A 60,209-nucleotide genomic window follows, 5' to 3' on the forward strand; every position below is an offset into this window, starting at 1 on the left:
TAACATGCAGGAGGTTCAAAAGTAACACTCAGGAGGGCTGAAGGAGAGTAACACACAGGAGGGTTTAAGGTAACAATCAGGAGGGTCAAAAGTAACACGCAGGACGGTCTAAAATAACACACAGGAGGGTTGAAAGTAACACACGGTAGTGTTGAAAGTTAGGAGGATTAAAACTTACACACAGGAGGGTCAAAAGTAACACGCAGGAGTGTTGAAAGTAAGGAGGGTTCAAATTTACACACTGGAGGGTTGAAAGTAACACACAGGGGTCCAAAGTAACATGCAGGAGGGTCTAAAGTAACACACAGGAGGGTCTAAAGTAAAACACTGGAGGATTGAAGGAGGATAAAACAAAGGAGGGTTAAATGTAACACACAGGAGGGTCTAAAGTAACACACAGGATGATCGAAAATAACATGCAGGAGGGTCTAATGTAGCACACAGGAGGGTCTAAAGTAAAACACTGGAGGATTGAAGGAGGGTAAAACAAAGGAGGGTTAAATGTAACACCCAGGAGTGTTGAAAGTAACACACAGGAGTGTTGAAAGAAACTTTGAAGGAGGATAAACACAGGAGGGTTAAAAGTAACACACTGGAGGGTCAAAAATAACACACAGGAGGGTTGAAAATAACACACATGAAGGTTGAAAGTAACACACGGGAGTGTTGAAAGTTAGGAGGATTAAAACTTACACACAGGAGGGTCAAAAGTAACACACAGGAGGGTCAAAAGTAACATGCAGGAGTGTTGAAAGTAAGGAGGGTTGAAATTTACACATTGGAGGTTTGAAAGTAACATGCAGGGGTCGAAAGTAACATGCAGGAGGTTCAAAAGTAAAACAGTAGGGTCAAAAGTAACACTCAGGAGTTATTTTCTCCTTTATCTTTGCAAAAAATGTATCAATTACATTTTCACTTTTATTTTATATCTATTTACAGTTTCTTCAAATGTTTCAAAAGTAACCCAAACTTATACTAGTTCAAAATGTTTTTTATTAGCAATGTCAATCCATTTTATAAAACTTTTCTTCAACAATATGAACAATATGAAAATTAACATAAATATAAATTCTCAAAATAATGCAAAAATAGTCAATTTTCTAGAATACCCGCCTACCGCACTACTGAACCAACGTAATCACGCAACCATGTGTGCTTTCACATAGCAACACAGCTTTATGGAACCAACAGCGTAGAAAAAGACCCATATGTGTAACATTAACACAACACTGGCATGCCCACCTGATGCTTTTCACACTTACATCAGCACTTTCCTTACCTTTCATACAGTGCGATAATCCTGGAAATTAAGGGATTGAAAAAATCTAATCTGTTTGTGAGAAAGAAAGGGAGCAAGCGAGGGGAGCGGCTGAGTGAATCTATGAGCTCCACGCTGCTCTACAATGAAATACAATTTTACCCATTTTAAAAAGTAAAAAAATTAAAAATCAGTATGTATAGGAAACACTTGGGAATGTCAAAACTGTTGAAGAAATTTGAGCCAGGTTCAGGAGTGATGAAGACATTTCGGAGACTAATGACGACTTAACTTAGTATGTTTTTTTGAGCATAAGGAGATACATTTCTAACATACAACATATAAACACATCCAATGCCAACACCAAATCTGAATGCATAACATCTTTTGGTCCCTTTTATGTTTCTGTCTTCCCCCTAGTGCTTGTACGTTTTCCTATTAGGTAATCTTTAGCTGGACACACACCCAGCCAGTCAAACAGTGTTGCTAATTGGCCAAAGTGGATGTTGGAACCATGATTCAAAATTACTGAAACATCCAAACGAGAGACAATGGTCCTTGTTGGATTCTCACATAAAGTTGATAGCACCTGGGTCCAGGCGCGATAGGAGTAAGCTAAGATTTATAAACATAGGAAGTCCAGGTAAAGAGGGCCTGATAAAGGAAGAATGATGTCTTATTTGTGATGTCCCAGTTTTATTTTTTTAGAGGTGTTGTAGGATAGAATACACTATTGTTTCAATATTTAATATGTGTGGAGATGGAGGTGGATCTTACCATAGGACCCACAAGAGGAGGAGTGAGACAGGATACACTAACCAATAATAATTGGGTGTGAGAGTGAAGGCCCATAAGGCCTGGTCTGAGGGTTTTTACGTCCCACACAATGCTACGTCATATTGGAATCTATTACTATCCACAGGTTGTATTCTATTCTGTGGAGCCAGTAAGTTCTTGTAAACATTCTTGTAAAACTGAACCGGATTCCCAGCCAACAACAATATCTACTGGCCTAGAGAAGGCTTTGGAGAGAAATATCTGTTACCTGTGGGAAGCTGTGGAGAGAATAAGTTACTTACCTTGTGAAGAAGATTAGAAAGCCATCATCTTCTTCGTGGAATATCTCGTAAAGAAAAGGTCAAAAAGGTTTGGGGGGCTGCTGAACACTGCAGTCTTTACCATCTCTACGACCTACCATTAACAAGATACAGTTTGTTGTTGCATTTGGGTTTAAATTTGGACACACAGCCTGCAGCCAATAACAAGTACACTTTAGGGAAAGGAGTCACAGAAAGTAGTTTGGCGTAATCGAGTGGCCTGAAAGTACTCTAAACACTTTCAGCCAGATTTTGGGGGTCCTGTTGGATCCTGTCAAGAATGCAACATACTGTATATGTTGCAGGCTTGACAGCATCCGACAGCAAATGACAAAGTATTGCTTGGCAGGTGACATACTGTGGGAACCTGATAGAGCCTGTTTCAGGGCCCTGAGTCATATGAAATAGGTTTGAAGTGACTTTTTTCACTGGGTCACTGAGAACATTTGCAGTCACTGAATTCACTGTATGAAATGACCAGGAGTCTATAAATGGAGTTGTTTAGTTCATTTGTGAGAGTATTTACTTTAAGTGACCCAGTAGGTTCTCAAAGGTAAGTTTATCATATTCACAGGTAGTTACAGGTAAAAAAGTACATCACCATGATTACTTAAAATCAAATCTACATCACTAAGGCTATAGAGAAAATGTAACTATACAACTATTTACATAACAAATAACTATTTTTAAATGTGGAACATTAATAACTATTGAGAACTACATAGAAAATTAAGGACTATTTACGAAATGACAAAATATTTACAAAGTGGAAAACTTTTTATGGCATTTACAAATATTTAACAAACGAAGAACTGTAGATAAGAATTATTTACAGAATGACAAACTTTTACAAAACCAAAAGATACTAATTTGGGGCACTGTTGCCCAAACCAGCAAGCACAGAAATGCACACACATGGTGTTAGAGGGACAGGTAAATGAGGGAATGAAGGGACAAGGATGATGGGATGAAGGGGGGGAAAGACTTTACAATAATGAAAAAGGGTAAGATGGAAAGAGGGAAGGGATACAGGTGTATAAACAGGTGAGGGTAGGGGGATGGTGGGGACCCATATAGCTCAGCAGCAGTTTTTGGAAAGAACATGACCTTTTAGGAACATGAGAAACTAACTGAATTGAGACAAGACTGTGGTTTATGGCTAAGCTTTGCTGATCTCCCTCTGACAGTTTTTGTTTGACTGCTGCCATGGAATTCCCCATTGTGGCAAACAGAGCTATTGAGAGCTTTTCAAGCATGACTGTTATAAAAACTAAAAACAGAGAGAGAGACTGAGAGCTGTTGAAGAAGAGCTTCATGTGTGCCTTTCTTCAGTTCCTGCCAGGATATCAGCTTTGTGTTCATCTAAACAGGTCCAGGTTTCACACTGAGTGAGTTTAAGAGACTGAATTATATTGAAAATTATTAAATTATATATACAGAGGTAGGCTACTAGTGTTGTAGTACTCGAGACCGGTCTTAGGACCACTTTTTGATGGTCTTGGTCTCGTCACTGACTAGACCGCATTTGTACTCGGTCTTGTCTCGGTCTCTGACATTGAGGACTCAGGATTTTATTTCAATTTTATTTATTATTTTATCTATTTGTTAACATCCTAACTTCGATTGGATGTAAAACGTATTGCTTCAGATGCTACCAATAACCCTAATTAAAAATGTGTTGTTACTGTAACGGCTGTCCCCCCTCCCCGCGATGGTCAGCATGGAAAAGGCGTGTTGAATAAAGATGCTTACGTTGATTTCAGCTCTTAGTATTTGTATGTGTGTGTTTTAATAGGAATGTGGATATTTCAGATCAGTTTGAGAAGTACCTATGGTCTCGTTCCACATTTTATTGTGTGTCATGTAATGTTGGGAACTGGTCTTGGTCTTGACTCAGTCTCGCCCTCTCTTGGTCTTTGTCTTGACTTGGTCTCGGTTTGGACGGTCTTGACTATAACACTATAGACTACAATGTGTATTATTGGTTGGTGGTGTGCAACAGGATTATTTTATGTAAAAAAATTTTGCCATGGCTAAAAAAAGGTTGAAAAACACTTCATCCATTTTATTTGAGTTTTGTCTTGCAATCCTAATTTATGTTCGGCCTTATGGCCTTTTATTTTCGTTGGTCCCAGTGACCTATTATTTCTTTACACATTTAGGCTGCAGTCCGATTACATTTCCAAATGGTCACCAGGCTTTTTTTATTTCGTTTTGACTTTTTGTTTTCAAGTTCAGTTTAGTTTTCATTCGTTTTTACAGTGGGTTTGCTAGTTTAGATTAGTTCCCCTTCGAGGGAACTCGAACTGCGTCGGTTACGACACTATGGGAACGCCTCTAGGCGAAGCAGGTCTGAACGTGAATGAAATCACTCCAATCCTATTGGCCTGTTGCTAGAACGGTAAGGTGTGACGGAATAACCGGAGGAGTATAAAGCACACCTGTACACACTCATCATTAGCTTTTTTTTATTCAGCAGGTGCTCTGTATGTTGTTTGAAGAAAGCTCCAGTCCTACAAGCAGTATGTCTTACCTGAAGAAGAAGTCTACCAGCATGTCCGGCAACCAGATGTACAGAAGGTGTGTTTTTTCTTGCCCTCGGTACATCACGGATGGAGATTCTCATGAGATGTGTGTCTCATGTTTGGGGATGGAGCACGCCGGGCAGCTCTCGAGGGGGCTGCCTGCGCCCGTTGCGAAGCCCTTTCCGTGCGGGTACTGAGGTACAGCATGGCTCTCTTTTCCGAGGATGGCCGGATGTGTTTTCCCCGTGGCGCGGGCCGTGCGGCCGCTGAGGCGGCCCGGCGGCTTCACTCATGGGTTCATAGCGTGATCTGTCGGAGGATTTCGGGACGGCTGAGGCTTTTTCCCGACCTTCATCCGCTGGCTCCGACGCTTCCTTTCCTCGTTCGGGAGCCCGTTCTCGGCTTCTCCCGCTCGCGGTTTTGGATCCGGAGACGCTGCAGCAATCTGACTCCGAGGAGGCGGACGTGCTCAGCGCAGTGGACGATGACTTCCGGGTGTCGGGGCGGCGTCATCTGGCCACGCCCGACTATGACGTGCTGCTGGAGGTGGTGACTAGAGCCGTGGCTAAGCTCAACATCAACTGGCCACGGGAGGAGCAGACACCACAGGCTAGTGGTAGCTTGATGAAAGGTTTCTTAAGCACCACACGCCACCTCCACGCCGGTCTCTGCCATTCTTTCCTGAAAAGAAAGTACATGATGAACTGAGTAATCATGGGGCAGACCCTTCTCTACATGGCTTTCTACACCCCGATCACTGAACTACAGTAATGTGATGGGGGTTAGGGACCGTGGTTATGGGAGGATGCCTCGGGTGGAGGATGAGCTTGCGAGCTATCTCTCCCCTCGACTTGCGTCCTCCCTGGAGAAGCCGGCGTTACCATCCAAACCATGTCGCACCACATCCACGCTCGTGGGGAAGGCGTACATGGCAGCGGGCCAGGCAGGTGCGAGCTTGCACACCACGGTGCTTCAAGCCTACCAAGCCAACCTGCTACAGGAGATGGTTCAGAGGGGGGGTCCCTCCGAGGAAGATCTGGCGAAGCTTCGCAGAACCGCGAAGCGTTAGACGCAGTGCGAAGCGTTCCGCCAGTACCTCCCTCGCCGGTCTGGACCCAAGGCAGCTGAGGCTGCCAGGCGTAGGTCCCTTCCCTCTACGAGCTCCTACGGAGAGGAGAGGAAGCAGAGTGTCGCTTCTCGGGGGCCCCCCCCGAGGAGCTGGGGCAGCGAGACGGCGCTCTCACCCTCAGCCGTCTGAGAGACGCAATCTGAGGACCGTCATCCAGTCCCGACGGAGCTCAGGGAAGACCGGGGTAGGGGAGTCTTTCTCCCCTCCCGCACCCCCCCCCACCCCCCCCGGAGGCCGACCGAGGTCCCCTCCGCCGTGGCAACAGGTGATGTTATCCCGCCGTTTACACGTTCAGGACGCACCTGCCACCATCGAGTCCGCGCCGTACTGCCTGCCCCGAGGGTCTGCAGGCGGACGGCATCCCGACTCACTCACCGTGGATCTTCGGCGGCTCCCCCCTGCCATTCTGGGGCTTCAGGGGTCCACCAGAAGATCGCACGAGACACCGACCACCAGCTCCGAGGGGCTGGTTCCGTTGGCAGACTTTGCAGACGCTTGGCGGAGCCTGACGAACATTTCTCCGCGGGTCCTGCGCACTGCCATAGATGGGTATCGACTACCTCCAAATTCAACAGAAGAGAGGGGGGGTGGTTTGGACTGTGGTCCGCCCGGAGCAAGGTCCGGTGTTGGGACAGGAAGTTTGTACTCTGCTGAGGAAAGGGGCCGTGGAACGTGTGTGTCCCCCCCAGACAGAGACGCCGGTTCTACAGCCGGTACTTCATAGTCCCCAAGAAGGACGGAGGGCTGCATGCCCTATTTTGGATCTGCGGGTTCTAACCGGTCTCTGAGGAGATTCAGGTTAAAGATGCTCATCATCCCCGCCACCGTGACGCACATCCAATCTGAGGATTGGTTCGTCACGATAGATCTAAAGGACGCCTATTTCCAGGTCTCCATCCGTCCTTCTCACAGGAAGTTCCTGAGGTTTGCCTTCGGGGGTGTGGCTTACCAGTATCGGGTTCTTCCATTCGGCCTGGCACTTTCCCCTAGCACATTCACCAAGTGTATGGATGCAGCACTGGCCCCGCTGAGGCTCCGGGGCATCCGGATTTCAACTTCATCGACGACTGGCTCATCCTAGCCCAGTCTCGAGAGTTGGCGGTTCGGCATCGAGATGTCGTTCTGGCTCGTCTGCGACGTTTAGGGCTGAGGCTCAACGCAAAGAAGAGCGTGCTGGCGCCCACCCTACGGGCTACGTTCCTAGGGGTTGCATGGGATTTGACAACGATGCGGGCACAATTGTCTCCGGCACGTGTTGACACCATATTGGCTTCAACGAGTGTTGGGTCTCCTGGCGGCTGCGTCCAGCGTAATACCATCTGGACTGCTGCACATGAGACCCCTGCAGTGGTGGCTAAGGAACAAGGGTTTTTCCCCGAGGGGAATCCTCTCCGTCTGGTTTGGGTTACGCGCAAGTGTCTTCGTTCCCTATCAGTTTGGAAGGAAACTTGGTTCCTGTCCCAGGGGCCCGTGCTGGGAGGGTCTTGTCGCCGGCTGGTTATTTCGACAGACGCCTCCCTCACGGGCTGGGGCGCGGTCATGGACGGCCGCTTTGCAAGGGGATCCTGGCAGGTGCATCGATCCGAGTGGCATATCAACTGTCTCGAGATGTTGGCGGTGTTCCAGGCTCTAAGGAGTTTCCTGCCCGATCTCCAAGGCCACCACGTCCTGGTTCGTTCCGAGGAGAACAACACAGCGGTGGTGGCCTATCTGAATCACCAGGGCGGTCTGCTCTCGCGCCCTCTGGACAGACTGGTGCGTCAGATCCTCCTGTGGTCCCAGCAGAGGTTACTATCGCTCAGGGCGATGTATCTCCTGGGGACGCAGAATCAGGGAGCAGACCTGCTGTTGAGGCAGGGGCTGAGGCCCGGGGAATGGAGACTTCACCCCGAAGTGGTGGAGCTCTTGTGCGAAGAGTTCGGCCCCATAGACGTGGATCTGTTTGCGTCTCAAGAGACTACGCACTGCCCGCTATGGTTTCTCTCGTTCCTCCAGCCCCGTTGGGTCTGGACGCCATGGCACATTCGTGGCCGAGGCTACGTCTGTACGCTTTTCCCCCAGTCGCTCTGCTCCCGGGGTTCTGGAGCGGGTCCGCCAGGACTATCTCGGCCCGTAGCCCCGTTCTGGCCAACCCGGGTGTGGTTCTCGGACATCATGTCGCTCCTGGACGGCCCGCCGTGGCGGGTCCCTCTGAGGAGAGACCTGCTGTCCCAGGCGCAGGGCCGGGTTCTTCACCCTTGCCCCACCATATGGCGACTGTGGGTCTGGCCCCTGAGGGGGCACAGTACCTAGAGGTGGGTCTAACAGCCGGAGCAGTCGAGACCCTCCTGAGCTCCAGGGCCCCGTCCACACGGAGGATGTACGGCCTGAAGTGGAGTGTTTTCTCCACTTGGTGTAGGGAGCGGTCGGTGGACCCTGTTACCTGCCCGGTGGTTCAGGTACTTGAGTTCCTCCAGGACCGGTTCTCTGCTGGTCTTTCCCCTTCCACCCTCAAGGTGTACGCAGCTATTTCATCTTTCCACACCCCTCTGAGGGAGGGGTTCTTGGGGAAACTTCCCTTGGTTGTACGTTTCCTCCGTGGTGCCCGGAGGATGAGACCTGCGACTCGGTCCAAGGTTCCCACTTGGGATCTGGCAGTGGTTCTTGGGGCGTTGGCTGAGGCCCCCTTCAAACCCCTGGAGTCAGCTGAGGCTAAGCACTTGACCCTCAAGATGGCCTTTCTCCTTGCTATCACCTCTCTGAGGAGGGTGGGGGAGCTCCAAGCGCTTTCGGTTTCCCCGCAAAGCCTAGAGTTTGCCCCGGGGAATATTAGGGCTATCCTGCACCCTCGTTCAGGATACATCCCTAAAGTGCCTTCTTGTGCGGCAGGGTCCACAGTGCTGCAGGCATTTCATCCTCCACCTCATGTGACAGCGGAGGACGGGAGACTTCATCTGCTCTGCCCTGTCAGAGCACTGAGTATTTACACTCTGAGGTCCTCCCGTTGGAGGAAGGCTGACCAGCTGCTAGTGTGTTTTGGGTCTCCCAGGGCCGGGCTCCCTGCATCCAAACATACTATTAGCAACTGGATTGTTCAGACTATTTCCCTGGCCTATCAGGTGCGCGGTTTGCCTTCACCTGTGGCTGTGAGGGCTCATTCTACCAGAGGCAAGGCGGCCTCTCGAGCCCTCCTTTCCGGGGCCTCTTGCAGGATGTTGTTTAGCGGCTGGCTGGGCCACTCCGCACACATTCATTCGGTTTTACAGTCTTGACCTTCCTTCGGCACCTGGCACTCGTGCGCTCTCCTCTTAGTAGTGCCACTTTATTGCACACAGGGGCAGGCGGGGTTTTCGGCACGGTTTAGTGGGTATCTCGTTCCCATAGTGTCGTAACCGACGCAGTTCGAGTTCCCTAGAATAGTTATCATTATTTGAAAATGTTAGTTTTCACCGCCATGATCTCAGGCGAGATGTGTGGACTAAACACTGGCACAGCTTAGAAATTGGAAGAAAACTAGGTTTATGAAGGCCCCCTCAAATAAATTGAGAAAAACAAAAACTATTAAGTATTAAAACTAACATTAACGCTATCATTTTAGTTTATTTTAGTTAGTTTTTTCACACCTATTATGCATTATCCTCATACATTCATCATCTCATATATGTTTGTACATAACTTTATTTATTTTACTGATTTTATGTAAGTCGGCCGTGACTTTCATGATGTTCATATAATGTTTTTATCAAGGTGCCTGCTCATGTTATGTTCATGATAAACACTATGTTTCTTCAGTTTATTAGTTTCCCCTGCAGAATCATTGTTGCTACACAGTTTTATTGAGACCTCCTGTACAACACAATACTGTAATAAAAATCTACTCTTTATGCCATCAAAAATGTAATAAAACCTGATAATGCAATAACTTCCCGATAATGTAATAAAATGTCTTAACCAGAAATGTAATAAATTCTGCTACTCTACTTGCGGTTATTAGACAACTAGGTCAATGTTCTAAAAACATGCTACAAATAATGTGTAAACATTTTGGGAATGCACTATTTTTGCAAATTGGTCATTATTTTCAAATGGACAATAATCAAAATAATCACATCTAATAACAGTACTTTTATAATTGTTTTTATTTGTGGATATTACACATTGCAGCACTGCCATTGATCTACAGTGGATGAAAAGATCTAAAGAGCCAAATAAGCCAAACAGTATTTTTCATAGTCCTGTATCTCCATATGATCTTTTACTATACATTCTTAGTTAAGCAGAGTGTAGGCAAAACAAAACAAAACAAAACCAGAAATGTGCAAATGCGCATCATATACTACAATAATCTTTCATAACTTAAATCTGATGTTTCAGCAGATCAGTGCATTTATTTTATATAGTTTTACATACCACATGGTGGAAATATTTTAATACACATTTATTTGCATAAGGATGAAGTGAAATGCACTTTTATAAATGTTCAAATGCAAAAAATACATCATCCGTTCTTTTAATGCAGCATATTCACTAAATAAAATCTGTTCTTGACAAACAAAACGGTATGTAAGCTTCAGTACTGTTTAGCAATACAGATCTCTGTTCATTTCCGAGAGGGGAGTAATTACCTGCAGATAAGACTGCCTGACTAACAGGGGTCTGTCAGATCAAAGTGCTGTGTACAAAGTAACAAGGACAGGGTTTATCAGGACCTCTGAATGGTCAGAGGACATAAACTGAGGCCTCCAAAATGGATCTCCACACACACACACACACACACACAGGCACAAATCAAATAGCTTTTGTTCTCCACTCACACCAGAGTGTCAAACTGATAAGGCCAGCAGACGTGGTCGTAAACTCTACAACCATTTTGGCTTTGAAGGAACCAGCCCAGGTACTCTATCTATTTTAACCCACTTGCAAATGTGAAAACTTTTTAAATAATATTGTACAGAATATCACCCTGTCTCATCAGATCTATTCTTCCTACCTGTGGTATAGGAATTGGTTGGTAAATTGAATTGGTAAAGTGATCATGTCCAAATTCCAAATTCTCTCCATGGAGTCACAGTGCCCTCCGACGGACAAATGACGTATAACATACCACGGAATCTGACTACTTCATGTTATAGGGATTGTAAAATTTGCAAGTATAAATCTCTTTGTTTAACTTGTTCAGTTAATTACTTCCTTCTTCTTTTAAGTAGCTATTAACCCTTCGGATTTGTGTGAATGAAAGTTACGTAGAAGTGCTTAATAGTCAAGACTTTCTAGTCTATGGATCACAATCTCTGATACTGTGAAGTATAATGTTAATCTTGTCTTTATAAAGTTATCTTTATTACTGTTAAATTGATTTCTTGTTTCTGCTATCTTTCTATTTTATCATTAAGAATTGTTGAACAATCAGAATGTGCATTTTCTCTGATCTTATTTAGTTACCCTGTGCTTATTTAACTGTAATGAGAGTATACGATTGTGGCTTTGTCGTATAACCACCGATGACATTAAGAAGAGTGTTGACATAGTGAAAAGATATATGATTAAACACACACAAATAGACTTCAGACATTACTTTGGATTAAAGTTTGAAAACCTTGGGGGGAACTCGATCCAAACCTTACGTCACGTCTCCGAAACAGAGGTCTCACTCTTACTCTTTGAACTCTCTCCTGAAACTTTCCTGCCTTTAATGATTCTGCCCGGTGAATCATCCGCAACCCTCAATTCTCCATCTTTTCTTTGTCTACGCCAGAGCAGGAAATTTGTTTCTGAGGCAGTTCCCTGGAAGAAATACCCAGGTCATCTACTTTTTGAATCTATTTCAGCAACGTTTTAATTGTATTTTATTATTTAAGTTATTATTGAATGTTTACTTTTTATCTTTGTTTTGTTTTTTAAGTTATTACTTCATTTAACTTACGCATCTTTTGATTGAGAAGCAACCAACAGTTTCCTTTGAAACCTTATTTAGTTTCAATTGATTTTAACTACCGGCCAACAAAGTTGGTAAAGTTTTTCACATCAGTAAGTTACATCCTCAGTAACAGCGAGGACATCGGACTTTTGAACACTGAGCCACAAATCAGAGCTAACCACGTTTACGTTTACATTTGTAAGCTACCAGTTGAAGCCCGAAGGCCCCCCAGGACCAATCCTCTAGCAAGTCTCCGGATCTGCCATTTTCCAGGTGTATGTGTGATTGCAAGCTCCACCAAAAGATCATGAACGCAATCGAGCAGACCACCAGGTGTGGGCCTTTGAAGCGGCGAACTGGCTGAGGAAACAACAAAACAGTAAGGCAACAAAACTCAACATTCTGTGAATACGTGGTGATGTCCCTGGAGCTCTGAATGTTAAAGTTTGATTACAGTTTAGAGATACCTTAGTATGCACAACCAGTGCCCATTCGCTTCCATTATATCTTTAGAACATATTCTTTTCACAATAGTCAAACAAGAATTTAAATCAAACCCTGTTTTATTCTGTACCAACTTCTGCTTATTGCTTTTGTTGTTGCCATATAATTTACTTTATGATGAAATAAAATAAATCAATCTTCTGTTGGATTTGGAGCCTACTACCTGCTCCCCAGTGACACTAAGAAAGTTCAGGGCATATATAATATTAGAGCATATTACATTCTAAGATAACTTGGGTGTGAAAACATTTCTTAAGAGCCACTCTCACCAACTTCCCAAAACCATTTAAAAACATAACTATTCTGTGATGACTTTGGTCTTATCTTAGCTGTGTCACCTAGGGTTAGACAAAGGGTTAGATATGTACACAAATCACTGAAATCCTTACAACAAATACAAGATTAATACACAGTACTCTGATTTATGTGTATAATTTCATGTTATGGGAATGGGGGAGAGGTTTAGTGTGTAATATTCACAAATAAAAAACGCTGCGCTTTGTCACCTATCCTGTTTGTGATATTCATGGACAGGATATCGAGGCGTAGTCGTGGTGAGGAGGTGCTGCAGTTCAATGGGCTTGGGATCTCGTCACTGCTTTTTGCGGATGATGTGGTCCTGATGGCATCATCGGTCCATGACCTCCAGCTCTCACTGGATCGGTTCGCAGCCAAGTGCGAAGCGGTTGGGATGAGGATTAGCACCTCTAAATCTGTGGCCATGGTTCTCAGTAGGAAACCGGTGGAGTGCCAACTCCAGGTATGGAATGAGTCCTTACTCCAAGTGAAGGAGTTCAAGTACCTCGGGGTCTTGTTCACGAGTGAGGGGAGACTGGAGCAGGAGATTGGCCGGAGAATTGGAGCAGCGGGGGCGGTAATGCACTCCACACTGGCCTGGGAACGCCTTGGGATCCCCCAGGCAGAGCTGGTTAATGTGGCTCGGGAAGGAGCTGCGGATGAAGATGGATGGATGGATGGATGGATGGATGGATGTAATAGTAGACATGATTATAGCATCACCTATTTGAAAATCCTTAATTGCAAAAAACAATGCATTCCCAAAACATGAACACATTATTGATGGCATGCTACTACAACAATATCCAAGTTATTATAATATTGGGAAATTATTATATTATTGGGTTCTGCAAAAATAAGGATAACCCAATACTGTAATGACCCGTTAATGTAACAATTTATTACATTATTGGTTTAGACATTTATTTTCTTATTGGGAAGTTATTACATTATCAGGTTTTATTACATCGATGGAGTTAAGATGAGATTCTTCTTACATTTTTGGGAATAGATTACATTATTGGGTTCTACACCTCCCTCAAACAGCAGAATCTTTCTGCCAAATCTAACTATATAACCATTTGCTGTCTCTGACTGAAATAATGGCTAGCAAAAACCCCAAGAATTTGAGATCTCAAATGAAGCTGTTGAGCACATTGATAAAATCCTGATGTACACACATAAACATGTTTTCCAAATCAAAGCAAATTTATTCATGGGACCCTTTTCACAAAATTTATATCAGGGTCTTACAGATCATGCACAAAGACATAAATAGCTGAATTAAAAAACAGATGAAAACAAACGTATCTGTTATAATCATCCGCCTTGCAGACTGTATTCACAGCATTTTAAAAGAGGCCAAGCTAAAAAAAAGGAATAAATGTGTCTAAAAATATAAGAGTTTCAAAACATCTCCTACAAGTATTTGTAATTTACCAACTTACTTTTGGTATTCAAAGTATAGCTTTCATCATTCCCCTTTAAACCTATTCTAGCTGTTACACATATCAAAACAAGGCAACATCAGCATCCTTTACTGTATGAAGTCTATCTCTTCCACAGTCTATCTCTTCCACTCTTCCTCTGATCTGGCTATGCATTTTTTTATTTTTATGCATCACTGTTTTCTGAAGAAAATTTGATCTTGGAACAAAAATGACAAGAAATTGGAGAGGAGAGGTTTACGTACAACAGCTTCAGGGTAACAAATACCCATAAATCAGTAATGCTGTTAGGTCTAAGTAAAAAACAACATATTTGTATAATAAGAAGAAAGAGATAATAAAACGTGAAATGAACGAAAACAGTGAACATGCTCGGGGCACATGTCAAAATGAACAACTTGGACATTTAATGTATGTATCACCTTAGACATCAACACATTTTAATCAGATATGGAGAGCTGGAGAAGGAAGAGAAACAGTAAGTTTAGTGCTCTTAAGGGTCCAGAATGGAGGTTATTTCTAAGGTATTACGGGCATGTAGGATTATCTTTATTCCAGTCTATTTAGGAAGGTGGTATGAGGTCCAGACAAACTCTCCAGGCCCTTTAAGGCTTCAAGTTCTTAGTCCTTATTAAGAGTGCTCTAACCATTTCAAGGTCACATTTTCCAACCTGTTTCATTTATTTTCCCTTCCGTTTTAATGCATTAACCTTTACATGGTTTATTGTTCTATCTCTTTCTAGCAGATCATTTCTAGCTACCTCACAGGCCGTTAACACTGAACTGTTAAATGTTTTTGTCCCATAGTACCAGCAGTATTCCTAACAAACCCATACAGGAGGTCCAGAGGGTTGTAGGCTGGGATGGACCATCAGAGCCATTCAAGAGGTACTCTACCCGAGACCAGGACCCATTATTGGGCAAAGGTTCCACTCCTAATGTCCAGCACATGACGTTATAGATGTCCACCGCTCGAATTGGAGCTGCCCGAACATTCCGCTTGAAGTCTGGATGAAATGAAGTAAATGTAATTAGATTTAGATTATAATTTACTATATTTAACTTCAATGCAAACTAGAGAACATATGGACAGAGGAGCAATACATTCATTTCTCCTGCACAGTTTACACTAAAAAAACAGGACTCAGCCCAACGTGGGTTCTGGGTCACATATGGTTGCTTATAGGAGACCTATTATGCTGCTTTTCCAGTCCTATATTGTAGTTCTGTGATTCTAGCTTTTTTCAAAAAAATTATTTTCTATTTTATACTGACTTTTCATGAAAGCCTTCATTTCAGCCTCTATCTGAAACAAACTGTAGATGCTCCTGTCTATTTAAGGCCCACCACTCAAAGCCCACTGTCTTCTGATTGGCCAAGACCTGAAGGATGATACCAGGCTGTTGTTGACGCTGAGTGGTACAGACAGACTGAGCGTAGCTGTTCTGTTGCCTGGGGAGCAAATGACCATCTTTGGAATACCAGCTCCGTCTGGCTCTGTGTGTCTTGAACGGAGAAAAAGCAGTTCAAAACAGAGCATTCAGAAGAGGAGGAAATCTGAAGTTTTGACTCACAGGGATTTCTTTTAAATACTTTAACATTATTTGAAGCTTTGGCCATGTTTAACATGAACATCCAACATTAAAATATTGTAGATAAGTCATAAAATAAGGAAAAGCATAATAGGTCTCCTTTAAGGACAGATGAAGTAGGGTTGGTGCTTAATAGATCGCAGGTGTAAAAAATGCCCATATTTTACTATTAAAAAATGATTTGTTTGTTACCAGGTCCTGTCGCCATGAAAAAGCCTCTCATGTCGAGGAACTCATTGTCATAACCATGCCAGCCGTTCTGCCAGGCTGAGGGCTCCCCAGAGTCATTTCTCCAGTATGGGAGTTTTGCCTTGTTCTGGATTGAACACACACACACACAGACAGAGATTTTAACAAAGATAGAACAAAGCAGTTTTTTGGATGTTTGGATTTATGGATTTTTGATGGTTGCAATAATACCAATCCACATGTCATATAGTACAGTCGCTGAGGTGCTCCAAATCATGAAAGGTCATCAACAACAAGTTTGAACAAGTGAAATATTTTCTGTTACCTCAGCAATAAACCAGCCTGGCTCAGCCACCAGCGTCAGGGGGGAGACAAACTTCCCTCCTTTGAAATGGAAACGTTCAGGGATCTCCTGTCTGGCATAGACACGCATGTTAGGGACCTGGGACAATGCAGCATACACCTGGCATAACACACACACAAACACAGTGTTAATAAAATAGTTTTGATAGCAAACCTTATCTATAAAGCACCTACATAACATAAACAAAGTTAATGAGTACCTTGTGAAGATAGTGGACCATTGAGGAAGAGTCAGATTACATTAGTTGTGGGGCTTTAAATAAATGCTGATGTTGCTCTGTGTCTGCTGGATGTGTACACAGGCAACTATTTGCTAACATGACAACCATGACAACTTTACAAGGTGATGAATACTATAGCAAAGGACAAGAGCAGTCACCCGACCCGGATTCAAAAACGGGTCTGCAGGGTACCAAACATGCAACTTTGACTGCAAAGAGCCAGGCTCCTTGGTAAGGCAGTCCAAGCAAATTCTCAGCCATAATGACTGTACTCCGTCACACTGCCTTCCCCTTCGGGAAGCCCACCCATGCCCATCAGATTTAAATACATGTAAATGCACTGATTGTTTGGAGTACAAAGACAAAAAACATGAAATAGTATATGTCACTTTCAAAACCTTTGCACTGTATGTATTTTTCTCTTTTCCTAATGCTTTTGAATGGCCAGTTCCCCTTGTCCCTTTCTTCAATTACTGCCACCTTGGTGATTAGTGATTGACATCGTGTCACCAGCTACTTCTTTTCAGCTGCTAGCAAGGACTTTCAGTGGGAGGGCACAAGTTCACAAAATCCCCCCACCATCCACACAGGCACCCTGACCAACCAGTAACAGGAACTTGAACATTCACCGCCTTCTCAGCCATGAACAAAGCCCACCCTAGCACTACCCAGTACTGTTTTTACTCCTGCCGAGTCCACAGCAGCACTTATTTAATAAAAAAGTACTAGAGACACATAACATGATAGGGGTTGGTTTAGCTGATTTATCAGAGTTGAGTAGGAGAAAGGACAGGGAATCATATACAGGTGCTGGTCATATAATTAGAATATCATCAAAAAGTTGATTTATTTCAGTAATTCCATTAGTTGTCAGTTTTAATCATCACAATTAAATGAAATATATCAGTCTGTGTGTAATGAATTAATATAATTTCCAAGTTTCACTTTTTGAATGGAATTACTGAAATAAATCAACTTTTCTAATTATATGACCAGCACCTGTAGTTTAAGCATTCCTCAAACTGGACCTAGATGTTTTTTCAGCTATCTTTACTCTATCTTACTTTCTCAACACCATCAATTTCTCCATGAATCATTTTATAATCCTTCTCTCTTAATCACAAAAAACATCAGAGCAAAAGCACATATTCTGATCTCACCTCTTGGAACTTGTTATCTTTGGGCCACAGATTGACCACAGGCCCTCTGTCCATCATCTTGACAATGTCCAACATGTTGATATAATTATCCAGCTCTATTACCTTCTTCATCCACTGGATCTTTGTCATGCCGTGGTCTGAAAATAGCATAATGTTCAACTGGTTCACCATGTTCTTCTCCTGCAAGTACATCACAAGCAACATAAATGGATGAAAAATAAACTACATGACAGGAAAATCAGTACTAGCTGTAATTTAAAATAACATTAAAAGTAATATTACTAACTTTGATTTTTCTGTTGAGTGCCTGCATGGCAAAATCCAGTTCTTGCACAGCTGCTCTGACCTGATGAGAGTCTGGACCGAAGTGATGGCCTTCCACATCTATTTTCTCATAATATATTGCTGCCATGACTGCTTGGCCTGACCTACACACACACACACACACAAACACACACACACTCCTTTAGGTATCTGCTACTTCCATTATTGGCATTATCTCAATTAACTCGTTATATTTAGGGCCCAAAATGGGCCCGACCGTGCGAGGTCCCTATTGTATTTGTAAAGATTATTAGGGCCCAAGCACGACCATGTAAGGTCCCTATTGTATTTGTAAAGATTATTAGGGCCCAAGCACGACCATGTGAGGTCCCTATTGAATTTGTAAAGATTATATTTTTAGGGCCCGAGCACGACCGTGTGAGGTCCCTATTGAATTTGCTAAGATTTTTTATTTTTTTTTCTGCAAAGTAAGCTCCATTGTCGGGGGCCTAAACATACTCGAAAACTCACCAAACTTTGCAAACATGTCAGAACTGGTGAAAAATTTCGTATTTTATGGGTTTCGCGCATGGGTGTGGCAAAATGACTCGCTAGCGCCACCTAGAAAATTGGAAAAAACTTTACGTGCTTGATAACTCTCCCACCCCGCAGACATCTACACACCAATACCAATTTATATTCATAGCGGCAAGTGCTATGTAGCAGAAATTCACAGCCGCACCAGCAGAGCTCGAGAGTATGCAACTCGGCCGGCTCACACCCGGACGCGCTACAAGTGCGAGGGCCCGCCCAACGCTGCTTGCAACTTTAATCTTTAGGGCCCGAGCACGACGGTGTGAGGTCCCTATTGAATTTGCTAAGATTTTTTTTTTTTTTCTTTTCCTGCAAAGTAAGCTCCATTTTGGGGGCCTAAACATACTCGAAAACTCACCAAACTTTGCACACATGTCAGAACTGGTGAAAAATTTCGTATTTTATGGGTTTCACGCATGGGCGTGGCAAAATGACTCGCTAGCGCCACCTAGAAAATTGGAAAAAACTTTACGTGCTTGATAACTCTCCCACCCCGCAGACATCTACACACCAATACCAATTTATATTCATAGTGGCAAGTGCTATGTAGCTCCACATAGGGGACACAGGAAGTGACATATAGCACCTTCATGCAGCGTCGGAACCGCGTAGCAAATTCACAGCCGCACCGGCATCGTTCCAGAATATGCAACTCTGCCGGCTCACACCCGGACGCGCTACAAGTGCGAGGGCCCTCCCAACGCTGCATGCAGCTTTAATTACAATTATGAACTTACAAGACAAGAGACCATACAACACAATACAGGAACTGACATAGGACGAGACAAAAAAAGAGCAGATCTGTAAGGTGGCGAGAACATGGTGTGACTGGAACATTTATAAAGCCCATATCTAAATCTGGCTGCAAGGCATTCAAAGCTGGCAGTGGTCTGCCGGTTGCCTCCTGAAGTCTATCACCATCTCTTTTGTCTATAAACCAACTGCGTTTCTCTGACCTGCCCACTGAAACCAACCTGCTTTGTGAAATGAGAGGGCTGGGTGCAATCAGTCCTAATGCAGCCGTATTGTTACACAGACATGTTCAGGCTCTGTTTCTACCAACGCCCTGGGTCATACACTGCAGGGAGAGGGCATATTGGCACAATACTCCTGGGAAAAAAAGCAGTGTGACAGCTTCACACAACATGCTGGAGACTCAGGTTAACTCCCACTGCAACGTTACAGTAATATTGTTATCAGCTTGAGGTTGAAGTAATCCATGCAGGTTACATGATAATGTTACATTTACTGCATTTACCCAGTGTGATAGATCGGCGTTAGCTAGCCTGTCTGCTTTTAAGTAACTAACATTACTATTAGTGTTTCTTTCACCGGAGGCTCAGCAATGTCAACACAGCTATTGTACAGGTCCTTAACAAAACAGTTAGTGAGCTAATCTCAATATTATATATGAGATTTTTGCCACACAGTAGGTAACTGTAGTGAATTGTTCTTCCACTGTGTTGTCCTGTGCCATTATGTTGCATTGTTGTATATTATGTGGGTCTCGTAAGTTACAGCGACTGAGACAATGGAGAGGCTGTGTACCTGAGTATCGGTAAAACCTCAATAAATTTAAATTGAACGTGTGATGGAAATTTGATATTTTACTGTGTTTACTGTTTCACCCTGCATGCTTCATCAGAATAGACCAGTGTTTCACTGTGTGGTATTTGATTATTTGATTATGTTACAGCTAGGTGAAGTTTTCCATGGGAAAGATGCTCGTTAGAGAGTTTTCTTATCAGACTGTCCTTGATAGGCCTTCATCTCAGGACAGCTGGTCCCTACTCCCTGCCTCCCTTGGATAGCTGCGTAATACCCTTACAGTATAAAGTCACCTGCTTCTTCACTGGCTCTTTGTCTTACACTCTGCAGACTGTTTTGCACTCTGTAAGTTTGTCTGACCCTTTGCAAAGAATAAAACCCTTAAAAGACGTCTGGATTGGAATCTTTATTTCAGAAGACTCACTAAAGGACAAATTTCCATTACAAACGTTATGAAGCAAACAGCGGCTGATCCGTGCTATAGTAGCTGGCAGCTCATGCCTTGCATCAAGGCTGGTATAAACAAATCTCTCCACATTTGCTTTGTACCGTTATATTGTTTCTTGCAGCCTAAAATCAACATTTTGACATAATACCGATGGTACACAGGATAGTAATGTGGATTGCGTTAGCTGATGAAGTAACATAGCAAGCCATAACGTGACTCTCTCTGTGACTCCAGCCTTTCTGATGTTGACTGTGTTTTGACTTCATGTGATTCTTGTTTGACCTGACAGGCTTCAGCACATAAACGTTTATTGTTGTTTTGTATCCTTAGGTGGAGTTTATTTTGGAGTCTGGCAGGGAGCCGGTTGTTTTATGGTGTTAGAGGACTGCATTTTGTTAACTGCGGTGTTGTCGCTGTAGTTGGAGATAGGCAGCTACATACTGACCCGACATTAAAAGCAGTATTGTGTCTGCAACAGAGCAAAAGAGGTGTGCTGAGGTTATAGCAAATTTGATTTAATAATGTTATATTCTTTACTGTTTCTTATTCCTTGATATAACCATCATAACCCAGACTACAACGTAACATTAACCATTTATTTGTACAACGCATGAATGGCGAAGCAGCTGCTAGTGTTTGTCCTCTCTCACGTGTGGCTGCGCACAGCTGATACTACATGTTATGTTGGCAGGTTATAGGTAATGGAGGGAGGGGGGAAAACAGTAAGCTCACCAGAAAATTCCTAAATTAAACATTGTTCACAAGTCCCGCACCTCGAGTCCTAGTCGAGTCTGAAGTCACTGTGTGTGCGACTTAACTCGAGTCCCCATCTCTGTCTCTCCCTCTCGCACTCTCTCTCTAAACCCCAAACCATCGAGGCAGATGACCGCCCACCCTAAAGCGTGATTTATACTACAGCGTCAAATTGACGGTGTAGCTTACACGCAGCCACGTACCCTACGCTGTAGCCTATGCCATATCCTGACGTGCACCTCTCCGAAAATGTAACTACACGTCACTGTGACGCGGACAGCAACAGCTGTGATTGGTCTGCATTTCCTGTACTGTTCTTAGCCTTTTTCAATGTCAGTTGATTTTCCATCAGTGAAGAACGCAAACATGGACCAAGTTGATGAGTGTTTGATAGAGGAAATCAGACAGTATACCCATTTGTACGACTCATATCAGTAAATTACAAAGACTGTCAGATGGTAACAAATTCGAACATTGGTTTGGAGGTGATGGATTGTGTGACATTATGGAAGACACTGCTTGACGGCAGTTTGTAGCTAGCTGCTACGGCCTGTTGGCTTCTACCTGAAGCTAAAATTCGAAGGGTGACTGCCAGTCTCTGATGTCGACAGGCGTACTGTGCATAGACTGATCAATGGCTGCACGCGACGAACCAAATCGTTGAATCTAAGTGCCAGCATCCGAAAATATCTGAAATGCATTTCCTCGTCAATGTCTCTCAGTGCCCAAACCAGCACAGAAAATTCACCCGCTGTCTGCCTCAACTGATTCAACGGTCGTACATACAATCTTCTCCGACACCTTCTCTTGTTTCTGCATTTTAGTCATTTCAGTAGTAGCTGCTGTTCAACATTGATCAGCTGCAACTCCATAATCTGCTCAGTTTCAGTCGCCATTGCTTACAACAACAAAAGTAGCTACTCAAAACAGCGTCGAATAAACTCAACACAGTGGAACTTGATGCATTTTATACTGCATAGATTTGAAAGACTTGGGTTAAGGCATTTAAAGGAACGTACAGGCTTCATTATTAAAAGACAATTAAGTGTCTATTTCCCTCAGCGGTAACCACATTAACCTACATACTTTTATGTGTCTGTGTTTGTATGTCTACAGAGTTCATTGTCATCATTACAAATGTTGAACCTATGCAGCCAATTCAACTGCGAGCTTGACACCACAGGTGATTGTTCTGTACAGGTGGATGGTCTCACAGAAAGGCTCGACAGCAGAGATCTTATGGATTTATGACCTCCAGTCACGATTTAGGGTGGGCGGTCAGGAAAAAGGTTAAAGGAGACCTATTATGCTTTTCCATATTTTATGACTTATCTACAATGTTACAATGTTGGATGTTCATGTTAAACATGGCCGAAGCTTCAAATAATGAGGTTAAAGTATTTAAAAGAAATCCTTGTTTGCCAAAACCTCAGATTTCCTCCTGTTCAGCCTACATGAAGGGCCAGTACAAGATAGAAAATCATTTTTCGAACGTTGAATCATGCAAAGCTGCCATACAGGATTCACAGAAGAAGATAGGACTAGAAATGGAGAATAATAGGTCTCCTTTAAAGTAAGCCATGGATCAGAGGACATCACATGATAGGCTGATAGATACATTGTGGTTTTACCTCAGGACTTTGAGAGCATTCTCTATCGAGTCTGTGAGGTTTTTCTCTGATGGGTTGTAGACATATTCCTCACAGAATGATGGACGGACACCCAGAATCTCCACCTCGCAGCCTGAAGACACACACACAGACACACATGAAATACTGCATAATTTACAGATAGTTCTAAAGATAATTAACATTGCATAAAGGTGCACACGGACCACAGATCACTGGGCATTTGGGCTCAGGAGAGAGACTTGGTGGTTCAATTCATCTCGGAAACAAATATAAAGATTTAATCACAACTTCTAAACTCGAATACTTTATACTAACTGATATCGCTACCATAAAAATCTCTTTTTGACATGGTCCTACACACTCCACATTTATTAGGCTATGGAAAAACATGTCCACATTTGCAATTTGGAACTATAACAGCTGTGAAGATAAAATAATGTAAATCATTAGTTTATGATTTATTCATTCTATAAACCATGAAATTGCTATGTGCTGTTAAGTTTGGTCTCTGAGTACAACTGTTTGTGCCTATGTGTTCTTGGTCATGGTCATGCTTCTAATGCAATGCAGTCCCCATAAAGGACCATAAAGAATACCATGTTCCAGAATCTGTACATGTGCTTTTGGTAATGTCACAGTGCGTTACCACTGCATGTCCAGCTCATGTTATCTGTGTGACTTTCCATGATAGGATACTTTGGAAGATGTCCAATCAGACTGTAATTCTTTGTCTTAGGGGGCTTTCACACTGACCTTGTTTGGGCCGGACTTTCGGATTTTCAGTTTGTTCCAAACCAAAATTCCAGGTGTGAAAGGCCCCTTAAAGGTTCAGTATGTAATAGGAGGATCTACTGACAGAAATGCAATATAATATATATTACTATGTTTTCAGTGGTGTATAAAGACCTCACAGAATCATACGTTTTATTACCTTATAATGAGCCATTTCTATCTACATACAACGTGGGTCCTCTCACATGGACATCGCTATGTTTCTAGTAGCCCAAATGGACAAACGGCTCTACAAAACGTGCTTCGGCACTACGTGGAATACGTACAAAAAAGAAGAAGAACAAGTAAGTTAGTAGTAAAAGTAGTCGACTGGTTTATTAGAAGTAAGAAGAGAAATTTAGGCAAATAGAGGACCACATATATTATTTAGATTCTCCTGCACGTTTGGGAAGGTAGGGGTGATCATGTGGTGTTGGAATAATCACAATCTTTTTTCCTTTTTAAATCTTTATTGTAAAAAGACAAATAATGTGTACACGGGACATAAAGAAATATACAGAGATCAAGCGTAGCGTTAGCTTAAGCAGGCAACGAAGTCAAGCTCAGTTCACAATCCCAGTGCACCAGCTGATAGCAGCCCATGTCAAGTCAAGCCCACTTCAGCTGACAGCTCAGCTGATTTCCCTCTAAGCATTTATTTGCAAAGCCATACACGGCACCTTATTTAAGCTGCCCTAGCCTGCCTACCCTTGCTGCTTTCTCTGCAAGCAGCAAATCTCATGAAAATGTCTATCTACGATCACGCTGCAACTCACACCTGCTGCTCGTGATGTCGAGTTCCGAGCTCTCGCATGGCAAGTAAAAATCTCTGAAAAAATTGCTCTCTTTGCTTGGGCACCTCAATATCGCAATCCACATTATTCCCCAGAGACGTTCCTTTATTTCGAGGCTAGACCTCTCCAAATCAGTGGAGAAGCTCCACGACCTGGTAAGCCTGGATGCAGGATGCAGATACGAGCTCCGGTTCTGGTCCCTTCTGTGTGACGAATGGAACGGCATCTTTTATAATGGCAGCCTAGAATCTACATTTGCGATCAAGTTAAATACAGATGCAGTCCCTTCTGTCAGTTTTGGGGAAGGTTTTCAATAATCAGTGGTTTGCTGATGTAAGGCCAAATGAACTGTCATCCTTGCCAGCTAATGTGGTTTCCACCGTTCTAATGGAAATGTACCCAATTGTCATAGCCTTTCTTATGTGGGGTAAACACTGGTCAAAGAAACAAATTCTGTTATTTTTGTGACAATGAGGCAACTGGACGCTCATCAGTTCCTTTTATTTACAGGTTTGTAAGGTGACGTGGTCGTCTGTTAGTTAACTTCACTGTTCGAGCAGCTCACATTCCAGGCTTAGATAATAGAATTGCTGAGTCCTTGTCCTGGTTTCAATTTAGCCAACTGTGCCTGGAGGCAGCGCTGTCCAGCTTGACCTGTCCCCCCATTCATTCAAACTGTGCTATATTAACCAAGAAACTGCAAAACTATACGCTGTCCGCTGCTCGCTATATGCGATCCAGCTTAGCAAGTTCTACATTAAAGATGTATGATTCTGCATGGTCTTTCTTCACATCCTGTGACACCTCGCCGTAGGTGTTTTGCCTGTCAATACTTCCATCATTTGTGCCTTTATGGTCCACTGCTTTGAATTTCGCAAACTGCAGCCATCCTCCATAAAAGGACTTGTTGCAGGCATATAATTCCATCTTCACTGTTTGGATCCATCCACCAGCAGCCTGCTGTCTTAGCATCTATTTATCTTTTGCTAAATAGCCTTAAGAGAGAGAAACCACAGGGCAATAATAAACGTCTCCCCTTTACACTTTCACACATGCAAAAATGTATCAATTATTTAAGGAGTGGGTGCTTTGGTCCATATTCAGACTCACTATTAGAGAGTCATTCTCATAGCTTTTTATGGGTTTCTCGGAGGTGGCAAATTTACAACACGCACAGGATCTTTAAATCCTTCACATGACCTCACCATAGCTGATGTAGCAATTAACTCTCACTACTTCTCTATAGTCTTCAAAAATCCAAGACTAGGTAGGGATAGGAAAGCTCAAATTCTTATTTCTGAGACTAATAATGCTTTTTGTCCCCTATCCTCCATGACACACTATCTGAGGAGCCGTCCTCAAGCCAGCCCACAGGAGCCTCTATTTGCCCCAGAGGATGGAAAATCCATGTCCTGAGCTTGTTTTGTTTCTCGCCTTCACCTCCTCTCCCAGTCCTGCGGTCTCCCACCAGAGCACTAGACTGCTCATTTCTTCGCATGGGAGCAGCAACAACTGCGGGAACCATAGCTCTTGTGTCAATGCAGTAAGCTATGAGCCGTTGGTCATCATCTGCCTATGAACACTACCTGTGGCCTGACGCTCAAGCCACCTTCAATGCCCAAAAGGCCATGCAACGTTATATTAAAGTTCAGGGTTTGCAATAACTCACTGGCCTTATTACCTTAAAGTAGTTCATCTTTATATGTCTATGAAGATTCTCAGTCATCCAGGTCATAGTTATCCAACGAAGGTTAAAATGAAGGGCAACTGGACTTGGTTGAAGCTACTGGAAGACGTTTCGTCCCTTATCCAAAGGACTTCTTCAGTTCTCTCTCGGGTTCATCTTTATAATTCCAGAGTTTGTACTGCTGAACCACACGCCATTAGGCATAAATTCCTACACTTGATGTCTATCTTTAACTGCTGTAGCTAAATTTAAGGAAGAAATTCAATCTGCATTTAATTCACTACCATGGCTCAATATAACAGAGGACTCCTGTAACTTCAGTTCCGCCCAACTCATTAATAGTGCTGCAGAATTACGGTTGTTTCTGTTAAAGTAAACATTGCGGAAACTTAAAAGGATATGGCGTTCCACCAATCTGGAAGAATTTCATTTAATCTGGCAGGATAGTCTTAAAACACATTGGAGGAGAGTGACGTAGCGACCAACTCTATAATGTCTGTTCACAAATTGTTATAACAGCATTTAAGATATTATCATGGACAATTCATATCTCACACCCCTAGTAGAACACTATATTGATGAAAATAGAAGTATATCTGTTCTGTCAGAAACACATGAGACGGACAACAGAAAAATGCATTTTAAATGGTTTCTGTGTAGATAAGCTGTAAAATAGCCTGTCAACTTGCTGTTGCAGTTTGCAAAATGTTGTGTGTGTGCTCATCATGTGTGTGCTCACCAGGCCAGTAGTACATGAAAACCTTCTTTCCCAGCTTCTGCAGTGTGATCCATAACGGCTCTGATCCATCCCACCAAAGAGGCAACCGGCTGTCAGGATTGGTCCCAATCTGAAACTCCTTATTGGAGACTTCATCCCACATGTAGTTTCCAGTCATCTGATGAACATCACAGTGACGGCCTGACAAAAGCAAATCATAGTATCCACATCACTGATCTACACTGTTGCACTGGGTGACATGTTCCTTCATTACCAATCATTCTCAACCCATAATGCAGTTTTTAGGGAAATTACTGAGCCTTTCTTAGAAATTAAGCAATATATGCATGTGAGGTCTTTTTAAAGATTGACATCTTCAGTCAGAACCAATAGGCTTTGAGTGACAGATAGGGTATTAAAGTATTAAGAGATGGACTAACTTATTGGTTTTGGTTAAAGCAAATTCAGTAAGTGCAGGCTAAAGCAAAGGTGAGTCAGCATCAAGCAGGACTGGCTGGCACAGGGATAATAGGAGGTGTCAATGAACTGGATGCACGTGTGTGTGTGCGTGTGTGTGTGTGTGTGTGTGTGTGTGTGTGTGTGTGTGTGTGTGTGTGTGTCTCCAGCCATTGAATGTGCTTCATCAAAATGCACACGTCAGCACATAAGGGGCAGGCTCCAAAGCTCACAGTGGCCAGCATGGGCTGTTGTTTTTTAGGGCTTAGTAAACTAGGGGACTGCACACAGACGTGCACCTCACACACGAACACACACACACACACACAGCCAAGCAGCGAACATCTCAAATGATACGTATCTCATCAAGTCATCATCCTCAGTCCTGAAGTCATTAAAGTTACGTGTTATGTTTTGCCCAGAGACTCTTCTGAGCTTTTGTGTCAAGCTTCTGTTTTGTCCTTTCTATCAAGTCATATCTTCTGACACACATTAGGTCAATCAAATTTCTGCCTCAATAGATTTTTAAATTTCACAAAATAATAGTAAATCTTGAAAATGACATCGGGTTTCTGTGCCCAGGCTGTACATGTCCTTTTTGCGGCGCACCTCTGTTAGGAATGGGACAAATGCAGAGGCAAAAGCAGGACACAAAACAGGTTCAGCTTCAGTTGCAGATTTATTCTTAACAAAACTCAAAAACTCACAATAAACTCAGTTATCGCTGGCAAAGCCCTATACAGAATAAAAACAGAGCAGATAAACCAAGGATCACAGAACAGGCAGAACACTAAACATATGATAACCAGACACAGTGTGAAGAGACAAGCAAACATTTAAGCACAAGGTAAGAGGCAGGACGGAACCAAGACCAGGAGCACATGAGGAAATCAGAAAGAACTCACACACAAGGTGATGAACAGACATAAAAACAGACAGGTTACACACCAGGCCAAAACCCAAGCAACAAAATAGAAGCCAACTAAAACAGGGCAGACAGGGAGAATCCTGACACACAGGCAGACAGAGTGAAAAACAGGATTGAAAACCCAGAACACAGAAACACATTAGCAGGCTGAATAACAGATAATACAGACATACTCCAAACAAATTGGGAAACAGAATAAAACAAGAGTCAGATGTTTACCATGTAGTGTACCTATTTAGGCTACTGTTTTTTTATGAATATTAATATTCGCAAATATTAATTCATAAACTCTAGAATTTTCGGGCCAGCACCGGAAATTCCGTTTGCCCAGGGCCTCCAGACTCCCCGGGTATGGTTTTAATAATTACACAATTATTCCTAGTGATCAGTTAGAAGTAATTGCTTAATCATTTCTATAAATCAGTCAGTCAATCTCATATCAAAGGTGTAAATCCTCCGTTACAGTGACCTGGAGTTAAACAATACACACACACAGTTCCTGTGATTTAGGTGAAATTTATAAGCTAACTAAAGGTGAATATAAATGTGGTTATATATACATCAAAGAAATAAACAATCACTAAACAAACAGAATGTAAACAATGAGAATGATGGGGTTCAAGGTAAATTGAGTTGTTTTATTGTGGGGAAGAATTTGATTCATAAGGAGCAATAAAATTAATTTCCTTTCCTTTCTTTCTGTCACTACTACAGTTAAAATAAAAATACCATATTCTCATACTAAGTTTGGAAGTGCTACATGTTTACGCAGATTTAAAGTAACCAGGTTATTACAGTGCTTGTAAAAGCATTCTCTGATTACCCATAGAACCTGGTTTCACTGAGGAAACAGGTAATATATAAGTGTGCCCTGAATGCTCTGAATAAGTGTGACATACAGCTGGACTCCAATTAGCATGTGCTTTGAGTTAATGCAGTGATCCTGCTAAATGTTCAGCCTCATAAGTTCACATGACTTCGCTGCACAAAGGCACAACTGTGTCAACAACTGATTGTTGAACATTTTCTGTGTTCACTCGAGCGGCACCCTCAAAGGGTCTCTCCAGTCCAAGTTGGACCAAAACCAACTCACAATCAGCTGAGTCATCTTCTAGGCCTGGCTGGGTATTTCAGACAGTGGATTCAAAGTCCAAACAAGTCAAGCATATTTTATTTTATAGCCCAATATCACAAATCCTAATTGGACTCTGCCCTTAGACCCTCAATTCAAATTCAATTCAAAAACATTTATCAAGAAAACTTTTATTTTTTATTTTTTTAGTGGGTGAGAGTTTGTAATCACAGATGCATTAGCTGTTCAGAAACCACCTTACTGTATTAGAAGGTTACAGAATGATGAGCTGAACATTATTGCAACACAAGCAGGTTGAGAAGTCCTCACTCAGTGAAGCTAGATATTGTTCCACAGCCTCTGTTATGTGGAAAATTATGTGCTTTTATGAAATCTGCTACAACTCATCCTGTACCTCAGTCTTAACTGGAACGGCTGTCACATTCTGCCTGATCGGTCCTGTTTAGGGCTCTGTGAGTTTTGTTCATTGGTCTGTTTGGTATGTGTTATTTAGTATGTGTTTTTGGTCCATCTCTTGTGTTATACTGTTTCGCATCATTTATTCTTATGAGGATGGTTGGGTTGGTTCTCATTCTGTTTTCTTAGTCCTGCGTTTCAGTTGTTTCTCAGATCATGTCTTAGTCTTTACTCCTGGTCTGTGTACTTCAGTGTTTGTTGTTTTGCCCATATCTGCTCTGTGTTCTGTTTAATCCTTGTTTCAGTCTGTTTCCCTATGTTATGCTCCCACCCTGCTCGTTTGTCCCTGAGTATATATGTTTGGTGTTTCTGTTCATTCCCTGTCTGGTCATTGTAGTGTGAATACACTCTGTCGTGTCTCGTGTTTGGAGTGTTCTGCCTGTCTCTGTGTTACCTGATTCCTCTGTTTGGACGTCTTACACACAAACTGCGTGTAAGCTATTTTTGTGGGTTTTTTTGGATTAAAACCTGTGCACCTTCAGTCAACTCTCCAGTGTCTTGCATTTGGGCTCTCTCCTGTTTGCACTTCATCCAAATTCGTGACAATGGCCCCGCCTAAACCTATAAAACTCAACTTATCTTTTCATTACCAAAGTGTCCTGCTCCTACTACTGATATAGTGTATCGTGTATGATTTTAAATGGGTTTAGGATTTTGGTGTTTTGTGGTCAAGCCATGTACTTAACTATTCACAAGGACAGCCGTTTAACACGACTGTCTATTGTCCAAAGCTTGGCTGTTCTGAAACACACAAAATCTAAATGATAGGGATGCACCGATCCAATGCTAATATTCAATTGAATTGAATTGAAGTGAATTCAATTTAATTTATATAGCGCCAAATCACAACAACAGCTATCTCACAGCGCTTTTCATAAAAGAGCAGGTCTAGACCGTACTCTATGATGCTATTTAAGCAGCCCAACAGTTCCCACCAAGAGCAAGCACTAGGCGACAGAGGCAAGGAAAAACTTCCTTTTAAGAGGCAGAAACCTCAAGCAGGACCATGGCTCAGGGTGGGCAGCCATCTGCCTCGACCAGTTGGGGTGAAGGAGAGAGAGGGAGAGAGAGAGGGAGAGAGAAAGAGAGAGAGTGAGAGAAAGAGAGGGCAGGAGAGGAACAGAGAGAAAAAGAGAGGGATGGAAGGAGAGAGAGAGGGGAGGGAGGCAGCCTACACAATATATACACACAGAGGTACAGACAGTAAAGGTGATGTTGCTATAGACTAAATGAAAAATGGTACAGATATTTATAGTAGTGTTAATGGTAACAGTCGTAATGTTAATGATTATAATAACAATAATAACAATAGGACTAGTAACAATAGTCGTTGCAGCAGAGGGTGTCGAGCAGGAACACGGGGGCAGCAGGTGACCCGCAGCCACAGGTCCAGACTCCACAGCTCCAGAGCCAGAAACACCTGCAGGAAGTGATAGGAGGAGAGACGAGAAAGCACAAGACTACCAGAAAGGGGAGAAGTTGTGTTAGTAACATGCAATAATGGGATGAGGTTGCATACAGAGGGAGAGAAAGTAGAGGAGAGAGGAGCTCAGTGCATCATAGGAAATCCCCTGGCAGTCTAGGCCTATAGCAGCATAACTAAGGGATGGTTCAGGACTCACCTGAGCCAGCCCTAACTATAAGCTTTATCAAAGAGGAAAGTCTTAAGCCTACTCTTAAATGTGGAGATGGTGTCTGCCTCCTGAACCCAAACTGGAACCTGGTTCCACAGGAGAGGAGCTTGATAGCTGAACGCTCTGGCTCCTAGTCTACTTTTGGAGACTCTAGGAACCACAAGTAACCCTGCATTCTGGGAGCGCAGTGCTCTGGTGGGGTAGTAAGGTACTATGAGCTCTTTAAGATAAGATGGTGCCTGACCATTAAGAGCTTTGTAGGTAAGAAGAATGATTTTAAATTCTATTCTGGATTTTACTGGAAGCCAATGCAAAGAAGCTAAGACAGGAGAAATATGATCTCTTTTCCTGGTTCCTGTCAGAACACGTGCTGCAGCATTCTGGATCAGCTGAAGAGTCTTAACGGACTTTTTCGAGCAGCCTGATAATAAGGAATTGCAGTAATCCAGCCTAGAAGTAACAAATGCATGGACTAGTTTTTCTGCATCATTTTTAGACAGGATGTTCCTGATTTTCGCAATATTACGTAGGTGAAAAAAGGCGGTCCTTGAAATTTGCTTAATGTGAGACTTAAATGACATGTCCTGATCAAAGATAACTCCAAGATTCCTCACAGTGGTGCTGGAGGCCAGGGCGATGCCATCAAGGGAAACTATATCTTTAGATAATGCGTCACGGAGGTGCTTAGGCCCCAGAACAAGAACTTCAGTTTTATCTGAGTTTAACATTAGAAAATTACAGGTCATCCAGGTTTTAACATCCTGAAGGCACATTTGAAGTTTAGCTAACTGATGAGTTTCATCTGGTTTGATCGATAGATATAACTGAGTATCATCTGCATAACAATGAAAGTTTATGGAATATTTCCTGATAATATTGCCTAAAGGAAGCATATATAAAGTGAAGAGGATTGGTCCGAGGACAGAGTCCTTGAGGAACTCCATGCCTAACTTTGGCATGCATGGAGGACTCATCGTTAACATGTACAAACTGAAATTGATCTGATAAATAGGACTTAAAACCAGCTTAGAGCGGTTCCTTTAATGCCAATGAAATGTTCCAGTCTCTGCAATAGGATCTGATGGTCAATGGTATCAAATGCAGCACTAAGATCTAATAAAACCAGTACAGAGACAAGTCCTTTGTCTGATGCAATAAGGAGGTCGTTAGTAATTTTCACCAGTGCTGTCTCTGTGCTATGATGAGCTCTAAATCCTGACTGAAAATCCTCAAATAAACTATTGCTCTGTAGAAAGTCACACAGCTGTTTAGCAACTGCTTTCTCCAGAACCTTAGAGAGAAATGGAAGGTTAGATATAGGTCTATAGTTGGCTAAAACATCCGGATCAAGTTTGGGCTTTTTCAGAAGAGGTTTAATTACAGCAACTTTAAAGTACTGTGGTACATAGCCTGTTGATAGAGATTGATTGATCATATCTAGTATAGAAGTGCTGACTAAGGGTAAAACATCTTTAAGCAACCTAGTCGGGATGGGGTCTAAGAGGCAGGTTGATGGTTTAGATGAAGAAATTATTGAAGTTAGTTGGTAAAGACTGAGGGAAGCAAAACAGTCTAAACATATATCTGGTTCTACAGCTGTTTCTAAGGTTCCTGAGTTAAGAGATAAGTTGGTGCCAGTTGAGGGCAGGTCTTGGTGAATTTTGTCTCTAATAGCTAGAATTTTATCATTAAAGAAGCTCATGAAGTCGTAACTACTGAGAGCTATGGGAATACTTGGCTCAATAGAGCTGTGACTCTCTGTCAGCCTGGCTACAGTGCTGAAAAGAAACCTGGGGTTGTTCCTATTTTCCTCTATTAATGACGAGTAGTACGCTGCTCTGGCATTACGGAAGGCCTTCTTATAAGTTTTAAGACTATCTTGCCAAATTAAACGATATCAGTCTGATACTGTCACAAATAGCTGGATCGGGTATCTGTGACATTGGGGCTGATCTAATGAATTCAATTCTATGTTTACACGTACATGCACATACTACGGCATGCGTCCACTGCAATTGTGATTTACTCTCAGCCACATCACTAATGATTAAAACTTTGAACCAGCACAAAAATGCTCCCTTGGAGTTGTTTGATTTATTAACATGTGCACAATGAATATGGAAAATGTGAATAGTCTTTAGTGATTAGACTCCATTGTGACATCATGGTATTTAAAGGGAGTGATGAAGCCGTTGTAGAAAACCCCCCAAATAAGAAGAAGAAAGGACAACAAATTATCTTATCAGGCAGCAGCAGCTTTCTAGAAAAATTTGTAATGACAAGATTAGACAGGAAAATGCATGGATTATTATGAAAACATTATCATGTATTAGATAGGGCATGAATGAGGTCTTACTGACCTCACAAAATGAGGTCAACCACTAATTAAATTGTCATAGTGTACAACAAAAATAAACGGTCAGCGAGGACAAAAACCGATATAAAAAAGCTAAAAGACCAACTTAAATAAAATGGCAAAAGAAATATAAAGTTCAATGACCAAACAGAAATTCTGTAACGTTGAGAAACAGAAGGGTCTGACAACCTGAAAATACCAGTACTCATGCATGAGGTCGTAGACCATGGTTCTTGCTTGTGCAAACAAAATAAAGAGCAAGCAAGGCCATTAGTTAAATAAAAGGTTATAAAACAAAGCAGAAATGAATGTCAGCAAGGACCAACTTAAATAAAATAGAAAACAGAAAATAAGGCCCGACAACCAAATTAGGGTCTGATGACCAAACTGAAAATACCTTGAATGATTCATGAGATCTCGCAGGCTATGAGTGACGCGTGAGGACAAAATGCAATGAGACAAGCAATTAGCAGAATGCATGAATATTTTCAGTTATGAGCAATCGTACACGCCCACTTTCAGCAATGACTGAAAGTGGGGAACCTATAGCCCTGCAATAACCAGGAGCATATAATATTGCTAGCATTGATCTCAATTATTGACCACAACTGTGAATGAAAAGCCAAGTCCAGCTAGGCAGAGAATGATCGATAACAAATGAGAAGCAACAGTGAGCAGCGTGAACCAAAACACCAACAAGTTATACACAATTTTGATCCAGTTACAGACTGAAGAGATGTGATGAACAGAAATGAGGCCAGAACTGTGCTGCAGTGAACCCTGTATTACTGCAGATGGTGTAGGAAATGCTTGGGAAGTATTTATCATTTAACTATTTATCAGATCGATCTCAGTTTGTACATGTTAACGATGAATCCATGCACGCCAAAGTTAGTCAGGGAGTTCCAGAAGGATCTGTCCTCGGACAAATCCTCTTCACTTTATATATGCTTCCTTTAGGCAATATTATCAGGAAACACTCCGTAAACTTTCGTTTTTATGCAGATGATACTCAATTATATCTATCGATCAAGCCACATGAAATTCATCAGTTAGCTGAACTTCAAATGTGCCTTCAGGATGTTAAAACCTGGATGACCTGTAATTTTCTAATGTTAAACTCAGATAAAACTGAAGTTCTTGTTCTGGGGCCCACGCACCTCTGTGACGCATTATCTAGTTTGGATAGTCTGGATGGCATCACCCTGGCCTCCAGCACCACTGTGAGGACTCTCGGCGTTATCTTTGATCAGGACATATAAGTAAATTTCAAAGAGCACCTTTTTTCACCTACATAATATTGCAAAAATCAGGAACATCCTGTCTAAAAATTATGCAGAAAAAATTTGTCTATGCATTTGTTACTTCTAGGCTGGATTACTACAATTCTTTATTATCAAGACTCTTCAGCTGATTCAGAATGCTGCAGCACGTGTTCTGACTGGAACCAGGGAAAGAAATCACATTTCTCCTGTCTTAGCTTCTCTGCATTGACTTCCTGTGAAATCCAGAATAGAATTTAAAATCCTTCTTCTCACCTATAAAAATCTTAATGGTCAGGCACCATTTTATCTTAAAGAGCTCATAGTACCCTACTACCCCACCAGAGCACTGCGCTCCCAGAATGCAGGGTTACTTGTGAGTCTCCAAAAGTAGACTAGGAGCCAGAACGTTCAGCTATCAAGCTCCTCTCCTGTGGAACCAGGTTCCAGTTTGGGTTCAGGAGTCAGACACCGTCTCCACATTTAAGAGTAGGCTTAAGACTTTCCTCTTTGATAAAGCTTATAGTTAGGGCTGGCTCAGGTGAGTCCTGAACCATCCCTTAGTTATGCTGCTATAGGCCTAGACTGCCGGGGGACTTCCCATGATGCACTGAACTCCTTTCTCCTCTACTTTCTCTCCCTCTGTATGCAACCTCATCCCATTAATGCATGTTACTAACTCGACTTCTTCCCTTTTAGTCTTGTGCTTTCTCGTCCCTCTCCTCTCTCCTCCTATCACTTCCTGCAGGTGTTTCTGGCTCTGGAGCTGTGGAGTCTGGATCTGTGGCTGCGGGTCACCTGCTGCCCCCGTGTTCCTGCTCGACACCCTCTGCTACAATTATTGCTAGTCCTATTACTATTATTGTTATTATTTTCTCTAACATTATGATCACTATCATAAACACTACTGTAAATATCTGTACCATTATTCATTCAGTCTATAGCAACATTACCTTTACTATCTGTACCTCTGTGTGTATATTGTGTAGGCTGCCTCCCTCCCCTCTCTCTCTCCCTCCCTCTCTCTCTCTCTCTCTCTCTCTCTGTCACCCCCAACCGGTCGAGGCAGATGGCCGACCACCCTGAGCCATGGTTCTGCTCGAGGTTTCTGCCTCTTAAAAGGAAGTTTTTCCTTGCCTCTTTCGCCTAGTGCTCGCTCTTGGTGGGAATTGTTGGGCTTCTGTAAATAACATCATAGAGTATGGTCTAGACCTGCTCTTTTATGAAAAGCTCTCAGAGATAACTGTTGTTGTGATTTGGCGCTATATACATAAAATTGAATTCAACCTCTGGCGAGCATGACCAATATTTCATTGTCTGAGAGAGCTGAGGCAGGTAATCTGTAGGCTGCAACATGGCTGGCATTGAAGAGATGCACTGATGCGGCAGGGGCTGAATGCTATTAATGTTAAAATATTACCTCCCACAATGATTTCCTTTACTGTAAACTGCAGCTTGTTGCAATTTGCAAATTAACTTGGATCAAATACACTACAAACACCACAAATAAAAGCAGGTTGGATGTTAGAAGTTTAAGACAGTTGACTGAAAATGTCATTTACTATAGATTCTATACAATAATCTATGATTTCATACATGTTTAGTTATCTTTTGGATTGTAATAGTTGTGAAAGAACCAAAAAAAATCCTTCACAATATTCATCCCCCATTTTATTTGTGATGTTCTGGGATTCAGACATTCATTGGGTAAAATTCATCAATTTAATTTTAGTGTGCACAATCAACTTTTATGACCCATCTTGCAAGTGTTAACTGCTGGGTCTTAATAGTTCAAATAATTTCTAAAGGCAGAATGTTAAAACATAAAAGTAATGGAGCATGGCACAGTTATAATGGGCTCTTACAAGTCACTAGCACCCACAATCTGTCTGCACGCCATCTCCACATTACTACTAACAAACACCATGGCCAGACTGAAGCTGACCTGTGAGGAAGAATGTAATGTGTGTAAGCATAGCATGTCAGGACCACAGTAACTAGAACTAGACAGAAAACAAGACTGGTTCACTGGTCCTGATGTGACTGCTGTGTCTCTGTTTGACTGTCTTGTGGTTAGTCTAAATCAACCTGTAAATGAAGGCAGGAGCTGATCTGAAAATGAGACGATGATAATAACAGTAATGTCAGTACTGTTATCATCAAAATGTTTTAACACATGATATAGTAAAACCGATGTAAATGCACCTCTCATGGTAACATAATGACAGCCAGGTCCTCCATATTTTACATTACGCTTACATGTGATCAACTGAGCAAAGAAGGGAACACACACACAGACTTTTGATCGCTTATACAACTAATAAACCGGAATTGTGGGAAGGATCTCATTATCAGGGTCAGATGTATTCTCTCACTGAGATTTGGAGCAGAAACTTCAATCCTTACATATCTCCTATCTCATACAAAAATATATACTGGATTGTAAAGCACTCAGAGACTATGTACAGATCAGCAGTGAATAAAGAAACTGGGAATTTCAATCACATCAAGTTCAGATACTTACTAACTCCTATTATAATTTTCCGTGGCATATACCAGCCTACAGGCCCACAGTAATCATTATCTTGTCTAGTTACTCATTAATGGCCCATTACTCATTATACGCCTCAGCTTGTAAAACAAAACAAGCCAATCTCAGAGCCAGTGGCATAACAAGGCAGTGCTGGGCCCCAATGCATTATGGTCAAAGCAGGCTGTCCCATCACAATCAGACGTAATATAACAACATAACAATGTCAGAAGCAAATGGAAGAAGTTAAGGTATGCAGCTTTAAAATTACCAGCAACAGTTAAACGCACTGCACAGTTGTCCCATTGAGCTTTTCAGGTAAGATTTAATAAAATACAGTTGGGAAAAGGATTATTCGGCAGACAGTCACTGGAATTGTAAAGAAATGCAGTAGAAAGGTACGGACTCTCCCAAGGCTTGCATCAATGCAGCTGTTGTTTACGATCAACATCCCGGATAGTTCGTCGATTGTTTTCATTTTGATTGCATGTCTGCAATGGTGCAGTCCAATAGCCTAACAACTGGGAGCAGCTCCGCGTCTTCAGACAAAGCTGAATTTTGTGATTGCATTTTTCAATTAAATAGCCCTGTCCACCTCATCTTTCTTTCTGCTTGTTAGTGAGATGTTCTTTAATGTCTTCAGCATGTCAATGTAGTGACTTTCCTCTTCGATAAAGCTTATCGTTAGGACTGGTTAGCTATGTTATGTTGCTATAGGCCTAGACTGCCGGAAGATTTCCCATGATGCACTGAGCTCCTTCTCCGCCTGGCTTATCCACAATGGGATCGCCAGCTAACAAAGTAGCATCACCCTTTTCTCTCCATCAACTGATACCGTAACGCAAACTGGGTGTAGCGTGAGTTAGCGCACACAGCTACGCACAGGCCTGCATAATTTATGTCTGCACAACTTACATGTATTGATTAGATATTTAATTGTTGTCGCAAACTGGCATGGGATGTGCATGGCTCAGGACATGAGGGCTCTGCAGTGAGTGATTAAAACTGTTTAGAAGATCATTGGTACTCATTAGGTGTGTGCCAAAACATTGACACAGCAACATATCAATATACATTTTTCCATGATACTGTATTGATATTACAGCCCCTCATATCGATATATATATATATATTTGACGGTTAGCTCAATGCTAACGTATAATGGGAATCTCCATTGACATGCTAAGGGACGTCAGCATAATTTAATAATAATTTAATCTTAGCACAATCTACATATTTTGCTTCACATGCTTAACATCTAGAGTGACATCTTTTGCAAATACGTAAGGTACATATGTTTCCTGTGCTCTGTGTAAAATAAAAAAGAGTTGCTAACTTAATTGGCTTTATCTGCTCCACACTGATTAGCTACAGCAACCCCAAAGGGTCAAAACTGAAACCTTTTTAAATTCCCAGTGGCCTAAAAATACACCTGTCACAAAGCTGAGAAAGGGCAGGACACCACTGATGTGCTATAGTTTTGTAATTTTAATTTATAGACTGAAAAAATGTGTGCTATAGAATTATGCTGTTTTCTAACAGCTTGGATTTGCAGCGAATAAATAGAGAAAACTTTACCTTTTTGTAGGCATTTTGAATTCATAGTTAGATATAGTGATGTATAATTAAAGGATTGTCAAGCAATATATTGATTATCGCCCAACTGCTGTATCTTCGTATTGTGAGGTACCCTGTGATTCCCACCCCTAGTACTCATCTACAAAGCATCAGTGATATTGGAAAGTTGAGGTGCATAGAAAGAGCCGAATAGATATTCAAAGACAGAACTCACCCAGCCACAACCTGTTCACCCTGCTGCCTACTGGCAAGAAGATATATCTACTGTTGCACCACCAGACTGCAGAGCAGCTTCTCTCCTCAGCCTGTGCACTATGTAAAATAGCTTTATTTCTATGACTTATTATTCATTTACCCATCTACTTTATATACATTTATATATAACATAGAGTAGCTTAAAGGGAACTACAACATAATCTTTTGTTTTACAAATACCTCTCTTGTAGCATGTGTTCTGTAATTAGTAACCACATGCTAAAGGCTTGTGCAGACTACATGATTTTAAGCGTCGGCCGAGCTGTTCACACTGCACAACTTGCCATCTTGTGACGGGAGTCTGAAGTCATTGTGGTGTTCCCACTACTTGACTGATTGGTGACAGGGGGTCACACAATACACAAGCTAACAACAATTCTGTCACCCGACGCTGGTCTCCAAACCACGTTTTGTCAACAAAACACACGTGAAATGTGAAGCGGGAAATGACGCGTGCCTACACACGAAACAGCTGTTGTTTTTTATAATACAGATAGCACTTATAATGACAAAAAATCTGGGTGAAAGAATAGACACAGGTAGCAGGGATTGTCTGAGCTACAGAGAGATCTGAAGGGGAGTAAAAAGTGTTTTGCAGTGAAAAAGTAGCAGCCTTAGTTTTTTCCGGCGGTTGGGGGGATGGCGGACTTTTATTGGCAGTATGCGTGTTGGGCTCGTCACTTGTGCATTGGTGTTGATGATTGCGTGGCATTTGGGCGTTTTGGTTGTTTGCTGCGCGGCGGTGGGGTGCTGGGTGGGGGGGGGAGCACTGGTCTATGTTGTGTGCGCGCCGCGGTCGGTCCGGGCGCTGCTCTTCTTTGTTTGTTGTTGTTTTTCTCCTCCCCAAGCCCCCCTTTCTGTTCTATTGCAGGTTTCGTTGCTTTCTGCAATTGGTGTTTCCCACTGCTTTTCCCTGTTGTCCACACCTTCCATCCCCCTTCTCTTACAGGTGTTGTCCTTTCTCTGTGCTGTCTGTTTGTGCCCCCCCCCCATCTGCCCCCCTGTCCGGCCTGGTGACAAATCAATACATAATTAAATAAATAATAAAACAGGAGTATATTAATACTCTCTTGTTAAAAGTAAAATCTGTCTGGCACCATATGGTAGCCAGGTCATCATACTCTATACCAGGCTGCTGGGCAGGACAGGTTTAAAAGAAAAAAAAAAAGAAAATGTAGCTGCCAGCTGCCTGCTCTCATTGGCTGGATGTGGATGTCGAGTCAGCTGACTCCTCCAGATATCTGACATGCTAGATATCGGACAGACGTTGGCGATGTGTCAGAAAGCCGTTTTGATGAGTTGCTGAGTAGTTCACACATAACAACTGGCGACCGCCGATCGACCGCTGATTTATCCCCGATCACAGCCTGACGGTCGCAGAGCTCACCGACCGGCAAATATGGCTTAAAATCGTGTAGTGTGAACTAGGCTTCAGTTGATGTTAGTTACGTCTAGGAAGGCGCCATGTGTGGATGAGATTCTCCTTGAGATGCAGAAAGCCCTGGTCATTAAGTTAGGTTGTCTTGGCTGACAGTATCTAACACTGATCTGTGTAGAGACAGACCAGGGAGGTGGTTATTTATTTATTAAAAGGGGACAGCAACTCAAGGCAGCCTGCTCTTAGCAGATGTGTTTCTGCTGGGTTTACCAGACTGCAGCACACACTGGGGAAATTCGCAGCCGAGTGTGAAGGATGAGCGAGTCTGAGGCCATGGTTCTCTGCTGGAAAACGGTGGATTGCTCTGGAAAGTGAACAAAAGATACAACTGGTCGAAATGAGGGTAAGGAGCCCAGACATCTGGTGGGAGCTTGGAGTAGAGCCAATGCTCCTTCGGGTCAAAAGGAGACAGTTCCTTTGGGGGTCTGCTCAGTATGCTTACTGGGCGCCTCGCCTAAGAAGTTTTCCTACTGCTGCTGCTTCACAGTACAAGACTTCAATTGATGAAACACAGGGTGGCTTTTGTTGTGAAGCAGCCACAGGAAACACAATTTATGTGTCACTGATGTTGATCCAAAGTGGACGACAACCGGTATTTTGGGGATTTTTTGACAGCTGAACACTTTTAAATATTGTATGGAGTAACAGAACAATGAGCAGTTAAGATGCTTTCAGACAGGGAGCAGCTGCCACCCCACGTCTTTGCTTGCCATGTGTTCGCTTGGTTAATCAGTAAACAGATACACAAATTGCTCCTCTGTTGTATTTCTGAAAAAGCAGCAGGTCAACCAGTGTTTGCTTCCCTCAAGATTCTGGGGACTGAAGTGGTTATGGTTACCACCAGTAACCACACGTCGCAAAATCAACCACGACTGAAAAACAAAACGGCCATGTGTAGTTTTCACTGGCCTCTGGTGGTGAAGTTTCACATTGCAACCACCACCTTTATAAGTGTTTGCTGGTGTGCATACTCGAACTAATGAGTGAGCCAAAAACAGCGACAGACAGACCTGACACGGCATCACACCAAATGCTAGAACCTCGGGTAAATTCCCACTGCGACGTTACAGTAATATTTTTATCAGCTTGATGCTGAACTAATCCGTGCTAATCCACGCACTGAGTGCATTTGGCAGCCAGCTATTTGTTCATCATTCACAGAAAAGGCTCAGCAATGTCAGCATAGCTAAATTTCAAGGATGATGACGTGAGCAAGACTGAATGCTATTAGATTGTTGACACACTTTACTATAGCAGTAATACCATAGTAAGTAACGTTACTTCACTGAACAGTAATGTGTTTTTTTTTGTCAATTTTTGTCCATCGAGCCTAATGCAGGAATAACATTCAGCTCATTCAGGCATCATTCAATGTAAATAGTGTTGGCATTCAATGTTCAGTATATGTACACAAAAACATTACATAACAAATCAAATCAAAAGGACTCATATATTTCAGTACATGACAATCACTCCACCTTACTTGACAAGGTACCGACAGAGGACAAGAAACACATAGTGTATTATACAGTCAGTGCTCACCATAAAACCCACAGTTCAACCACCAATGGTTCAGTTCAAATCTCCACAAGAGTCCATATCTCAACAAAAACCTCCTACTCAAAAAAATAAACAACTCAGTTTCAATACAAAAGTAGGCCAACAAAAATAAAACCAAGTGATGGCTCTTGCATCTAATAGACAAGCTTAGTGATTCTCCAACAACACTTGCATTAACTCTCGTAGTCCTGGTTGTCACTCAGGTTGAACTGAACCTCTTCCCCTGGTAGTTTGGTTTGAAACGGCGCCACAGATATTCCCTGAGCTGACTGCTGGGTGTGTGTGTATTGTGCGTGACGCAGGTGCATGCACCGGTCACAATATGCTAATCTTATTACATGTGTCTTTCTGTTGTGCATTATCCCTGTCCGCCAAAGTGGCGGAGGCCTGCCGATTTTACCAACAACTGTCAACAATTCACCCATATCTGGCGGGTGGCGGGAGCTAATGTCAGACCCTGATTCCATGTATCATTGTAATTTACCTTGTCAATAAAGTTTACCACTGTTTATTTCAGCATAGCTAAAAACCATTAATCACATTTTTCAGGCTAAAATCAACGCTTTGACATAATACCAGTGATACACAGCATAGTAATATGGATCATATTAGCAGGTAAAGTATTAAACATTACTACTATAGTATGTAATGTAAGTATATAACGTTAGCAACTGGTTGGTTTGCTTTGCATTAATACTAGCTTACTTGTCCAATAGGTTGAAAGCCAATTCTAGGTCAGTTTTTCAGGAGCTGAGTTTCAGGAGCAGGACCTCACGTCAATCACGTCCCTCCTGACACTTCCAGAAATACCCAGCTAACCAGGCACAAGCCAGCACTTCTTGTCTTGCATCTGTTGACAGTGTGATCCTTACTAGTGAATATCCGAAACAAAGTGGAGGCCTCTCCATGACTCAAACGCCTTTCGGTAATGTTGACAACGTCAATCTGATTTTTGTTTGGCCTTATGGGCTTCAGCAAAATTTTTGTTGTTTTTGTCCTTATGTGGAGTTTTTGTAGGAGTGTGTGTTGTGCTTGGAGCCATTCGCTTTTTGGTGTTAGTGGACTCCATTTCATTAGCTGCAATGTTGTCGCTGTGTGTGCAGTTCAGAATCACAAGGCAAGAGATTGGTCTCAACCTGATTTCTTCACATAGAGGTAACCGAGAAAGGTTCATTTTTACAAAAAAAAGTGATTAATTAAATTTTTTAAAACCCATATAGCCCCTTTAAGGATTAAAACTCCAATGTCCCACTGCACTTGTTGGTGTGATGGTAATTTTGTGCAGTTCTATTACCAGCACTGGAAAACTACCTACCTCTCCCTGTTGTTTTAGTTTATGGACTTTGCTTGGTGTGAGGTCAGAATGCAACTCGTTTAACTTACAGTTTTTTTCCAGAATCCTGTCTATTCACATGCTGTGTCCCATGCTATACTACATACTGATAGTACACAGTTTATATACAATATATAACAGTATGCTGTTTTTGCAGTTAGTATAAAAGAAACCAGTGTCCTTAAATCAAACTGTTTTGATAATGTTGTGGTTCCGATGGAATTTCAACAGATAATTATGTCCAATATTATGTAACTCTGAGTTTAGGCCTCTCTCTGATCTCCTCTGCCCTCCGTTCTGTGCCTGTGTTCACTAGTGTTTACAAACACAAACACACACATATTAACACACACACTCACACACCTACACACACACACACACCTTCACACAAATACAGCGGGCAGCAGAGCAGAAGCCACAACAGTGAGAATTAATGTTATCTTTTTTAGTCATGTTGACACTGACACTGCTCGTTATACACAAGTGCAACAAAATCCTCCATTAAGGAAGATTATTTGAGCAATTTCTCAAACTCCTGCTGAACGAATGTGGGACAGATGCTGAGCTAGCCTTGAGGCGTTGGACTAGTCAGTAATAACTTATTAGCGGGCTTGCTGTGTCTTGTGCGTCTTGTGTCTGCGCTTGCTTGATATTTGCCTTTGTTAGCAAAGTTTCCACAGACAGAGGTTTAGCTGCTAGCTGTAAATCTGGAATAGCAGTTCAGATCAGAATTGAAATTCTCTACTAATTGTTCAACCTCCACAACATCTCCTCACTTGTGCACATCATAAAAGCAATTTCTCATTATTTTGAACATATTGCAAAAGCTTTGACACACTGAAGCATATGAGTATGTACAACTGTCTGCTGTTTCCTACATTATCAGTTGCTTATGTCATGCTGATCACTATGCATTATACCAGTCTCTGGTGAATAGTCTTACCCCCCAAAACATCTAGGCATAAGTTTATTGCATAAGTCACTACAGGCAAAATGACTGAACACGTTGTCAAAATCAAAGTTGAATAAAGCCAAGCTTTATTGTCATTCAAGTATACAGCTGAACGAAATGTTGTTTCGTACAGACCATGGTGCATAAACAGGAATAGACAACAACAAATCACAACATGCTACAGTAGCAATACAGCCCTCACACCATTCACACGATACACACAATACAATAAACAGTGAACAGTAACAATACACTATGAGCAGTACATACAAAGAGAAAGAGAGAGAGAGAGAGAGAGATAAGAGAGATAGGTCATCTATATCTGTCAATCATATTTTCTATACATGTCTATAAGATTTTGTGTAAATATGTCCTTACTGTAACTGATGAAGATATCTGTTGTGATGTGGGTGAGAATCTGTGACCTGACAGGAACATCAGCCTAAGGAGTGTTTCACATGCTTACATTTCTAATTTTGTAATTTCTACCATTGTGCTATCCAGACAGTCCTTTCTTTTTCTATTCTGCATTACAATGACATGGTCTATCAACAAATTACAGCACGAACAGTAAAAACGTGACTGTGATTCCTGTCCAATCTCTTGCAATGTATAACTTTATACTGTTGAAATTGATATGACATATTGAAAAAGTGCAGCACTGTGCATTTTCAATCATTCAGTCATCAAAACATTAGCCATAGTTTCCATCAAAAACACTTACAGAGTACACTATTATATTGATAACATGACTAAACATTTTGACTATCTTGTTCGTAAACAATGACACAAGGATTTGTCATTCTGGTGGCACTGACATGTTCAATGACATTTCATTTTGAGAGATATACTAAGGATTCTGAGTTATTGGCTTTTGCAGGTAAACCACTGTGTTGTGCTGTTCGATGTGTTTTGAGAAATGCACTTACTGTTTTGCAATTGTTAGGGATGATTCAAGAAATGTACCAAAGCGATTGAGAAAAATTGTAATGATAGCAAACTTGTGTCTCTTGCGTCGGTTGCTGTCTAGCTTCTGCTTAGCTTGCGACTAAAGTTTCAAGAAACATTATGAGCAGGGCGAACAGGCAATATAACCAGGCTCCGCAGCCTCTTTGAAAGTAACACTAGCTAATGGCAAAGTCGAAGTCCAATCACAATTTTCTGCCATATATTGTGATGACGATTTGATTTGCAATTTTGTTTTTTGGTTTAGCTAAAGTTCAATATCACTGCCAGTCTATTTTTGACGGAACTTGCCTCATCAAGCAGCACAGATGAGATGACAGGGCAGGAAGTCAGACACAGAACGGCATAGAGAAGCCAGTTGATTTTCAAAACAAAACACCCTGTGCAAATTCCTGATTGTGTATCAACAATAAACACAGTTAAAACAGATAAAAAATAAACAATTTAACTACGTAGCCTACTTAACCATGGTAGAAGCACAAAAATCATGACAACCGAACAAATCAACACAATCTAAACAAGTCAGCAAAATCAGGCAATGCTCCATGTGGGAAAAGCAGCATGCAGAGAGTGGCACAAAGTAAATGCTCTGTATTTGTATAGCGCCTTTTCGACCACTAAAAGTGCTTTTTACACTACATCCACACACTGAGCCTAAGTGCTCAAACAATTCAATTCAATTCAATTCAATTTTATTTATATAGCGCCAAATCACAACAACAGTTATCTCACAGCGCTTTTCATAAAAGAGCAGGTCTAGACTGTACTCTATGATGATATTTACAGAAGCCCAACAGTTCCTACCAAGAGCAGCACTAGGCGACAGAGGCAAGGAAAAACTTCCTTTTAAGAGGCAGAAACCTCGAGCAGAACCATGGCTCAGGGTGGGCGGCCATCTGCCTCCACCGGTTTGGGTGAAGGAGAGAGAGGTAGAGAGAGAGAGAGAGAAACAGAAACTAACATTCACACACTGGCAGAACTGGCCGCCAGGGGCAATTCAGGGTTCAGTATCTTGCCCAAGGACACTTGCAACCAGGTGGAGCCTGGTTGCATGATTGAAGCACCGACCTTCTGATTAACAGCCAACCCACTCTACCTCCTGAGCCACAGCCACACACAGAGATCTGTTATTCGTAGTTGAAGCACAAGAAAGGACAAATTAACAAAACGTCAACAACGTAGGGCAGCTAAACACACAAAACCACTGCACAGCCACCACCTGTGTCGGTCCGTCTGACACCATTATCCTACGTTTTCCTATAGTTTCGTTTGTTGTTGTAAAATGTACACGCCCTGTGCCCACTCTGATTGGTGAGTAGGACCGTAACAGGAGGCTTTTGCTTTAATTTATTGTGTTTGCAAGTTCTTCTTGGAAGTGGTGTTGTTTAATTTTTGCAGCGTTGGGTAGATAAATATTTTCCTTTGTGTAATGCATTTTCTGACTGCAGAGTACATCAACGAAACACACACACCAAAAACTGTCTGCTTAATTACTTTTTTGGGTATCCTTAATTTGGTGACTCCAAACCTGCCCAAATTCGTTTGGAGTATATAAGTGAGACACAGCTACAGTTACAGTACAGTAGCCGGGCAGTTTCCACATGTGAGTGACTGGCTGATACATCCTGTTTTACTCAAAACACAATACTGAATTTAAGATGCCAGAAATCCACTGCTTGGAAACATCACATCATCAAATCAAACGTAATCAGTTAAGTAAACAGTAAGTCGCTACAGCATCACCAGCTGTATACTAACAAATATAAATATTTTAGCCCTAAGTAATATATTGATGGTAAGAATGACTGTTTTATTTAAATACTGAAAACAACTTTTGAGTATGAAGAAAATATGAATTACTCTAAATTAAAATTCAGGTGAAGCATGTTGACCATATACCTTTCAATCTAAACAGTTCAGACAGCTACATAACAGTTTCCGTCAGTTATACGTGTGATTAATCATTAACAACTAATCTGCAAAAACACAACCCTGTGGTGTTGTTAACAAAATCGGAAAAACAAACAAGACTATTTTACAGCACTGCATTTAGCACAACAGAAAAAAAATCTTTCTAAAACATTAGAAATGTAAACATGGGAAACACCGCTCAGGCTGACATTCACAGATTCTCATCCACTTCACAATGGATAGCTTCAATTCAGAAGACATTTTTTTTTAAAAGTCTGACAGACACTTTTATCTATACATATATGTGTGTATGTATATGTACATAAAAATATATACTGTACATCTGCTGGTGATTTTTGCTATTCACTGCTCACTTTGCATTGTTTCTGTTTACTGTGGATGGTATTGTGTGTATGGGCTGAATGGTCGGAGGGAGGGCTGTGTAGCTTTTGTAGTGTGTTGGGGTTTTTTTGTTGTTTATTCTTACTTTGTTTATGCACCTTGGTCCGTACGTATGTAACAATATTCAGAATAACAATAAATTTAGATTTTGACAACGTGTTCAACCACTCTGCATGTGGTAACTTATGTGGTGAACTTGTGCCTAGATGTTTTGGGGGGTAAGACTATTCACCAGAGACTGGTATAATGCATTGTGATCAGCATGACATAACCAACTGATAATGTAGGAAACAGCAGACAACTGTACAGAATCATTTGCATCAATGTGTCAAAGCTTTTGCAATTTGTTCAAAATAATGAGAAATTACTTTTATGATGTGTACAAGTGAGGAGATGAGGTGGAGATGGAACAAGTAGTTTTGAGAATTTCATTTATGATTACAGAAATGTAATGTTACTAAAGCAACTGAGAAAAACTGTAATTGTTTGAAGGTCACCCATTTTTAGTATTTAGTGTGTTCAGTTCAGGTGAAGGAAGCTCCACAGAAGAATGAAGAAGGCTGTAGGTTGTGGGTTGTATTTCAACATAACTTTTAAGGTTTTTTTAAATAGTATCTGCCTATTTTAGTACTCTTGTTTAGGTGCACAGAAAGATAGATAGATAGATAGATAGATTAGACTACCTGTCATTAATGAGTAGTAATTAGGGTATGATAAACTCGGGAAGTCCGGCGTCATGTAGTCCACCTTCACCCCATTGCCCACGAGCTCGCGAAATCCGGGTAGCGCGTGCAGGTCATCCATGTAGTCATAACGGAACCCATCGATCAGGAACACGAGCAACGGACTTGCCGCGAGACACTGCTGTCCCGCTCCGCACAGCAGCAGCAGCGACGGGAAGAGAAGCAGGGAGCACGCGGGTGTCTGTCTCGTGGGCATGACGGTGTCGCTTTGAGCTGAGGTCACTGACAGCGGCTGGAAACCCGGACAGCCGATGGCTCGCGCTAGAAATGAGCTGACAGCTCTGTGGGAATGATGTCCCAGTCCTACACTCTGGGCGGTGGGTGGGATCAGAGGCCCCGCCCTCCTAAGGGCCCCGACTGACATGCAAGAATTGTATAATTCACCCACTTTTAATAAACTATGCCTACTTACTTAACTCAGTGTATGCAAACATGAACACGGGAAGAAGAGGTGCTACGAGCCCCTCAGCACCCCTAAACCCAGGCATTATAAAAAAAATGTGATCAATGCAGACTGACTATATATATATATATATATATATATATATATATATATATATATATTAACACACACACACGCTTACTGTTTTATTTATTTATTTTATTTTAATTTTTAATAGGCCTATATTTTTATTTTTTTAACACACCATTTTTTAACACACCATAACCCATTTTTATTACATCGTGGGGACCAATGACTGGCAGGTGCCTGGTGGGATCCACCCTTTCTGAAGGGTCTAGAGATATAATTTGAACTGTTAAATACATTTTAAATGTATATGAACACCCCATGGGGACCAGTCATGTTAAGTCTATTGGCATAGAAAGAATACCATTGTTATTCACTAAACAATTCAATCAGTTCATCGTGAATCTAATAATCCAGGCTGCCAGATGCCAGATTCTTCAAAAAGAGATCAGATTGTGATTGTAAAATATAATTGTTGGGCAAACATATAATAGAGCAGTTGATAAACATGATAGGTAATTTTTTAAACTTTACTTCATGTGATTTGCATCTTTGAAACCTGAACCAGAAAGAACAGCATCACATGTCTCCTTATTGTTGCGCTGCATCTTTTTTCAATTTTGTGTTTTCTTTATTTGAGTGAATGAGTTTTCTTAAAACAGTTCTCATAATTTAATTAATCGTAATATAGTCTGACCTATGACAGTGACAAAGAAGAATCAAAATGCAGTTGAACAAGAGATATCCTTTTTATTATTCTTTGTCAAAACCTGGTGCCTACATTACCCACAATGCACATCTTACTCTAGCAGCCAGTTGGTAGATTGGGTGTAGTATGCTAGTAGCGGTTAATGTAGCCTGCAGCAGAGATGAACAGCAGCTTAAGAGGTCTGGGAGCTCACTTCTTTCTAACTCCACACCATCAGATTTGTTTCATTTTCAAACTTGTAGTTTTTAACTGACTGTGACACAAGTGACATCACTTGAGGACATTTATCAGACTCTAAAGAGTTCCTACTACTTCTAAAACATAATCATGTAGTAGAACTCTATATCTCAGAGAATACTGAGGGTGCCAACACATATATCATCAGAAATGATCAGTTACAACAAATGCAAAGGGCAACACTTATCAACACATGAAAAAAGTGCAAACCCTTTTTCACTTAATTTGTCTTGCACTTTCACCCTGAATAGCAATGATTTGATTTTTTACATAAAACTTAACTGCTGTCCAGCTTCTTCCTTTCAGTGCTTCTGGTGATGCTTTTAACAGGCAACACACTTTCTTGGTACTTTACCAGATTCCATGAAGCCCTTTAGGGTCTTTTCAACAGCTTAGACCTCTGCAAATGGCCATCAAAGAGGAGGCTCTTTGAGGTTTCTAAGAAAGAAAGACAGACAGAAAGAAAAAATAAAAAGACAATCAGGGGTGAAGTTAAATTGATCAAATATGTATTTCCATCAGGCAAAGTCCAGAAAGCTGATATTCTGACACCAAGTCAGTGTTTAAAAAACAGCCTAGTAACTTAATCACTAACTATATTCACACAGCACTGTAGTAACTAGGTTACATCCTGTTGTGAGAACAGAGGTGTTATCTCTTACAGAGACTAAAAACTGTTGGTTGCAGTTGGTCAGTAGCCTGTTAGCATGCTTATTTTCAGATCTGCACATATTTTGAAATGGATTTAACTGAATACATTTGGCTGTATTGAGCTGGGTCACTTTAAAAGTAGCCCACTTTCTTGTCAGAGTATATGAAGAGACTGCACAGTGCTTTAGATAAAAGCAGACAACTAACAAATAGCAAGGATTGCACTTTCTTTGAAATACCTGGTTTAAGGTCATCACTGTCAGACTCAAAAGTTTGTAATCTTCTCTTAGGTGTTGATGATCCTGTTAAAATAACAAAAATTAAAATATTATCTCAGTGTTTAGAAAGACATGGATAGAATGGAAAGTAATGTATGTGAGTCTATGGGATACCTATGGGTGCAATGTCATCACCAAACTCATCAGTGGTTGGCTGGATCCGACTTTTGCCTGGCTTTGTTGTGCCGCATTTTTGTGCAAGCTCGCACCTGGACATGTGCCTACATAAGGATTTTCTTTTAAGCAAAGCCTCACAGTTTGTGCAGTGCATGTAGTCACTTGGTTTCACTGGTTTCCTAGCATGCTGACTTGGAATCAGAGTTCCCCTACCAGATTGTAGGACCTCATCATTATGAGCACGGTTTCCTTTATTTCTAATGTGGTCAAAATGCAATTTTCGTTCCTTTGAGTTTAAAGGAAAAGTCATTGCTTGCCATTTTCTTGTTTGTTGCTTCATTACTAAGATTTCCAAGGTTTGTGTCATCAGAGTTTTCACTTTCTGTTTTCTTGTCATCTTTATCAGAGAAAGTACTGGGCACTGTCTTTCTTCTGTCAGTTCTCTGTGACAGCTTCCGTTTCTTTAGTTTCAACACTGGAATATCATAATATTCCTCTGAACTGCTTCCAAGTCCTAAGTCTTCTGATGGAATATATTCATCTCCACTGCTTTTAATGCAGCTTACATTTTTACATTTTCAAGGACTTCACTCAAAGCAAATAATTTATTTACAAAGTTTTTAACAAAGTATTTTTGTATAGAATAGTCTAAGTACAGGATAAGGAAACAGGACGAGTCCAAACTTATGTATTCCTGCATACAGAAAAACCAGCTGACATGATCCCAATCAGACATTCACCTTCGGTTTTTCTGTGTTTTGGAACAATTCAAAATCTTGCGTCTTGATTGCTTTGCATATATGTGATTGAGAAAAGAATGACAAATATATTGTGCCACACATAAAAGCACTGAGAGTTTTACTTTAGTACTACCTATTTTAACATTGAATATAATGTTACACAGTGTCTGTGTAGCTGTGAAGAAAAAGGTAACAAAAAGGGTATGTGATATTGACTGCAACTCAGTCAGTGGGATACCTCTGGTAGCAGGTTCAACACCACCAGGCTCGTAAAGAGGTCTGCTGTCTTCTGTTGGATGCTGGGGTTCCTATCAGAAGAATAAATAGTATATAAAATGAAAAAGCTGTAGGTTGTCACTATGGAATACCACAAAAAATGTGAAATATGGTGATTGCAATGCAGCGTATGTTAAATTTATTATAACCAATGTACTGCAAATACTCCAACCACTGTATTGTCACCCAGTCTACAATAAATTATCAACCAGTGCTCTAAAATTTACCAAAAAACAACAACTCTTTAGGCAAATTAGGCTGTCAATCAGTGTGTGTGGAGCAAGTCAACTGGGCTTAACTTCAGTTTGCTAGAGTCTCTAGATTGCTTGGCAAAGCTACTGCATGAAGCAGCAAGTCCTCCTGATTTAACCTGTTTCTAGTTTCTTGATTAAGTTTATTATTGTGGTCAAATTGTGGTCAGTTGCTGTGTGTGGTCATTGTTGCAAGTGTCTGCAAGTAGTAGACTGGACTCCATACTTTCCAAATGCTTAGTGCAGTTCTGAATTTCAGTGCAGAACACTGTGGGATCTTAATTATTACTTTTTGTATAGCATTCATATCATAATTTTTGGCATTTCCACAAACTAAATCACCTCCCATTATAAATTAGCTTAGTGCACAGTTGAGTCATTATATTATAATAATGTTTTCTAATATTAATAGTTGTATAGTTTAGAAGTGAATTTTGCTATCTTCATTTACAACACTAAGGAAGTAAACTACATTTAAACATTTTTAATTATTATTGAAAAACAAGATTTGATTCCACAACCTTTAGCATTCAAGACCAGAATTAACTGCTGCACCACACATTTTATAGTTAGTAAGTACAGAGTCTAGTCCCCTACAAACATGTCTAACAGTGACCACACGTAACTAAAACCTTATCAAACAACCAGAAACTGGCAAAATCAGTTAGAATCAGTAATATAATAATTTATGGTAGGAGATGTTAGATTAGCCTAAAGTCAATTTGCTACCTAACACCAAATCTGAACGATAACATCTTTTGGTCCCTTTTATGTTTATGTCTTCCCCCTAGTGCCTGTAGGTTTCTCTATTAGGTCATCTTTAGCTGGCTTTGACCTAAAACAACAAATCTATCTGATGTTTAGACTTCAGTGCTTTGTCATATTGGAATCTCTCACTATCCATGAGTTGTACTCTAATCTGTGGAGCCAGTGAGTTCTTGTAAACATTCTTGTAGGACTCAACCTTGCAAGATTCCCAGAGAACACTGATATCTGCTAGCCTGATTTCTGAGCTACTGACTCTAACTAATCAGTCTATTGTTGTCTCCCTGACAAGGACAAGTACATGTGAGAAATACCTAAAGCTAGAATGTCAGAAAACACTTATGGGGTCAGCTAAATTACTCTAAGCGAGACCTGTCTTACCTTTCCCCGTTACATCAACAAAGCCCTTAAGAAATATTCTCAAAAGTATGTACAGGGTTCACTCAAACTGCTTAAAAGTCTACATCTATATAAATAGATATATAGACTAAAGATGCATGCTAACTACACAGCGTTGAATGTATAATTGGGATCATGTCTGTTTGTTTTTCTGCATGTTGGATCCATGAGAGCTTATCTCACTCTGACACAAATCTGCAGATTATGAAAAAACTATGGAGGGTAGATCTATGCTTGTAGTTCAAAATGCACAGACAACCACACACAACCACATCCAATTCTAGTTACCTGGAAGGATAACAATAACGGGGTGAAATAAGCCATTAGCTAAAAAAAATATATAATTAGGCCTGTCATTTGGAACACATTTGAATCATTTGTTTGACACTTACCAAAATCTTGGAAGTTGCAAGCAACCCAGACGGAAGTCTGGTTTCCCCCTCTTGGTTTGGACTTTTTGAGTTCTAAAAAACATAGACAGAGGACCCATGTATTACAGTTTCTCCAGAACATGAGTTTTATGAAGAACATATGATATTGTTACATGTAATGATACAGCACTTGTCACCTTGAAAGCCATGTAACCCAATTTAAAATCTTGCATCTTGAATCCATTGCATAAATGTAATTTAGAAAGACAAATATATTGTGCCACACAAAAAAGCACAGATTGCTTTACTTTGTAATTACCTATTTGAACATGGGATATAATGTGTCAACATTAGGAAGGCCCCGCAAACCTGGCTCTGAATTCTTTTATTTGTAGTTTTAAAAGTTCTGGTTTAATGATTTAGTCACACTGCAGCTTCTCCTCTTTGTCCTCTCTAAGTTTGACCAAGGATGCAGTTCAGATCCTCCACAAACAGAACATACAGCAGAGCAGAGAGGAGAGACTGTCCACAAGGTGAAGTGAGGGATTACGTTTTACTCAAATTAACGACAACTACACTTGTGTAAGTGCAATAAAAGCTTCATAAATAAAAATCCAGTTATAGTACTTTATCAAAATACCTGTTCAACAAGCATAAACATGAGAAAAGTGATATTTTCTCATCCATCGCCAGTATGTTCCACAAAAATGTGTGCTGGTTAGGCTAAAATCAAAGTGTTATAAAACAAGCTAAAACAAAAGCTGTGTGTAGCTGACCTTTTTAACCTAGTTCATCTTAAAAATCAAATTCTTGTAAATTTAGCTACCTGCTGAGGTAGCCCTCCCTCCCAAACCAGCACCCTTTCTCTCTCAGCAGTATCTGCAGGCACTGTATGCAAACTGTAGGGAATTTAGATTTGCACTGAGGCGAGTCTTGACCTGCTGCTGAACAAACCGTTCAAAGCACTTCATGACTACGGTAGTCGGGACTGTAGGCCAGCCGTTTAATCAGGCTGGGTTTGACTTTTTTGACACCAGAATGATTAGTCAATATTGGTGTATCATGACATAATTAAAACTTTAAAAGTTTATGATAACTGAAATTGCTATAATACTGATGGGTTCCTCACATTTCTTCTTTCTTCCTTAGTATTTTGACTCTTGTTACTTGAGGTCATTTTATATTACATAAATAGACCTTTTATTTATTAACAAATAATTGTTTGTACTCATACTTATCAATTTATATTGTTTGTTTTTTTCAGAAATATTGTTGTCTGTTTCTTCCAAAGGAAAAAACATTTTGAAAGGAAGTTAGATTAAATGGGTTTAGGGCAAATAATTTGATAATATAAAATTCTGATCACAATAAAGTGCACAGAATATAATACTATGCATAAAATATGAAGTTTATATGGGACACACACTTACACACTTTTACACACTTTGTCAGGAAAAAGGTCCCCACCAGTGCAAATTCACACACTGCAATACCATTTATGACCACTAGGGCACACATAAAGTAGTGAAAATCAACTCTGTTGGAACCAATTTTTTTTTCTCAAAAAAACTTCACCAGGCATATCAGGAGGCTGTTTTCTATTGATTGCAATGCTTGTGGAAAAACTGGTCACCACGGCGTGAGTGATATGTCAGGCCATGGTCCTCACCGGGATAGAAACACACACACATACACACGCTTACATTTTATTTATTTTTTTATTTGAATTTTTAATATATTAAAATTTTTCTAACACACACACAAACACACATACACTTTAATTACTTTACCCTTTAATTACTTGTTTAATGAAATGTATGGGGTTGATTGTTCTTATGTAGTTTGTATGATGCTTTGGCAATATTGTTGTTATACATTCATGCCAATAAAGCTAATTTGAATTGAATTGAAAATTGAGAGAGAGAGAGAGAGAGAGAGACAGAGAGAGAGTGAGAAGCTTTTTTGGCTCTGGCTGGAGGCCTCACCGCTTCGTTCATTCAGGCTTTGTGGTGGCTCTCCTGAGTGGCGGTCAGTCCGGGTATCTCTGGATAATCCGTAATTTGTTTGTAATTCAAAAACGAAAATAACTGTCATTGGTGTCAGAATCAAAAAGCGAAAAACCAATTAAACACGGCCCGTTTTTTGTTTTTGGCGATTCATTTTATCGTTTTTCCTTTTTGAACAAACAATGAAGAGGGTCTGTAAACTTCAGTCAATTCGTTTTTTGTTATAGATCATAAACGGAAGTCGCGTGGTCCGTTCTATTATAAAACGTTCAAAATAAAAGTAGCCCATCTACTGTGTGATAAGCAAGCAAACTAAAATAAAGTTTTAAATAAAACTAAACTAAACTAACAGTGGCTGTGAAAAAACTTAGTTAACTGAAATAAAAATAAAAACTAATATAATAATAATTCTCCCTAACAGCCAGACCATTGGTGACCTGTAACTTCAGATTAAGTGAACTAATGTTAAATGTTGCTTAGGATAGCAGTTAGCCTGTTTAAGTTTCTATTATTTCATTCATATTTTAGTTTTGTGACATATTTATAAGCCTTCTTGCTATGTGGGAGCTCAACCAGCAGAGGTCGCTCTACCACCTTCTGTGGCGCCAACAGGCAGCAAGGTTCTGACCTTTTGACCTGTGTTTATATCAAAGAGAAGGCTGGCACTGCTACCAGAGGAAGCTAATCACTGAGTTTGAAGGATTTGCAGAACTTCACCTGCCTCCCAGCTGCTCTTTCTATGGCACTATAGCTGCTAAAAACTTTCAGCTTCAACAATCTACTGCTGCCCCTTCTGTGTCAAAACAAAACTTTTCCAAAACAAATCTGTGGAGTTCTATACTTTTCTATTTTCCTTTGGAAACACTCCAGTGTTATATTCTTATTATGTTAGTTAAGTAGATTAAATATTTTAATGCAGCCTGTTGTGCTCATTTGTTACTGTGTAGGCCTACTTTACTTACTACATTACTGAGAGTCAAAAAGCATCTCCTCTAGCTCTGGGGCTTTCAAGTCTTTTTCTGCCTTTCTTGGGTTTAATTCTGTTTAATGAGCCATCAGGGAAAGCTATGTTGAAAGTACTAATCAAACCTGTGTAAAGTAAAATACAAGTGAAACTGAGTCCAGGATTTGAGGACTGATGATAGTAGCAAGGCTGGCCCCAGTCACCTACCATCACTCTCTGTTCAAATAAATGTTGGTCTGTCAGGACAAAGCAGCACACCACTCCTTCCTTCAGCACCATAAAAGAGCCCTGTTGTCACTTTTGGATTTTTAGATCATGAAATATGGTAAAGCACAGCTTGTAATTGTGGCTCTGCTTTTGTGCATAAGGATATTGAAATACATGGGTGACCTGTACACAGCTCCAATCTGTCCACTTTACCTGGGTCACCCACCTTTAGTACCAATAACCTGCACAATCTTTACAGACAATACCTCACATGTAACCTAATACTTGAGGCTTTCAACTTTAAAAGAAAATAATAGCATTTAAATCATTTAAAAGTCTCTTTCTGTAATTATTACTTATTTTGTGCATTGGATGTATTTAAACTGTAACTGGGTCGAGTTAATGTTCATGTTCAGTTGGTGGGTTTTCAAAATTATGTACAGCACTGTCAATGTGGTTCTATCTTTATCTTTGCAGACATGTTGCAACATTAAGACATTGTGAGGGATGTCTGTGGAAGGATGGATTCAGTGCTGCGTGTTGCTTGTTTTGTGGGACATGTTTGATATGTTAAGAGGAAGAGAACTCAATCTGCCCATTTGTATCAGAGAAAATGTCATTAGAAGTTGCTGTTGGTATTTTGTGATGTGACAGAGGGAATGTCCAGAAGGTTTTTCTTCTGAGGTGTTTTTGAATTAATGGCTTAATGTCCAAATAAAGCTTGGTGTTCATCTGACTGATGACCCCTCACATTGTTAACTGGCAGTAAAGGCTGCTCTGGAGAAGACTGAACAATGTGCTCACTTTCTCGTCTGTTTAGGGGAGTTTGGCCACAGTCCCCTTTATAAAAAATAAACAAACAAAAAAACTACAGTGTGTGTGTCTACTGGTGGTTCCTTGAGTGTTTCTTTCAGATGGCAGCAGGCTTTTATTCTCTGTATGTTTCAATAGTGAGCTACAGATAGCTAGCTGCTTAATAACACTGAGAAAACTAAATATTAACTGATGGTTCGAGTTTCATAACAAGGCTAGCTATTTAAATGTAAGCTTGTATATCACTGAATTAGTTAGCCTGTGTGGGTATCCAGTTCTCATTGTGATTGGTAGGCTTTCGGCCTAGTAATGCCACAATCTAGTTTCACCCTCTCAGGTAAGCGCCACCCTGCCTCTCCAGTAGCGGCACACACCTGGAGACAAATGCCTCTTTAAGAGTTGATATTCAGGGAGCACTCAGGATTTCTCTTGATGTATTGTGTTGCAGTGTGATCAGGGAGCAGGTTAGGATTTGGTATGCCTCGAGGCTGATGCAGAACTGTTTTAACTTTTGTGAACACTTTTAAAAAATTTTTTATTACAGGCATTTTAAGCCACCTGTCGCCAAGACCCCCGTTTTGCCTGATCAACTGCTGATTTTTGTGTCCTGATTTTAAATGTGGGTTCTGTTTATGAGACTCTGTTACAGTTGGTGTGCCTTCAACTTAGCCTTATTGTGTGGTGTTTTATGTGTGTGACTTGCTAGGTGGCGGCACACCAGTGTGTGGTGTCAGGGCATCCTGGTGGTAACCCCCTGCATGTCTGGCTTCTGTAGATGCTGAGGTGTTAACAATTTGCTTTTATCCTTTAGCATCTCTGCCACACAACCCACACCACACTTTATGTAACCAAACAGATGTAAAACACTACAAGGGGAATGTTTTGCTGTCAGGAGGGGGCTGTACGGGCACAATGACATCCTGACTCTGGCTAAATCTACATCTGTCCACTGCAGAGGCTCTAACCCCAACCTGGAGGAGGAACTAGTATAAATGCTATTAGTATAATATAACGTTAACATTATTAACAACATTTATAGTAGGTTTTAGTCTTCACTCACCCACTATGCTTGTAAATCATTTAAGGGCATGACAGGGAGTGACAGAGTTGAACTGCAGAGCCCTGCTTCACTGGACTGTTGTACATAAAGCCTACTGTATGATATAAATGTGTATTAAAAGACATAAGTTGACATCATCCTTATCCACAAAAACAGTGCCACAATTACAAGGTGTGTTTACCATAAATCATGATGTAAATATCTGATAGTGACAACAGGGCCCTTTTCTGGTGCTGGAGGAAGGAGTGGTGTTCTGCTTTGTCCTGTCAGTCCAGCATTTATTTGAACAGAGAGTGATAGTAGGTGATGGGGCCAGCCTTGCTACTATCATCAGTCCTCAAACCCTGCACAGGCTCACATCCTCCAGGTATTGGGGAAAATCTGGGAGGCCCTGTGATGAGTACCAGGGAGAAAAAATAAATGACTCAACTTCGTTTTTATTTTACTATACATAGGTACAAACAGAGCAAGCACTGCCTTTCCCTGGTGGTTCATCAAACAGAATTAAACCCAAGAAAGGTAGTAAAAGATGCTTTTACTCACAATGGTCACCAGGTTTCACATATAAGTAGGCCTACATAACTAATTTGGAGGCTGCATGAACATGCTGCATTAAAATATTTAATCTAATTGAGTATCATAATACTTTATATTTCACTGGCAAATTAAATGTCTCAAAATTGCAAAAAGAGAAAAGTATAGAACTCCACAGATTTGTTTTGGAAAAGTTTTGTTTTGACACAGAAGGGGCAGCAGTAGATTGTTGAAGCTGAAAGTTTTTAGCAGCTATAGTGCCATAGAAAGAGCAGCTGGGAGGCAGGTGAAGTTCTGCAAATCCTTCAAACTCAGTGATTAGCTTCCTCTGGTAGCAGTGCCAGCCTTCTCTTTGATATAAACACAGGTCAAAAGGTCAGAACCTTGCTGCCTGTTGGCGCCACAGATGGTGGTAGAGCGACCTCTGTTGGTTGAGCTCCCACATAGCAAGAAGGCTTATAAATATGTCACAAAACTAAAATATGAATGAAATAATAGAAACTTAAACAGGCTAACTGCTATCCTAAGCAACATTTAACATTAGTTCACTTAATCTGAAGTTACAGGTCACCAATGGTCTGGCCTGGTCTGTTAGGGAGAATTAAACATTTGTCAGAGTTAT

At 41.2% G+C, this 60,209-nt stretch overlaps 1 protein-coding gene across 1 annotated transcript; it reads right to left on the reverse strand.

Annotated features, from left to right (window-relative positions):
* Window positions 1-13,892: 13,892 nt before the first annotated feature.
* On the reverse strand, window positions 13,893-49,107 carry enpp6 (ectonucleotide pyrophosphatase/phosphodiesterase 6). Its single transcript, XM_038699539.1, has 8 exons — window positions 48,681-49,107; window positions 26,909-27,088; window positions 22,918-23,029; window positions 17,966-18,107; window positions 17,680-17,859; window positions 16,261-16,398; window positions 15,939-16,062; window positions 13,893-15,161 (listed from the first exon to the last, which is right to left on the reverse strand). Exons 1-8 carry the CDS (start codon window positions 49,102-49,104, stop codon window positions 14,941-14,943), a joined length of 1,521 nt encoding a protein of 506 aa, XP_038555467.1. The 5' UTR covers window positions 49,105-49,107; the 3' UTR covers window positions 13,893-14,940.
* Window positions 49,108-60,209: the final 11,102 nt, after the last annotated feature.

Source organism: Micropterus salmoides, unplaced genomic scaffold, assembly GCF_014851395.1.
Source record: "Micropterus salmoides isolate LMB-PRFRI ecotype aquatic unplaced genomic scaffold, ASM1485139v1 Ms_hic_scaffold_5, whole genome shotgun sequence".
Lineage (NCBI taxonomy): Eukaryota > Metazoa > Chordata > Actinopteri > Centrarchiformes > Centrarchidae > Micropterus > Micropterus salmoides.

Coding starts and splice junctions, on each gene's coding strand:
- enpp6 (XM_038699539.1), bottom strand. CDS start 49,104: ATGTCAGTCGGGGCCCTTAGGAGGGCGGGGCCTCTGATCCCACCCACC. Junction 23,030..26,908: donor TTTCATGTACTACTGGCCTG/GTGAGCACACAC, acceptor GTGTGTCTTCAG/GCTGCGAGGTGGAGATTCTG. Junction 17,860..17,965: donor CACTCAACAGAAAAATCAAA/GTTAGTAATATT, acceptor ATGTACTTGCAG/GAGAAGAACATGGTGAACCA.